This window comes from Adiantum capillus-veneris, chromosome 20 (assembly GCF_014529385.1).
Source record: "Adiantum capillus-veneris isolate H3 chromosome 20, ASM1452938v2, whole genome shotgun sequence".
Lineage (NCBI taxonomy): Eukaryota > Viridiplantae > Streptophyta > Polypodiopsida > Polypodiales > Pteridaceae > Adiantum > Adiantum capillus-veneris.
This window is the reverse complement of record NC_140950.1, coordinates 134009252-134081340: the sequence shown is the minus strand read 5'-3', so window position 1 is coordinate 134081340 and position 72089 is coordinate 134009252. Positions and strand designations below refer to the sequence as shown.

Sequence of the window (72089 nt, the reverse complement as noted above, 5' to 3'; positions counted from 1 at the left end):
GTTTTATTAAAGTAAACTAATTGTAATAGATCACCTGAAAAGCGCTGTGACGCTAGTGTCACTCCATCCAAACTTTGTCTGCATATTGAGTAGAACCAGGACCGCTTTCAATCCAGACACACGTGCTCCATTATACAATGGCGTATCGGCTTCACTTTTCATATCATCATAGGCAAGCCTTTTTTAATCCATGATCGTCTTGATCATTTCATCAATCTCAAGCTCAAACATTGCCTCGTTGGGAATGTGGTCTGCATGATCATCCCCCGAGCTGTCAGAGGCTACATCTTGTGGCCTCACATATGCTGCTTAACCAAAGCGCCTGCGAACACGTCTATTGGGCTGCAAGATTACTGCCTGTTGGCCAGCGTCAGAGTCCGACGAGTTATAATTGGCAACAACTCGATCTATAATAGATGGATAGAACTCGCCAAATTCGCGAACGTGCTGCAAAGAAACACGTCTTGTCCGTCGCACAGCATGCTTACAATGATTACAAGAACATAAGATCCTCGTTGAGAGATAGGTGTTTCGGTTGGATGGCGCCACATCCTCGTCACTACTCATAATGAGGGTAAAAATCTTATAACCTGGACAATAAATTTAATCTTCTATTGGCATTCTTCGTCTTTTATCTCTCTCTCTCTCTCTCTCTCTCTCTCTCTTTGTTTATACTGTAAACTACCTCACATTCTCTAGTCATGTCCAATCCCCGCACACCTCGGTATAGAGGTGCATGGAGATCAGAACCACTGGGTTATAATCTTGTCTTTATTGGTCAATGCCTATATTTGTGGGTACACGAAATCTGCACACCCACGTCTACATGATACTGCATGTAGTGGACAAAACCCCTTTGCCTCTTCTCTAGCTGTAGCATTTCACAGCATCGTAACATCTTTTCACAATAGATCTTTGTTTGTAGCATGCAGGTACGCCATTCTTGCAATGTAGCTGATGTCTGCTCAAGGCACTTAATTCTTACTCTAGATTTGACGGGATGTGTGTGTGTGACCCTTGGAATTGTCATCTTGCATCACTAATTTCTGTGTAGGCTCAATTTAGTCTGCCATTAGCTGAACATGACGGCTTATTGTATGGTAGCAGTAGTCGAACATGCAGGTGGAATTGCTGGTCCGCATGGACTGTCGAGGCTGTGAGTGCATAAAATTTTCTTGCCATTTCTGACAAGCGTCGGCGGCTCTGTGAGTTGCGCCTACACGAAAATCTAATTAAATCTAACCTTATCTTAACACTAGGTTGGTAACCTAACAGGACATAAAAGTGTCCTTTCAGGGTTTTGAAAAAAACCTCCAAAACCATAGTAGATCCACTCATTTTGTAAAATCCTTTCATGAGGTTATAGTTCAAGGACTACTACACATGGAAAAAATAAGAAACTTGTAAAATTTCTCATATTTTGGTCACACCAAGCCTCCAAAGTTGATGGACCAGTACATTTTCATCAAAAGAGTCATTTCTTACGTTTTGTTGCATAAAAATAAGATTAGGGATTTTTGTAGGACTTGAGATAAAATCCCTAGTTAACTTCAATGGGTTGGTGATGAGAACATATGATTGCTTCTCACTCACTATTTTTTGTTTTGCCAAAAGAAATAGGTACAAAAAAGTTGAATTTTTACCATTCTACAAACCTATCATCAAAGTTTCTATAGCCACGCTCAATACAAATAATATATGCATCTTTTCTTAGTTCCCTATTGTCCTTTAGGCTCATAAGGAGCCATGGAGCATGTCAAAAGAATAATATATCTCTTACCAGGGGGAATCTTGGGGACAAAAATGAAGTGCTAAATACAGCAAACATGAAAAAACTGGGTTCAACATTATGAGTTGTAGAATCCCATAGAAACTATTCAATATCTAGCCAAATTTGATCCTGATGACTAGATATGGTTACTACCTACAAAATGTATGTAGTTGTCACAAGAAACTAGCTAGCAATATTGAAAAAGCTATACTTGATATACTAGAATGTTTCGTTTTCTTCTATAATTGAAAAAATCAACCATCGTTGTCTACTATGCAAAATAGGGTATTAGGTGCCCCAAAACTCAAGGAATATTAGCTTTATGTTACAATATGCGACATAGAAAATCAAAAGTGCATTTGGATATCATGAAAGCCACCAAAAAAATCATAGAAGAGCTAAAATTGGCTAAAAAACAGGATTTGACAATTTTTGTAATTTGGTCATAACTTACAACTTTAACATTTATTTCTCCCTAGAAGCATCAGGACATGTTGAGGACTACTAAAGATAGTTCTCTAGGATTATAGACCTCACAAACATGAATTCTAGAGTGGTATAGTTGCAAAAAGTTGAAAAAAGCCAAAAACAGGACCCGTTTTTTCACATAGTTTAGGTTGTGAAATGTTGTGCAAGGACAAGGTTAAAGATGGAATTGATATTCCAAAAAAATGTCGAGTTTTTTTCAGCTCATGAGACAACTTTCTAGATAGATAGCACCTCAAAATCCATTTTGAAACTCTTGACATAATTCAAGGAAAATAGTCACTTAACAAGACATAAAAGTGTCCCATTACCAACCTAGTGTTAAACGATAAAAAGATGAAAATGGTATAACCTTTCTATCACCCAAGTGTGGTAGATTGGTTATGCCAATTCCCTCTTCAATAACAAGTAAATAACGTAAATAAATCTCAATCTAATCTAATATAACGTAAATAAACCTAAATCTAATCAAATATAACGTAAATCTAAATCTAACGTAAATAAACCTAAATCTAATCAAATGTAAATATAACTAAAAATAAACCTAAATCTAATCTAATTTAACTTAAATAAACCTAAATCTAAGTTAATGTAAGTTTACATCTAACCTAATCTTTAACGTCTTTTGGGATAGTTTTCTACGACGTTAAAACTCTCTTCTTCTTGTGTGTGTGTGTGTGTGTGTGTGTGTGTGTGTGTGTGTGGGTGTGTGTCTCAATAAAAAGAGAAAAATGGCATAACCTTTCTATCACCCAAGTGTGGTAGATTGGTTATGCCATTTTCCTCTTGAATAACAGGTCTTGAGTTCAACTCCTCGTCGGCTAGATCTTTAGGTCTCTTTAATTAGTTTCCTACGACGTTAAATTAAACTCTCTTCTTCTCGGGTGTGTGTGCACGCGAATAAAAAAGGAGAAAAATGGTTTTAATTTTCTATCACCGAAGTGTGATAGATTGGCTATGCCATTTTCCTCATGAATACCAGGTCTTGAGTTCAACTCCTGTCGACTAGAACTTTAAGGTCTCTTGGGATAGTTTCCTACGATGTTAAGACTCTCTTCTTCTTCTTCTTTTCTCTCTCTCTCTCTCTCTTTGTTTTATATCTTTCTCTCTCTCTCTCTCTCTCTCTCTCTCTCTCTCTCTCTCTCTCTCTCTCTCTTTTCCTCTCTCAATGTGTGTGTGCATTCTTTGTTTATGAATGTGTGTGTGTGTTTTTGGTTTATGCATGCTCTCTCTTTTTTTTCCTCTCTCAATGTGTGTGTGCATTCTTTGTTTATGCATGTGTGTGTGCGTTTTTTGTTTATGCTTGTGCTCTTTCTCTCTCTCTCTCTCTCTCTCTCTCTATATATATATATATATATATATATATATATATATATATATATATATATATATATATCTCAAAAACACAATGTGTGTGTGTGTGTGAGAGAGAGAGAGAGAGGGAGAGAGAAAGAGGGGAAGGGAACATGAGAGTGAGGAGAGGGAAGGAGCATACCTGGCTTTCCTTCCTCTCCTCGTGTGTGTGTGTGTGTGTGTGTGTGTGGAGAAGAAAGACAGAGAGAGGGAGAGCGTTACCTTGCTTGCTTGAGCGCGCGCCGAAAACTCAGATCTGAGATCTGAGTTTTCGGACGCTTTCGGTTATTTTTTTTATCCCTAGCGGCATCGCTATAGGCGTCGCTATGAGCGTCGCTATGTTACAAGTAACATAGCGACGCTGTGGTTTTTCATGTTTGAGCGTCGCACTACGAGCATCGCTACTATTAAGTACCTCTTGTAGTGGAACGGAAAAATTCTTCCCAAATTAAAGGCCACATGACATGCAGGGGTGGAATGCATAGAACGCATGCCTTGCGAGCACATTGTCATGGATCAGAGCTTGAACGGTGCCCACGTGTCCATGTCCCATCCATGTGTGACTTTTTCCCTTAATTTGGGCCATAGCCTGAGATCCAAAAAAATAGTGGGCACCAATGATCCCAGGACCACACAAGGTCATAAAGACCTCATGCCGTTCAGTCTCCAAGGTTAACCCTAGCCTATGGGCTAGGAAGCTAGGTTTAAAAAACTAAATTTTCTTTGACAAGGCAATTTTTTCATAGTATAATAATATTTTTTGATTCTATAATTATGCTACTTCTCCACAAGAGATCAAATGATTGCTTCCATAATTGCATTATTTTCCACAAGAGCTTCAATAGTCTTGATTTAGATTTTCTTAAGAGATTTTTATGATGTGTCTGATTTTACTATGCAGGCGGAGGGCTATGGAATATTTCAATCCAACAAGTCATCCACATTTAGGTTAATTGAATGCTCAAATAGTGGAAGTTGCTCCCGTATTCCTCTTGTGAGTACCAGTTGTACAAAACAATACTATTGTCTTTACTATGTGTCATATGATGATGATAGCAATAGCACAGGCTATCTATCTACAGATACTCTTAGCATGGGAAGTCCTACATCCCCTTATATCTATGAAAACCTTACCTTCGGTTGTGGCCTTGTTAATGAAGGAGTGGAAACTGAGTTCAATTCATCTGGGCTTATGGGGCTTGATCGTGGTCCACTTTCCATCATCTCACAACTAGAAATCAACTCTTTTGCATATTGTTTTCCAGACCGTGTTCACACCACAAATGTCACACGCTACCTCACCTTTGGAAGTTCCTCCCTAGATTTGAATAATCTATTAAAGTACACACCGATGATCCACAACATGGCATCAAATTTTACCTCTCAGTTCTACTACATGAATATGACTGGAATTAGTGTAAATGATGTATTTCTTGACATCCCTTCCTCTGCATTTGCTATAAGTGCTAATGGACAATCAGGAGGTACTATCATTGACTCTGGGACAACTCTAACCTACTTTGTTGAGGAGGCATATTCTACTTTCTTGAGCGCTTTTGACAAGGGAGTAAACCCAAATCTGAAAAAGGTAGCCAATTGTGGAAGTGGTTGCATTTGCTATGCAATCCCTCTTTCGCTAGGAGAAGAATCCTTAGCTCCCAAGGTCACCCTTCACTTTGATAACATGCTTAATCTTGAGCTTCACACCGAGTACTTCTTCCGCCTCTATCTCCAAGATACCACCTACAATTATGTCTACATGACCTTTATGAATTCGGGATCTATCCTGGATGGTGGAAAACATATCATTGGAAACTATCAACAACAAAATTTTATTGTGGAATATGACATTGCCAACTCTCGTATTGGCTTTGCATCCACGATTTGTGGGCAAGCTGTTATATGACACTCAACTAATCCATAATTGTAATGGAAATACCAAGGCTCTATACCTATTTTTTGAGGCCTTAAGTACATGGATCCAAGCCTATTTTAGCAAAAATGGGCTCAAAATTTTATCAATAACTTGTTCATGAATTACAAATGACTAATCCGTGCAACCTCAAACAGATTACAAGATAAAAATGTGCAGGTATTTAATCATGGGTATAGCCACTGCCATATAACTAGTGGAGTGTGTCAGTATATCCTTCTTGCATAGGCTAATATGAAGTGCCATTTTTAAATCTATGAAGATGTGATTTGTAGAGGTAATTGTTTTTGTGATGCTACATTATTAAGTTTTTGATGGACTAGGGAATGGCCCTTGGGAGGGCCATTCTACAAGTCAAGTGACTGCAGATTGGGCCGACCATGGGCCTTTCTCGATCGTCACAAGTCTTTGGGAAGCGACACATCAGCAAAGACAATTTTCAATTGAGACCGTACGTGACAACTCAGCAGGCAGCCAGAAAAACGGCAACATTTCCTCAGGTTGAGAGCGATGTTTGACCGGCAGCAAGCAGTGGCTGGTGGCGGAATAAGCCGACCAGGGGCCGTGATGGTTTACGATATTATTATGTTGTGGTGTAAAAGTAGATGGAAACTTTCTGTCTAGCAATTTTCGCAAGGTTGTACTAAAAGCTTTAGAAATGCAAACCTTGATATTAAAAGCTTAGAAAAAGCATTAAATTGTTAACTCGGACGTTATTTGCATGAGACCACATTACGATTTCTCTTAAAGTCTCAAGATCAACCATGCCCATTTTAGCATAATTCTCTTGTTTAAAAGTCAACGAGAAATTTTAAATTTTATGAATTTCCTCTAGTTTCATCTACAAATGCTTAGAAATGCAAAGCATGATAATATAAACTAATTAGAAAAGACATTAAATTGTTAATGCAAAATTAACATCAGCCATGCTATCAAAGGTACACTCGCGCACCTCTAAAATTAAATGATTCGTTCAATTTAAGAAGGTGCTAATCATTTTATGTCAAATGGAACATGAAAGTTATCACGAGGGTGATCATGTTGGTTTAAGAGTATGGATAAGTGGGTGATTTATTAGTACAAAACAAAAAGAAATACATCCATAATCCCAAGGAAAGGGTTGGGGAGACCATTATGGTCAATATACAAAATATTCCAGTAAAACATTATGCTTATTCTATCTTTTCTGCCAAGTCCTTGATCTCATTAGCAGTCTCTTGGACCCAACTGTGAGCAAGGTCCACTATGCCATCATTGATAACTCTCAGTTGTGAAGCCCTGTCCAATGTATTGTAGAACTCCATAGATCCTTGATAATATCAACCTTTGATCTGTAGAGTCTCACTTGATATAGCTTGAGTCTAGCTTCTTACATATTACAATCAAAAAATGATATTCTCAATCTAGGAGTTTGGTAAGCCATGTCAAAGACCTGTGCATTCATGTGCTTTTAGATGACCCATAAGACCTCTACTCTAGCCCAAGCCCAAAACTGTATGAGAATTTTAATAGAATCCCCTAGCAATAGTTGTTTCAACTAGGTTTAAACGTAACAACATTAAACAATTAAAGGTTGTAACAAAGGTCCATTTTTCGGACTTGAGAGAAACACATGACATATATCCTCAATGCACCTTTGTTGATTTTCATTAGGGAAAGGATGGAGTATCAAAGGGCCAATTAGCCTGGCAAGGGCTAATTGGGGTGCTTAAGGAAGTGGAAAATGGATGTGTCAGAGGGGATACTTGGTGTGCTTTTCCTTCCCAAATAGGTGGGGGGTGGATTTTTCAATTTTTGGACTATCACAACTTTTGCATACATGCTTAAAACTTTGCAAGGAAAATAGATCTTGAATCCACTCAGCAAGAGATGTGTCACATGATATGCTTTTTCTCTACTAATTTCAAATTCAAATCTATCGCTGTTGGGATGCCCTACATTAGGTTCTTAAGCTAAAATCCTTAATTTCTTGAACCGCCAAGATAAGTGGCCCTCCTATACTCCATCCTTCTCCTAATGGAACTTCTTGTACCTGTCCAAACTACTTAATGAAGAATCACCCAGGGTAGCATAGATTGTTTGGATTTGATAGATTTATGCCATATAGACTAAAACTTAAACTCTCTTTGTCTTCTATTAAGTCATCTCGCATTCCATCCGTTGTTCAAAGTGACATGAAGAGGGACTAAAGGTTCTTTATGGGTTGTAGAGGTATTTTGTAAAGACACCCCTCCTTTCCATCCTACATCTTTGGCAAAGGGAGGAGAATATCCAAGTAAGATCCTTGGGGAAGGAGGTAATCCTTCTTCTGGTCAATTGTAGCTCTTAGGTTTGGAGGATACAAGAAGTGGCTACTTGGTCTGGGAAAAACCAATTGTTCTCAAACACATTCTAGAGGTCTTTCCAGACTCTTAGGCCTTCATGATAAACCTTGCATACAATTTTGGCATGATAATCATTGATCTGGGGGGATGGTCCGCTTCTTTGGCCACTAGATAGATTCCTTTGTTTTGATACTTAGATCCTACCTATGATTATTTTTGTAGGTGACGAGGTGCATGTACCTATTCCAGGCTTTCTAGTGGGTTTTGAGGAGAGGGGAGCCCACTAGGGTGATTTCTATGTGGCCAACAAAAATAGTGACCCAAGGGATCCTGGTCCAAATTTTGCTTTTTTCCTTGAACACAAAAGAGGTTAAGATGTCTAAATGATAGTGTTGTCCATCCGACCACATATTGGCCTAATGCTCTGATGGCTAGCTTGAGCAAAAGCTTATCAACACAATTTTTTCTCCTAAACTTTCTTGATCCTTGGGGAGGGTGAAAATTTCCAACCCGGTCTTTGTAGCACCCGGTTTAAAAGGAGGCCCATAGGAAATTTCTACAATTTTTTTTGATCTCATTGATGTGAGTGTCTGGAGGTCTCCAACAACTCATGAAAAAAGGGGCATAAGTTGTAATGAAGTGGTTGATGACTACAACCCTTTCTATAATATTGGATTGGAATCCAGTCCATCTATTGAGTTTGCTTTTTAATTTTTCCATTACCCAAACCATCTCTATTTTAGAGAGACTCCAAATCCCTTAGGAATTCCTAGTAGTCTAAAGATCTTCCCATCCTGTATCACTTTGCTACCCTAGTCTTCCATCCATTGAGGGATAGTGGATATAAAGGACCTAGCCCTTGTTTTAGATTGATTGCTCTTGAAGCATAAGGATTGCAAAAATGGTTAAAGATCTCCAAAAGTGCCTAAGATCTTGGTCCTCATTATTAAAATTTGCATTAGTCTCATCTACAAACAGAGATAGACATTGTTGTGTGGAAGTGTTAGGGAAAGGGATCTCCATGATCGAAGGATTGAATCATTCATAATTTGACCAAACATTTGAGTCCATCAGCTACTATCACAAACAAAAGAGGGGCCAAATCGCAACCCTACCTAACTGATATGTTCAACTCAAATGCTTCAAACAACATACAATTGATTGCCACTTTAGCATGAGCATTCTTACTAGAAATTATATTCGCTATTGCTTAATCAAATACTTTGTATGTTTTACTGAGCATTGTTAGAGGCCTCCAGCTAGCTAGGTCTTCCTTGGGCCCCCTTTTGTGCGATAGTTTGATGACCCCGATGTTGATCAGTTTGGGGAGGGATTTAAAGTGAAGAGATTCTTCCCAAACTTTGATAAGGAATGAAGAGAGAGTCTTCTTGAACACTTGAAATTTTTTTGAGGGCAATCCATCCAACCCTCAAGTTTTATCGGGTTAAGGTTTTCTATAACTAAGTGGATATCTGCCTCCTGTCATAGGGGACAATCAATAAGAGGAACATCTTCCTTTGGGATGAACTACTTTTTGACCTGCCATATAATGGATTTGCAATCTACTACCTCTATAGTGACTGTTTTCATAGGGCTCCAGAGGCTCTGAAAGTGGTCATGGACAATATGAAGATTATGCTCATTAGAGGAAGTTGGCCCTTGAGCAATGAGACGTCTAGGAATGGTGTCTCTAGCATTCTTCTTCCGAAGGCTCCTGAACATTTTTTTTGAGGGTTTGTCTACTTTTCTTGCCCATCGATCCCTAAAAAAAAGGGCATTGTGTTTGATAGCGAGGTTTTGTGCAGCTCTAAGCTAATGTCTAAGAGTCACTATTTTCCATAGTGACATTGGGGAAAGCTTCAAGAGAGCATATTTCTTCATAGATCTTGTCTTTCTTCTTTCTTATGACCAATGTGGCTACTTTTTGGTCTAAACTAGAATTCTTTGGGTGTCTTTGACCGCCTCTAACTAAGTTGTGTTTAAGGCCTTGTGGCTGCTGCTGAAAGAACAAGACCAGATTCTTTCAACTTGTTCTGGAACATCTGATCACTACAAGAGGTACTTAATAGTAGTGACGCTCGTAGTGCGAGGCTCAAACATGAAAAACCACAACGTCGCTATAGGCGTCGCTATGTTACTTATAACATAGCGACGATGCTCATAGCGATGCCTATAGCGACGCCGCCAAAGCTAAAAAAAAAAACCCAGAGAATCCGAAAACTCGGACCTTAGATATGAGTTTTTGGACGCGCCCTCAAGCAAGCAAGGTAACGCGCACTCTCCCTCTCTCTCTTTCTTCTCCACACAAACACACACACACACACACACACACACACACACGATGAGAGGAAGGAGAGCCAAGTATTCTCCTTCCCTCTCCTCACTCTCATGTTCCCTTCCCCTCTTTCTCTCTCACTCTCTCTCACCCACACACACACACATTGTGTTTTTGAGAGAGAGAGAGAGAGAGAGAGAGAGAGAGAGAGCACAAGCATAAATCAAAAACACACACACATACATGCATAAACAAAGAATGCACACACACATTGAGAGAGGAAAAGAGAGAGAGAGAGAGAGAGAGAGAAGAAGAAGAAGAAGAAGAGAGTCTTAACATCGTAGGAAACTATCCCAAGAGACCTTAAAGATCTAGTCGACAGGAGTTGATCTCAAGACCTGTTATTCATGAGGGAAATGGCATAACCAATCTATCACACTTCGGTGATAGAAAAATTATACCATTTTTCTCCTTTTTTTAGTGGCGTGCACACTCACCCACACACACACCTGAGAAGAAGAGAGTTTAATTTAGCGTCGTAGGAAACTAATTAAAGAGACCTAAAGATCTAGCCAACGAGGAGTTGAACTCAAGACCTGTTATTCAAGAGGAAAATGGCATAACCAATCTACCACACTTGGGTGATAGAAAGGTTATGCCATTTTTTCTCTTTTTATTGACACACACACACACACACACACACACAAGAAGAAGAGAGTTTTAACATCGTAGGAAACTATCCCAAAAGATGTTAACGTTATATTAGATTAGATTTAGGTTTATTAATTTAGGTTTATTTACGTTATATTAGATTAGATTTAGGTTTATTTACGTTATTTACCTGTTATTGAAGAGGGAATTGGCATAACCAATCTACCACACTTGGGTGATAGAAAGGTTATACCATTTTATTCTTTTTATCGTTTAAGATAAGGTTAGATTTAGATTTTCCTGTAGTCGCAACTCAGAGAGCCGTCGACGCTTGTCAGAAATGGTGAGAAAATTTCCTGCGCTCACAGCCTCGACAGTCCATGCGGACCAGCAATTCCACCTGCATGTTCGACTGCTGCTACCATACAATAAGGTGTCATGATCAGCTAATGGAAGAGCAAATTGAGCCTACATAGAAATTAGTGATACAAGATGATGATTCCAAGGGTCACACACACACACACACACACACACACACACACACACACACACACACACACACACATCCCGTCAAATCTAGAGTAAAAATTAAGTGTCTTGAGCAGAAATCAGCTACATTGCAAGAATGGCATACTTGCATGCTACAAACAGAGATCTACTGTGAAAAGATGTTAAGATATTGTGAAATGCTACAGCTAGAGAAGAGGCAAAGGGGTTTTGTCCACTACATGCAGTATCATGTAGACGTGGGTGTGTAGATTTCTTGTACCCACAAATATAGACATTGACCAATAAAGACGAGATTATAACCCGGTGGTTCTGATCTCTGTGCACCTCTAGATCGAGGTGTGGGTGTGGGGGTAGTTTACAATGTGAACAAAGAGAGAGAGAGAGAGAGAGAGAGAGAGAGAGAGAGAGAGAGAGAGAGAGAGAGAGAGAGAGATAAAAGACGAAGAATGCCAATAGAAGATTAAATTTGTTGTCCAGGTTATCATATCTTTATCCTCATTATGACTAGTGATGAGGATGTGGGGCCGTCCAACTGAAACATCTATCTCTCAACGAGGATCTTATGTCCTTGTAATCATTGCAAGCATGCTGTGCGATGGACAAGACGCGTTTCTTTGCAACACGTTCGTAAATTTGGCGTGTTCGATCCATCTATTATAGATCGAGTTGTTGCCAATTATAACTCATCGGACTCTGATGCTGGCCAACAGGAAGCAATCTTGCAACCCAATAGACGTGTTCACAGGCGCTTTGGTCAAGCCGCATATGTGAGGCCACAAGATGTAGCCTGTGATAGCTCGGGGGATGATCATGCAGACCACATTCCTGAGGAGGCAATGTTTGACCCCGAGATTGATGAAATGATCGAGACGATCACGGATTCAGAATGGCTTATCTATGATGATATGAAAAGTGAAGCCGATACGCCATTGTATAATGGAGCACGTGTGTCTAGATTGAAAGCGCTCCTGGTTCTTCTCAACATGCAGGCAAAGTTTGGATGGAGTGACACTAGCGTCACAGCGCTTTTCAGGTGATCTATTACAATTAGTTTAGTTTAATAAAACCCCTAATGTATAATGATCTGATAAATTTTTACACAATTGTACCGTATTTTTATGTTGTGTAGATTGCTCAAAGAGCACATACTACGAGCTGATAATGTGATGCCAGATTCCCAAAAGGAAGCAAGAAAGATTTTGCAAAACTTGGGGATGGATTACAATTCGATCCACGCTTGTCCTAATGACTGCATTCTTTTCAGAGGGGAATACATAGACATGGAGAAGTGTCCAAAATGTGCTTTCGAAAGATATCGAGTAGATCTCCATGGAACAAAAATTCCGCAAAAGGTTTTGCGACATTTTCCTCTGCTTCCTCGCATCAAGCATTTCTTCGAATGTAAGTCCATGGCCGCCCTAGCATCATGGCATGAGGAGAACAAATCTTCGGATGGTGTGCTACGGATTCCTGCAGATTGTGCAGCCTAGAAACATATAGATGGAACATGGTCGGATTTTGCCAGGGAAGCTCGAAATTTGCACTTAGGCCTGGCTATGGATGGCGTAAATCCATTTAGTCAAAGATCAACATCTTACAATGTATGGCCCGTTGTCATCGTCAACTACAACATTCCCCAGTGGTTGACTACGAAGAAAGGGCACCTATGGCTAAGCTTGATTGTGTTTCCTACTACCATGCTAACCGTTCAGGTGCATCTTCTTGTTCACATAGTTGATGAGGTGGAAATAGTTGGCACAGTACATTCCAGATGGATGTTCTTTTTAAAACGTTTCATGAAAACGCTCAAGGGATATGTGCGTCAAAAGGCACGTCCGGAGGGTAGCATGGCATAAGGTTGGCTCGTATCAGAGTCCCTAGTGTACATTGGAGAGTGGCTAGACGGATTTGATAAAGCCCCGGACACGCTATGGCAAACCATAGTCACGTGCAATCTCGGTGTTGAGAAGAAGATGACGGTTCCAAGATCTAGAGGCTAAAATCAACCGATTTTGCATGCTTCACAATCCAGTCATGCAGAAGTGGATTTCACAATATGAGGATGCAAAGCAAGAGCGACAAAGGGCACGAATCGAGTGGAGACGGGGAAGACGACCACCGATGCACTATCGGACGGGTCTAGAGAGCCTACCAACATTCATGAGCTTAAGATGGTTGCACAACCAATTCAAAAGCGCACAACAGTGCGGTGAAGAAATGACTGAGGAAGAGTGGGAGTACTCTCCGGGTTGCGCGACCAAGGTAAGTTTGCAATGTACGACTAGTAACTTTCTAGATGTTTGAATGGCCACTCATAATCTTTGTTGGTTGTAGTATAAGTCATACACAGCAGCATGGTGTCAAGGTCGACATTTTAGGGTGGAACGGATCGGCAAAAATCATTTTACTCAAGATTGTGGAATCATGGCAATATTTGAACAGTCTAGTCGACGACGGTCCTCTGATGCAGATCCTGTGGTGGCGGAACTCACTTACTTCGGCACGCTACAAGAGATTTTGAGGATCGATTATAGAGGATTTTTTGTCGACTTGTTCGACGTGCAATGGTTCAAAATAATCATGGAGGGTCGCAACGCTACTGTGCGTAGAGGAGAGTCTAGTTTTCTTGAGGTGGATTCAACTAAGAAATGGACTGACCTAAGAGACACTTTCGTACTACCCAAGCATTGTGAACAAGTAAGTATGTAAATAGTTAACATCCCATTTTAGAATTTATGTTCTTGGAAGCTCTCATGTAAGTTATGTGGCTTTGGCAGGTGATATTTCATCCTACAAAGTCTGCATCAAACTGGTGGTACGTCATAGAGGTAGCCCCTCGTAGTGCACGGACGTATGAAGGCTACCATGTGCCAATCACAGCGGCATCAATGGAGGAGATCGGAGAAGATGCTCAGTCAGAAGCCGTGGAGGTGGTGCCAGACGAACATCAAACTACTACTCCCTATGGGGTGCATGCAGAGGATCTACAAAATGAAACATAGGACATCTGTTTAAACGGAGAGCTCTATATAGATATAGGAAGTTATGCTGAGCTATGCGAGGATGAGAGAGAGATCTCTTAAAGCCATAAATATTGTATTTGAACAATTTTGCTCCGTTTTGTAAAAACTCTGGCTCTCTCTCTCTCTCTCTCTCTCTCTCTCTCTCTCTCTCTCTTTCGATTGAGAATTCAGAGTTATGCACTTGCCTCTTCCATCACTCAAGTGTCACTCAAGTTGAATAGAAGAAGAATGCTTTCTATTGCTGCTAGCCTTTGAACATTACAAATCTACAAGCACCTTCAAGTTCTTGTACGATTCTCCGTTTTAAAAAATTTTGCTCCGTTTTGTAAAAACTCTGGCTCTCTAAGTATTTGCGTCATTGCGTCATTGTATTTAATGGTCCATCTCTAGCTCTCTCTCTCTCTCTCTCTCTCTGTCTCTCTCTCTCTCTCTATCTACTTGTCCTTGTTTTCTACTCCATTCATTCAATATTAAGTTTAAATGTTAGTGTGTTTAATGCAGGTATGGATGATGAGGAGTTTATTTCTTCTTTGTCATCCCAGCAGAGACAGTAGTACATGGAGCGTCATCGCTCTGACGCACCATCGCGCGTTCCTACTCCATCCGTATCTCCCTCTGTTTTGGAGTCCTCAACGCGCTTTGAAGCTTCAGTGTCGAGACGATCTTCACACTCGTCTAAGTGTCGGCGCTCTAGTGGTGGCGGTGGCGGTTGTTGTGGGGGTGCCACCACCGATGTTTCGACACCACCTCGTGTTTGACGAGACTCTTTACCCTCCCCTTCTTTGTACGTCCCGACACCAGCCACAACATCGCCATGAACACCAGGTTTTGCATGGCTGAGTGCCGTTCCCCGCAGCTACACACCACTAGCTACTCCTCCAGGAGTCACTCCAATGGACACTCCTCGCTTCGGGGCTCAGACTCCAGTGGAGACACCTAGCGTCCGTACCCCCGTTGACACACCGCTAGAGACCCCTGTTGGGACACCCAGGTTCACGCATCAGCGGGGTGAGAGGGCTTGCCTTACTTTGTCAACTTCAGTGGCGGCATCATCTTGGATGATGAAGGCAAGAAGGTGATTTCACGCATGCGCGGTCTTTGCTCTCAAGTGTTTAGACACTACATACTAAACACCTAGAGTGAAGTACCGAATGAATTAAAAGACAGAGTCATCAGCATGATTCATGACGAGTTTCCCGTTCTAACACGGGATGACCGCTTCAATGAAGATGTGATGAAGGTTCGAATGCGCGAATACTGCAAGGATAAGCGTTCCGAAGTGCAAAAAGCAATCAAGCATGGGTGGAGCAGACCAGATTGGCTGGCCAAAGAATATTGGAAGAATGTGAAGAAAGTAGCGCGCGAGAATCCCGACAAGTGGAAGCAACAAAAGGAGGCAGCCAGAGCGCGAGTAGAGGCAGGGAACTCACACCACTTGGGGAGCGGTGGGTGGGCATCATTTGAGGCCGATTTTGTAAGTGTTTTTGTATTACTCTCTATGATTGATAGTTTAGGGTTTATGGGATTTTAAATTCTAACATAATAGATTCTTTGTATGTTTTGACAGTGGTCGTTTACACGACGTGATCCCACACCGTACGAGCGTGAGTACGCAGGCAAGAAGGGCTTAAACCCCCTTATAGACATCCTGAGTTCTCGCGGCGGCATGGTTAGTATTAGGGTTTATTCTTTTCTATTTATTATATTGTTTTATAAACGTCGCTATATGTTTATACTTACAAAAAGCTATCTTATTGTTTTTTTTTTGTAGAATCCGACAGATACGCCGCTTGGACGCGATGAGACGTCTGGTTACTCGACGTCAGTTTAGCCATAGCTAGATAGCATTAGTTTCTTTTTTTGTCATAGCTTATGTATCATGAGACGACTTTTACAGGGCTTTTTGAAAACCATGTATATTTTTAAAATAATGACAATGGTTTGTAACTATTACATTTGCAAAGATTAACAATCAAGTGATTTTGCCTATGCGTACAATTGTCATTGATTTACTTTCATCAATTCACGCTTGTCAGTTTTGTATCTTTATTTTGCAAACAATACATACTATGGATGATGGAGTTAATGATTATATTGTCTTGTGGGTGACTATTTTGGGTCTATATTTACCTTTGCACGTTTTTCAAAGGTAAATAGACAAATGAAACATTCAATATGGTTGATGGCTCTGCCACCAAAAATTTTTCCTCTCGGGCGTCGCTATGACCGTCGCTATATTAGGCTCTGCAGCGTCGCTATAGGCGCCGCTATATAGCGACGTTTATGGGTGATTTGCATAGCGACGCTTATAGCGACTGTCATAGCGACTCTTATAGTGACGTCCCCGTATCGACGCTCATAGCGACACCGGGGGTTATAAAAACCCAGTGTATTTCCGTCGCTAAAAGCGTCACAAGATCACACAACCTCTTGTAGTGGATGTAGAAATCAGAGAGGGGTCAATGTGAAACCAATTGCTCTTGAATTTGTTAGCTTTATCATCTAGTGATTTCCAGGGGGTAGTATTCGAAGATATGAGGTGTTCTAGGTTTAGCCTTTATCATGTTGAATAAGTTAGCTAGAGAGATGGGAGGTAACATTTGTTCAACCTAGCTTTTCAGGCAAGGTGATCCTTACAATAGTTTTGCCATGTGTACTTAGTCTCACCTTCCACTCTAGCCTCCCACAGATCATTATGTTCCTTGCACCTTTCCCAAGCGAATTTTTTCTTGACCATGGACTGTTTGACCCATTCTTTGAAATCCTTCACCCAAAGTTCCAACCATATTGAAAGCCCTTACGAGGATTAAGGGACCATTTATGGTAGCAAGCTCTTCCCATATCAGGGCTCTGTTGGCTGAATTTCCACCAGCTTAAACAGACACTAGAGTACAATTGCCACCAGCATAAATAGACACTAGAGTACAATTATAAGGGTGGGGGAGGGGGACGAAGCATCAAAACTTAGCCTTGGTGGCTTTATGGGCTTCAAAGGCTAGCTGAGGGGCAAGTCCAACAGTTGTTCCTCAAATACTTCATGGATGGTCAGAGGTAGTCCAAATAAGATTGTCTCAAACCTATTCATCTCCTGGTGAGATCATCATTATCAACCTTAATTTGTTGACGAGACTAGCCACTGGGTTGTTTTGAATCCAATTCCTAAACTTTTTTGTTTTGGTAGGTTCATCAATACCCTTAACATTCTAAGAGATTCACTTCATTTATTAATCTACTTTTTTCCTTTAACCTATTGGCACTTGGTGGGAGTCCTTGGTAGAGCAGAATGGGATCTCTGGTCATCTTTTTGGATTTTCGTAGGTTCAAGATGAACATGGGAGCTGGTGAGGCATGGTTGAGGTAAATGATGTTCTCTCTAACAACTAGTTCAAGATTTTTGTCAGGTTCAGAGTCTTTCTCTTGAGTCTCTAGACTTTAGTTTCGAAGTCTTCCACTTGAGTCTTGAGTCTCTAGAGGAGTTTGCTGCAATCTCCTTAGTGTCAGAGTCAGAAAGGCTAGAATCGTAGAAGTTATCTTCATCCCATTCTAAGAGGGTTGCTAATACTAAAGAGATTTGTTGTTAGTTCTAGTCCTTTTTCTGGGGTTATTGTTCTACATTTACCACTATTTTTTTATTTTAGTGCTAAGGGTGTGAGTTCTCTTGATGATTTTAGTCCATATTTAGGTTTTAGGAGCAGGGGAATGTTGTTGGGCACCACTTTTGGGGGGCGGGGGGGATACTTGATTAGGAAATCCCTTACATTCTGCTTCTTAGACTCTCCATCATTTGTGGCAATAGAAATATCTCAAATAGGGGAATATTGGTCCATTTCTATTCTTTTGTGGATGCCAAGCAGGGTTGTAGTCTCTTTGGGGTCGACCTCCCAATACTTTCTCAAGTTGGCTATTAATCACTCTATGGTGTAGATGATAGTGGAGAGGGAGCTTGGGCAACTCAACCCACACAGGAAAGTTGATTAGGGCAGATTTTTGTGGGTTGAATTCGTTGGACCACTTGAACATACACAAGGGAGAGGGCCTGACAACCCAATAGCCAGCACTAAGAATTTCAAATGACATGTCTATTGTCTTGAACATAAACAAGCAATGAGTTTTGGGAGGCGTTTGAATAGACTCAACCTCTGCTCCCCTACATCCATACCCTTAATATTTTTACACGGGGCCTTGTCCCAGTGATCAACCCAATGAGTTCCCTAGCTTCTATACCCCTCTTTATTTTCCTAATTTGAGAAGCACATAACACAACAAGGGGCTTACTATCAAAAGGATGCCCTTCCAAGCCTCCACCCATCCTCTTGCCTTCATTTTTGAGAAGTTGCGGTGTACCATCAGGTGAGCACCATGTGGGTTCCTTCTAAGAAGGGCTAGGATTTTTCTTCGTTGCGTGTGGGGGAGTATTTTGCGAGGGAGCATGAGACCTGCTATGAAGGTCCTGAGCTGCTTGCAATTAGGCTGCTAGTTCCTACGGAAGGAACTGAAGAAAGGGGTCCATGGAGGGAGGGAGGGAGGGAGGGAGGGGACAATGGGTGATGGTGTATTGTTCATAAATCAGGTTGTAGTGCGGCAAAGGATTTGAGTAATGCCATGCATTCTTGTGGAGGCCATCAGTGATGTGAGGTGGCTCCGTGTGGGACATCCCCTATAGCACGCGAGGGGATGTCAACTCAAAAAAAAGTTTTGTTTGAGCTTAGGCCATGGCTATGATCTCTCTAACCTAGGATTACAACGTCGTTTGTCCCTAAGCCCTTTCTTTATTTGGTAGTAGTATGAAATATTCTTCATAATGCTCATTGATATCTAACATGAATACCAATGGCCCAAATTTAAAAGTTTATGTTCCCTATTTTTAAATAATAAGTATGCTTTAAGGATAAAGGTCTATGGATACGTTATTTAGCTACCTAGGGAATACAATTGTAACTACCTACAACTTACAAGGTACTTTTAGACTGTGGCCCCTAGGGTAAATGTCCCTACTTAAGGACAACAAAACAGGGATGACCCCTACTCACTGCATCGTGCATGACATGAGGTGTGCAAAAGCTACGTCAAGAGGGCAAACCTTTGAAACAGGGAACTCATCCAATGACGTGCAATGCACAAAACGTGATCTCAAGGCAAAAATTCATTTGGGACAGGCATGCACCAGTCTTGAGAGAGTAGGAGTTGGGTGTTAGACCTACCAACCCGCCTACGGGTGTGCGACACGACTAGTTTTTATGTCCTTTTTCTTGAACACACTACAATGACTTTTGGGGGAGGGTACGCCTCATTTTTGGCCCCTTTCCCGTTACTAGGGCCTTTACCCTAGCAAACATCCCACATCACCCTCATAGAACTTCCTCATTTCATTTTGCTTTTCAAAAATGCAAAGATTTTCTCCCCCATTTTTATGTTATGTGCATTTATTTTCTCTTTAGCTTATTCTTTTTGTTCCAGCAAAGCAAAGAAATATATATATATATATATATATATATATATATATATATATATATATATATATATATATATATATATATATATATATATGGAAAAACAGCTTTGAATTAGATAAAAACAAAAGGTACAAGGACCCTAAGGTAGGATAGGGTCAATCCTGGCTTCAAAAGGGAGAGCCCAAAAGAAGGATTAAGAAGGGGGGAAGAGAGAAAGATATCTGGAGATGACATACAATCTGATTGGTTCATAAAAGGCTAGCAGGGTTTTTCTCCATTGTTGCCATCGAAGGGTTCTTTGCATCTCTTTAACTTCTAGCTGTGAAGCTTCCTTTATGTGACTTTGGATCTCCTTCATGGTGTTGAGAAAACCCAAGGAGAGGGGGATGGGGGAGGTGGAGCGAGTTTGCCCAAAAGTGGCCCTGTTCCTTTCATTCCATACATGCCAAAGGTAGACTCCCCTTAAGCAGGTCCAAAGGGGAGGAGAAGACAAAATTACAATAGTCATCATGACCTGAGCAGTCCAATCAGCAGCACACATACATTGGGAGACTCTCCCGTTACATATTCTATAGTTTCCTTTAGACTTTGCTACACTATCTTTGAAAACCTCTTGATCTAGATGTTGATTTTGAAGTAGACTAATTGACCCAATGCGGCATGTTTCTCATCTGACACAATCCAAAATGGCTCCAAATCCAAGGGGCAAAGGCAAATAAGAAGGACACTAGCCTATGGACTCATGATATTCAGTCTCTACCACCACAAGTTGTAGTAGGCTCTTTATCTACATTTGTTACAAGATGTAGAAGATGATGTCATGCCAAAGGAGATGGTTGACAATATGTGAGATTCCATAGGTAGCACTGGAAGCTACAAGATAATGGAAAATCTGATCAGTGGAGTCAGCTATGCATTCCCTATGTGTGGGCATCCTCCCCCTATTTTTGATATCCATGTAGCACTCATCCATCCTACTCCTCGTTTTCTCTCCCCAACTAGGAGCTTACGCTCGAACTTCCTCTTTTCTCTTGTCCACATAGAGATCCACCATGTCTCGTGACAACTATATATCATGAGTGCATGTTGTTTTGATGCAATTTACAAGTGCAAGTTGATGGCGGTGCCACTTCAAACTGCACACATTTCAAACCGTGGAATTTGTTCAGATTCCATGAGGATTTTTCATTGAAAGTAGGGGGAGTGGGGGTTAATTTTTCATTGTTCGCACTTAATTTCAAGTTTGGAAGGTGTGTTGTTTCGCAACAAAGAGTAGTAATGATCCCAAGCTACATCTATAAGGTGCTTGTGTGGTATGTTCAAACAAGCCTTACATACACATACACATACCAGAAAATGATTCATGGGATGTTGATATATTGGAAGACGTTTACATGATTGCTAGTGGAGAAATAACTGATCTGAAGGGTAGACAAAGTTTCCCTTCCATCTTAGATTTCAAATTGCCGAAGTTGTAATGTCAGATTAAGACAAGTGTACTGTGTATTTACAAGTCATGTATGGCAAGTGGTCATCTAGAGAAATATTTCATGAGCTCTTCAAGTGGATATCATATCTTTTGACATCTCGTGTAGTGATGGTTGCCTACCACACACATAAAGGTCTAAGAATTTTAACATGACCGCGTGTCATCAGAAATTGTAATTTGATAAAAGACTTGGCTTTACCAGGGACAAATATTCCTGTAATTGATCACTCCAGTCATATTTGTCCACAACAAAGCTAAAAAGACGGAAGCTTCAAGGAGGCACAAAAAGCACAGAAAAGCGCCCAAAAACACTAAAAAAACACTTGGGCGGTGGTCCAAAACGGGGGAACATGGCCTAGGAAGGTGGGGACATGGCCTGACTTGGGGGGCAAGGCTCTTGGAGCATGGGCAGAGGGGCTAGGTGTGGCAACCTGGAGCCCAAGGCAAGGAGAGAGGGCCAAGGAGGGGAGCCCCCCTTTCTCTCTCTAATTTTAGGGTTTCCCCCACTCTCATCCACACTCCCAAGCAGAAATAGATCCATGGCTTGCTCTATGGCCCTATTCTTGACCTCTTGAAGGGAAATCGAGCTCTCTCTCTCCCTATTCTTGCTGGTGTGAGCCCCAAGGCGCCCTCCCTGCTCCCATAGCCTATATAAACACATGCCTGGCCTCACTTCAGGGGGTGTGCAGTTGTATGTACTCAGATGCTGCCAAGATGCATAGCCGCCTACCTCATGAGCCATCAAGTGAGAGTGTTCCAGGACTCTCAAGACTGCACGTAGGCTTTCTCTAGGGCTCTCAAGCTATCCCTAAGGGCTTGACGTAGCCACTCTTCTCTCTCTTGGTCTCTCGACTCTCCCCGCAGTATCCCTATCACTTGTGTGTGACAACGGGGCTTGGGAGGGCAAACTAGTCTTCTTCTTTCCTCTTTTCCTCATGCAAACAAGCAACCTATGTGCTAATTCTAAGTGGAAGAAGCTTCAAACGCCTTGCAAAGAGGGCTTGTAATCTCAATTTACCCTGCACAAGAATTCTTTGGCCCAAATCTTCCTCGGCTTCTTGAATATTACACATTTCTTCTTTTTGATCTTCTTGCTATAAAGCTATGATTCCCCTTTCTAAAGGGCTGCAATTGATCCTTGTGTATGCTTGCAAACTCCCTTTATTAATGGCTTCAATATCTCTTTCCAATGCGGCTGCGAATTCTTCCCGATGCGCTTTAAATTCCTCTCTTTGACTGGCTGAAAATCAGCCCCCTAAGTTGCCCTGTTGTGTTTCCCTCTACCGTCGTTGGTGTGGCCCTTCTTTGTTCTCCACTTATGCTGGCAGTTTAGCCCACAAATCCTCTGAAAATTGGTTATCAATCAGCCCAAAAATTGCGCCTTTTGCCCCCATCAGCATGCCCTCCTTTTGGTTGTGATTCGGCTCCAGTTATGGCTTCAATTTTGCTCCGAGTATAGATTCAATATGGTTGCTCACTTCCCCGCTTGATGGCCAAATTTCCCCGATAGATGGCTTCAATTATGGCTGCAAATCAGCCTTTCATATGGTTGCTTGATGACTTCTAAATACCCTCGATTACGACTTCCCGCATGGCTGCAAATCAGCCGCTCAAATAGCTTCCATAGCAGTCGCTTGAGTGCTCCTATAGAGAAGGCATCCCCCTCCAATACACACACACTTGCTCCTTTCTTTTCCCCTGGCTGCCCTGACCTTTCTTTCCATGCATGGGCTGCCCCAATGCTCTCTACAAACATGAGCTTTTGCTCCTATGTTCCACTGTTGTTGTCCCCTCCTCTTTCGCACTTCCACTCTCGTCATCCACAGGACTCACATCCCTCTCATGCTTGGGCTGCTCCTCTGTCCTCTTTGTATCGATGCTTCAGCCATTGTGCTCCTTCTTCTCAATATTTGATAGCCCCTCCTTCCTCTAGCGCTGGTCCCCCTTTTCGCCTTTCACTTCATGCGCCATCAACCCCTTCTCTATAACGGCCCTCATGCGCTTTTGCCCTGCCTTCCCCTCCTCATGACCTCCAACTGCATGCGCTCGTTTCTTCCTCTTGTTCTTGGGCTGCTTTCCTCTACCGAGTTCGGGCCTCCTTCCTTTCCTCACATGCGCTCTTATGCTCCTTTTCTTGCGATGTTTTTACAACACTCTTCACGTTCCTCTTCACTGCCCCCAACTCGTGGCTTTCCCCCCCTCTTATATGCGATGGGATTGATCCCCTTCTTATAGCGCTGGTCCCCCTTTTTGCCTTCATTTCATGCGCCATCAGCCCCTTCTCTGTAACGGCCCTCATGCGCTTTTGCCCTGCCTTCCCCTCCTCATGAACTTCAACTGCATGCGCTCCTTTCTTCCTCCTGTTCTTGGGCTGCTTTCCTCTACTCAGTTCGGTCCTCCTCCCTTCCCTCACATGCGCTCTATGCTCCTCTTCTTGCACTGTTTTTACAGCACTCTTCACATTCCTCTTCACTTCCCCCAACTCATGGCTTTCCCCCCCTCTTATATGCGCTGTGATTGAACCCCTTCTTATAGCACTGGTGTAGCCCCTCAATATAGCGCCTTTGCTTTTCCTTTTCTTATTTTTAGCTCACAATCCACCTTATGGCACTTGCTGCCACCTTTTTGCATGCAAAAATTATACCTTCAATGAATATATTAAAATCTTAGCATTGGTTCCCATGTTCAACGGCTTGAGTTTTTATAAGAGTCGACTTCCCTAATGGTTTTGTATTAAATCATATCGATGATGTCATGAAATTTATATGGAATGTGAAGTTTCCTCATTAGTGAGTTTGCCTTATGTTGAAGCCACATCATGTTGAAGCCGATGATGTGTCCCGAGATTATTGACATTCTCAAGTCCTTCGTCCACTTTTCCATACCCATAGACGTTGACGCCGACATTAATGATTCAGCCTATCGAGGTCAAATTCCACAGCACATCACTCAAGAAACTTCTGGTAATGACGAATGCAGTCACCAAATTATGATATAGAAATCCATCTCCATGCCACTTGACGACCATTGCAAGCTTGGCATAAAGCACCATAGATATATTCCTGTCTTTAGTCCGAGCACTCATAAAAAGCACTGAACATGTGACTCTTGCATGATGTTCTCCACACAGACGTGCGACAACACGACAACAGAATCTCAATCAAAGTTTGTAAGTGTCTGGAATGGTTCGACTAAGGTCAAAAGCATCCAAAAGCATCTAAAAGCATTTGGACGGTGGTTCGGAAGCAGGGAATATGGCCTGTGAAGTGGGAGAGTGGGTCTGGCTTGGCGGGCAAGGCACTCTGAGCATGGAAAGAGGGGCTAGGGAGGATGGAGTGAGTCCCAAGGCAAGGGGAAGCCCAAGAGGGTGCGCCACCCCCTCTTTCTCTCTCTATATTTGGCACCCCATCTCTCTCCTCCATGATCTCTCCTAAAATGAGCCACAGGCTCCCAATTTGAGCAAAAAGACCCCATCTTTAGACCAAAGGAGGGGATTCGAGCTCTCTTCTCTCTGTGTCTCACTCATTGTGTGAGCCTCAAGGCTCCCTTCCCCACTCCCAGAGCCTATATAAGTGCACCTCCAGCCTCACTCCAAGGGCAGCGGTGGCAGGTACCCAAATGCTGCTGAGTTGCACACTTGACTATCTCTTGAGCCATGAAGTGATAGTGCTCCAGGACTCTCAAGGCAGCACATACACTTTCTCTAGGGCTCTCAAGCTATCCCTAAAGGCTTGAGTAGCCGCTCTTCTCTCTCTCTAGGTCTCTTGACTCTCCCCACAGTATCCCTATCACCTGTATGTGACAACGGGGCTTGGGAGGGCGAGCTAGTCTTCTTCTCTCCTCTTTTCCTCAAGAAACCAAGCAATCTATGTGCCAATTCTAAGTGGAAAAAGCTTCCAAATGTCTTGTGAAGAGGACTTGTAATCTCTATTTTCAATACAAGTTCCTTTAGAAGGGGGTTGGGGGGGGGGGGGGGGGGCTCATAAATCCGGCCCTCAACACTGTGTCGATTGTCTCTGTCTATGCTTATTCTCTCCCTCTGTTATTTTATGTTGCTAGCTTGGCAATTAAATTCCGCATAATTGCCGAGTTTATTTCCAATTTAAGTTCAATTGTCATTCAAAGACCATTGGCAAAAACTCGAGACTTGTAGGAAAAGGGAACGGGAATGGGAAATACATAGGCTTAAAAAAGCACAATCAAAGGGAGTAAGGCACATGCCTCACTTCAAAAACAAAACATAGTTTTTACTTCATGTAACGCAATATGATCGTGTTAAATCAAACACCAACGGAAACAAGTGCTTGGGTGAAAAACAATAGAAGAAATGGCCAAACCTAAACCCTTAGCCCTAAAAAGAACTCACAAAATGAAAAAAACACCAACATCATAGAGAACTGATGGGGAAAAATCAGATGAGGAATCTACAAGGGCAAAACACTTAGAGAAATCCTACACAATCCCAATAAAATTATTATGAGTTGCTTATTCCAGAGGGCTAATCATAAGAGTCAAATGACAAAGCATCAATGCCAAGTTAGAGCTTCATGTCAGAATCCTAACATCCTCATATAATTCTCACACCACATGACTGATTTTTTCAGTACCACAAGTGTCCGGCCTCATCTCTAATATGCATTAGGCTCTCTTTACTACAAACACCCGTGCATTATGCATTTTCACAAGTAGGTACTACACTAGACACCCTCAATATCTAGGAGTACCATTACAATCACAGGGGGGAAATGTACAACGTCCTTAAACAAGGAAATACATGCCTAGAAAGGACACAAAAATATGTCAAGACAGTAAGACATGCTATTCGACACCAAACAAGGCAACAACTCACAAAAAGTTTACAGAAAATTCAAGATTAAACAAAGATGTATGAAAAACTCAAAGACCTACACAAGGACAAAGAAGTCCAAAACAGTGGTCTACAACATGGTCAAAGCATTTATGAAGCCTTTGCAAATATTTACAGCCGCGAAAGTATGTCAAGACAACAAGACATGCTGAAGTGGTGACATATATTCGGAATTTTAGCTTCTCTAATTATGGCCAGTCCTACACCAACGAATTCAAAGCATCCACATTGCAAAGTTTCACAACTCCACGCATCAGCATTCTTGTAAATTATGAAGTGGCCATATTTTTATTTAACTCATTTTCTATTTTTCTAAATGGCCATTCCCACAAGCAAGGGTTATTAGTGCTGGAGTTTAACACATGGGCATTTGTTTTGTAACATCTCATTCATAAAAATCTACCAAGTGTGAATCTTCAAACTAAAATGTATGCATGAATTTATCTTATCAAAGGCCATTTGATTACAATGATTGTATGAGGTTAGACACTGCTTGAGCTATAACGCCGAGTAAGACCACCTCATGGAGCATAAAATTGCATTAGTCACAACATTCAATGGGGATAATAATTTCACATGGCAAAGCAAGATGATGTACTTGCTTATGCGCAAAGGGTTTTGGCATCTCATAGAGCCAAATGATGAGGCATTTGTGCCAGTCACAATTTGTGGCAAATCAAAAGGCATTTGGCCGAACTGCAGAGTCCTTGGGAGATGATGTGATATCTCATATTGCTGGTATTATGGATGCAAAGCAAGCATGGGACGCTCTGAATCGAGAGTTTGGCATGGCATCAAAAAGCTCAAAGGCTAATCTCTTAATGCAGTTTTACAAACTGGACAAGAAGGATGATGAAACTATTGTGGCCCATCTCAACAAATCCAAAGCTTTGAAGAAACAACTACTCGGAGTACAAAATCAAATCCCTTACGATGAAGCAATTGCAGTGCTTCTTAATAGTGTAGACAAGCCACCGTTTGATATGCTAGTGTCTACAAATTATGGACAAGAACATGGATAAAGTAGAAGCTACTCTCTTGGAGAAGAAGCAAATTTTGCAACAGCAGTAGATGGAGAATAAGAAGAGGCACCTGCTAGAGATGTGCCTAACAAAGAACTCCTTTTGGAAGAATGTTTTAGAGTGTTCTGTATGTAATTCCCCGAATGTCGTTTGTAAAGCACGCAGTGTCAAGGTTCGGCCTAGAAGTATAGGGACAAGAGATTTGGGCTACTCTATAGGAACCTGAGGCACCCACCCTGGCTAGTACTCATTGTAGGAGTAAAGGGATGTGTGAGTCCAAAGAGTATATCTTTGAGGGGGGGTGTTGAACTTTGGAGTGTCTAGATTGGAGAAGTGAGGAGGAGATAAATCCCACATGTAAAGGCTTCTAGTGCCTGGCTTATAAAAGAGGCCCTCTTTTCAATGGAATGTATCCAAGTTTGTGTTATGAGTACAATGCTCTTCCTATGAACTTGTGATCAATTTTATGAAATGAGTTGAGTACTACAAAAACGATGTTTGTTTAATACCCTTTGTCTTGGAGATACCATACTCTTTGTACTTAGTACTTTGTTTTACATGAGATAAGACCATCAATTTTATGAATTAAGTTGTTATTATTCTTCGCATCTACAGTTCATATGGTTTGGCATAATCTATGTACAAATTTTTTATTTGTCACATCAAATAGTATATCTAAAAACCTCTTTTCCTTGAGAAAACATCTCTAGAATCCTCTATTAAAGTTTCAAAGCACGTACTAAGGAGTAAATATAGCATATTAATATATGCTCCTCTCCCACAAGCTTAGACGGAAAGTTATTATATTGTATTCCTATGTTAAGAAAAATATTTGTAGTTAGATCCATAAAAAAATATTTATGTTAGTGTCTCATATAACAATTTGGGTGAAAGCGTGGTTTGGTGGTACAGAAAAAGGACCTATTTTACTTCTACCAATGAAAAAGTGGGTACTGGTAAAAATTTTGTAGTTTAGGTCAAAACTTTTTGGACCTTGTGGTTTTAGATTCTTCTTTTGAAGATCTATCCATTGATATATAGTATGATAGGTAGTCTTTTATGTGACATGTAGAAATTCTAACTCAAAAATTTGTCAAGGGTGCTGTCAAGGATAGTCCTTTTTGTACCACCAAAGCATGCTTTTAGCCATTTAGAGTCACAAAAAATTACAGTGCCATATGTGGCATCTTATGTTCTTAGGGCCATAGGGTATTCTAATATTATTGTTCAATTTCCAATTGCTAAATGTTAGTTATGGTGTTATAAGATACTGTAGTGTAATTGAAACTTGATAATGTTGAAACTTGAAACCATTACATTCTATTTATATAAGTGTGTCATGTAACATTATATGATCACAAAAAAAAACCACATGGCACTATAGGTGCCATATGTAGCATCTTATGGTCTTAGGGCCATAGGGTACTCTATAATATTGTTAAGGTTTTCCAATTGTTAAATGTTAGTTATAGTGCTATAACATGCTATAGTTTAATTTAGTTATAGTGCTATAACGTGCTATAGTTTAATTGAAATTTGATGGTGATGTAAGATTAGGACTTAGTATTTTAGTATACAAGTAAATTAAGCTCATTGATATTATGATAAGAGTTGTTATTAGCCCAATAAACCTATATGTTGCTTAGTAGTCATCTTACTGGGTGTTGTTGGACATCTCTTTTTTTTAAGATGCCATCTCTAAAAGCTTTGACTAAAGTTTTGAAATCATTTATTGATTGTAAATAATTTTGCAAAAACTTGGAGCATCACAATGCAATGACTTTGAGCGAAATGAGGTTGTTCTAGAAAGGGTGTTAGAAGACAAAACTTACATGCACGATCCCTTTCCAGAAGACAAGTTTTGTCTCAATGAGACCACTCCCACAAAATTTTGTGACGAGAATGGTTACAACATTGTACCATACTATATGTTGAGTTACATTACGAAAGAAGATGAAGATGACCTAGAGCAAGAGATAGAAGAAGAACGTGAACCTGAGAAAAGCCTAGCTATACAAATGGTAGGTTTTGTAACAATATCGAAAGCACAAGCTGACAACATGGACGAGATTTACCATGACTCTTCCAATAGGTTTGATAATGAGGAAGAAGCAAACGATGAGAGGTCAAAAGGATCGGAAAGTGAACATCAATGTGATGAAAAGTTCTACGATTTTCCAAATTAGTATCCAAGACGTCAGAAGCGATACCAATAGCACAGAGAGAGAGAGAGAGAGAGAGAGAGAGAGAGAGAGAGAGAGAGAGAGAGAGAGAGAGAGAGAGAGAGAGAGAGAGAGAGAGAGAGAGAGAGAGAGTCTGACTAAGAGACTTCCCATTCATAACTTCCAAAATAACACACAGTTCCTTATGAAGATCAATGCAATTGATTGTGTTAAAGACAAAGTGTCAGGAAGATATATGCGTTTGGATAAAGATCTAGGTTTCAAGACTAGACTTTTAAAGATGAAGAAAGACAGCAACGCTACAAAGAAGGTCGTACAAGAGAAATTGGATGTCTTTGGACATCCAATTCTTACGAAGGTTGAGAAAAAGAAGAGATACAATGAGCTTAAGCAGAGACTGAGAAACGTGTTGACTACAGAAATGGAGAGCAGTGATGAGTCAATTGCTAGTGAAGGAGGAAACAAGATAGATGCACCTCCTCATTACTGCAGATAAAGCATCCAAGATAGGAAATTTATAGTCCAATAGCTAATGAGAGAATCCAAACCAAATGAGTCTTATGATGGTCCAGAAAATGCCAAGAAAATAAACTTAGCAAGGCCAAGAGAGAGTCCTTCACCTGCTTATATCGTGACAAATTTAATTCAATAAGAAGAGGAACTTCTAATCAAAATTCTCAAGGAGTTTAGAGATGTATTTGCATGGTCATATAGGGATTTAAAGGGTGTGGATCTGAGCATTTGTGAGAATTTCATTCTTTTGAAACTTAATGTGAAACCAAGCAGACTGCGTCCCTATACCTATAATGAAACTTTTGCTAAGCAAATCAAGGAAGAGATAAACAAGTTGAAAGAAGCAGAGTTTATTTACAAGATTGAGCACACTAATTGGGTCTCACCAATTGTGGTGGTTCCCAAGAAAAGGTTTATGAATTATGGTCTATGCATAGTTTATGGTTTGTGAATTATGGTCTATGGTTTATGATTTATGGTAGTGGCAACCATATTGATTGTGGTTTATGCCTTATGGATTTTGGATTATGCTTGGTGGTCCTTCATCATTGGTTATAGACCCAGTATGATTGATTGAATTTGAAAGAATTTCTTGATAATTTTTTTTACTGCATGCAACATGCTTACATGTTATGTTTCTAAGGCATCAAATCTTTGGAAGTACAATTACCTACATTTCTAGCGTGTCAATGGTCGTAGTCCCACATGACTAGTGTGTATGGGGGGTATCAATTATGTTCTATGTTTGAGTTTTATTTAGGGTGCACCTACATGGCTAGTACGTTGGTGACAACCTACACCACTAGTTCATTCAATCACAATTGACAAGGTAGATGACCATCTAATATCCATGAAATTTGCAATGGAAGGTGAAATAGAATTGACCAAGGAGCTCAAGAAACCTCTTCAAGAATACCCTTGTGTGTCCGAGGAAGCGGCCAAGTTTTAGTTTCATAAGAAACTAATAAAATACAATCAAGCAATCCTAGAAGGCCCTCCACCCAAGTTGTACAGAAGCCTCCACTTTTCAAGGGGGTAAGTTGCAAACCATATGAGAGGAAAATGAGTTAAGAGAATTTGAGAGTCTACAACCACCAAACCAAGACTCTATGATAGTTTTCAACTTCGAGCAAGAGAACCTTGTGGGCACGGTCGTGGGTGTACACCAAGAGAGATGCCAAGGATTGAAAAATCAAGAAACAATAGAACCATCCATATGGGGAACCATAGATAAGGACAATGACCTAGAAAATATGAACCCTCCAAATTTGGACCCCTTGGAAATTTGAGTCTTTAAATGAGGAATTACCCACACAATTGTGGGAAGAAGTGTGCACAAAACTACAAGTCAAACATTTTAAGTAAAAACCACCTCTTTTAACCATAGTGCCAAGTGAACATTGGGAAGACCTACGAACTGTATAATCTGGTCGGGAATCATCCACAAATGGGATCCTCTATCTTTTGCTAACTATGGCAGAGGATTGAACCTCTACCTTCATCTCTCCATGTGGGAGGCTACTCTGGGGTCAGGTAGTCTATTGTAATTTACCCAATTAGGCTCATAAATGCGGGCTTTTTTGGATCTCTATAGTTTTGTATCATGTTTGGTAAGTTGACAAGTTAATACAATTTATGATAATTTGTTCTTGGAAGGTTGTGGGTGTCTAGATCCTACTAGCCTGATTTAATGACTTTAGATTTGAGTTGCCTTATGGTTGTGAAGAAGACCTGTGCTTACTACCTGACGGTTCAAAGTTATGGTATCTTTTCCAATGGTGTTGGTGCTAGTTCATGATCCTCTCAGTACAAGTCGGGCTCACAAACAAGCCTTCTGCAAAATGGTTCAATCTGGGCTACATTTGCTGCCAAATAATTGTTGGGTAACAAGATAGATGGAAGTCCAATAATTTCTACTAGAATGGCCCTTTGTGATACTGTCTATGTATGAATGAATATAAGGGGCCTTTTTAGCTCTTGCATATCCCGCTTGCTTGCTACATTAGGAAAATTTTGAACTCATTTTTGGGCCTTTTAAGAGTGCCACATCATCAAATTTGTACAAAAGAAAGCAACCCGGTAGACCCTCTAAATATTGCTTAGAACCCCATGATATGACCTATCATTGGAAAGTTCTTGAAAAATGGATTCTAAAGAGCCAAGGTCCGAAAAGTTTGGATGACTTCTATGAAAGTTATGCCATTTTTTTTCAATCAGCCAGGTTTTGTTACCGTTACGGTAATCTAAAATCACCTTTTTCTATATCTACATGAAGCCAATGTCCGATACATGCATGCTATATATCAATAGATAGCATTTGAAGAGTAGATTCTAAATATCCAACCTCTGACAAGTTTGGATCTTATTTGCAAAAAAAATTACTGATCCCCACTTTTTGAAAGCTATGCCACATCAACAATTCTTACAAGGCCCATTTTTGAGTCCAAACTTTTCCTAATGATATAAGCTATGGTGAACTGTGGGACTTATTGTAAATAAGAATCTCTGATATATATCTAGATCTATAGGTATTATAACTTTAGTATCATGTAAGTTCTGTAGTGGTACATCTCAATAGTTTACCCCTGCTGATTAAGCATACTTGGCTATCTGCATATGCAATAGTCCTTAAGTATCTGGATTTCAGGGTATCTACAGATATGGTGAGATAGATGTATTGCATGATACTTGGATACTAAATAACACTGACATTTTGGTAGTGAGAGGATTTTTGGTCCCACACACTGTGGCTCTCATATGAGCTGACTTCCTTGCCCTGTCATGGTTCTTAACCTACTGTGTACTATTGAATGATGGAGTCCTATTTTGATGACTGGCTTTATATATTATAACTATTGATTCTTAGACTGATATAGTGACCACACTGTATGCTGGTATTTGACTAGCACCATCTGGCTTAGTACCTCGTGTAAGGCTAGGTAACATGTATAAACTAGGTAAGAAATTGCAATGCTGCAACATGGGGTTGGGACCTAGTGGTTGGTGTAGTATGAGACCCACACTAAACTAAATGACTTCATTAATTAAATTCAGTGGCTCGTCCTAGACTACTAGTAAGTAAATATTGTATATATGACCTAGAGTATGCCATAAGTCTGATATGACAAGATCTCTAGCATCTGTAAAACTACAAAATTGAGCATTCAAAGCTATAGACACATGTTAACTTGTAAAACATGTAGGCTATCTAGAGCTCTAGGTCTTTGAACAGGTAATTGTTGATTTGTGAATTAGTTATAGTCTGTATCTACCACACACACACACACACACACACAAGCATAAAAGGTAGGTTGACCTATCAACCTATTGAAGACCTTAGATCTAGCATTAAATTGCCTATTAAGTTCTTGTACCTTAAATTGACAAGGGTGCTAACACACAATCCTAATGGTCCTATTTGACCTAACTGGTGTTAAGGATGTTAGTGCTATCAGTTCATTGACCCTTTCTAAGTCCCCTTTCTTTTTCTTTGAATTTTCATTCATATTAAATTTAGATTTTTACATGGACTTTTTTTATCGATTTCAAAAAATTGGACGACTTACAGCTGGAATGAAGGTCTGCTATAACCCGGTTAAAAGAGCTATCATTGCAACTAAAATGTAGAAAGCTAGGGAATTAGAAGATCTCTACCCATCTACCTTGCTTAGGACTAGGCCCTATCTTCATAGGGTTGTAAAACTCAATAAGAAGCTATCATCGGAATAGTTGTTTTCTCTTTTTTGCAAGATGAAGTGTATTGTCGTACTAATTTGAGCTAATGAAAATTTTTAGATTATCTCCCTTTCCCAAGGTCTACGATTACCATTAGAACCCTTGTCCAATGCTTCTCTTCTTGTCTTAAAATGCATCCAGAATGGTGAAGCCTCTACTCTGATTGCTGACGCCTCACAAGATGCTAGCTTGTCTCTAGTCCATCTCATCTCTTTTGACCAGTGGGTAGAGAGTTTGGCTCTCCTTGTAAAATAGAAAAGCAAAGGCATTAACCTCTTACGTGAGAATATATCTAATCTAAGTGGCCTTGCTAGATACCACAACCAAGACTTGTCAACCTTCTCTTCTAAAGGTTCAGAGCTCTCCAATCTCCTCCAAAAGTTTTGTGGATTAAGTCCTAATTTTGTGATTGCGCCCACCACTCCAATAGTTCCCTCAAGAAATAGCCTCTTCTATAGAGATGCTACAACACTCAAAGCCATTAAAGAATTTCAAAAAGATCTTTGTTCACTCAGTGAAACATCTCTCTTAGAAATGGTGCCCAAAGTATCTAGGGTATTCCCATTCTTGCCTACTCAACAAATTGAAGTAGAATCCTTGGGAGTAGATCATAAGCTATGGCCGCTTCCTACTAAGGGATTTCTAGCCCCGGTCTCCATGGAAACTTGGGTTTTTCTGGCCAATCTCTCGCTTGCGAACAATGTAAGAATGCAGACTTAAAATGCTCAAGGTGATACAAGGTGATCTTCTCAAGGCACCTTTCAATATGAATTTCCTAGATGACAAAAAACGTGGATCAAATGCAAGGTTATATGAGAGAACTAAAGGTGTCATGACCTTTAGCAAGAATAACGCAGATTACTATGCGGAAACAATGTGGAATGTCTTTTGGCCTTACCTAAAATGTGTGTACAGATTCTTAGACCCAAAAGCTGCATGTGAGTCCAACATTATCTAGTTCGACCATGCAGTCTGGTTTTCCCTCAATAATCTCCCAAGTATGTTTTTAGACAAAGCTTCAAAATTTTATCTCTCTCTCTCTTATGCTCATGGCTTGGAGGACAGTCTAGAGAATTGGTTTTGGCACAAACTGCTTTTATTGATTACCGGTATATAATGTGTGTCATTCTCCAAGTACTAGGATCGGATGAACATGGGGACTTTGCGAACCACCTATGGAGGTTACAAAGGCATCAAAGGCATGTTTGGAAAAATCAAACCTAGTATTGAAGATGAGGATTCACAAGTTTCAAAGAGGCGGGCAACACTCTTGTTTCCCTGTCTACTTCATATACTTCTTTTTTGACACCTTCTTCATCTAATGATTCTACGTTTGGAAGAGGGAAAGTAAGGAGTTTTACAAGAGGCAGAGGTAGGAACTTTCGAGTAAAACATTTGTTGGATATGTAATGTGTAGGTGTTTAGGAACAAATGTGATAAACTCAGCCTCCCTCCAAAGAAAGAAACAAATTTAAGCCTAGTGATGCATTGTTTATTTACTGGAAAGATTTTTGGATTTTTTACTACTTGGTCTATGCTTGACAAATGCTTTAGACGATTTTTTTGGATCAAATGTTCTACTAAAAGATGTTTTGTTTGGTTGGAAATACCATCTATTAATTAAAAACCTTGTGTCCTCTAATGATTTTCTCCACAAGGATGAAATTTCAGAATGTGATTGTATCCATTGCCCTGAGTTTTGCTAGGAATTTACTAATTTTGGTTCACATGTCTTTACTTCAAATATTGAACTTAATTTTGATGATCAGGTAAGGAGCCTCCTAAGTAAAGGCTTGAATCACATACCTCTATATCCACTTAATCCACACTTAGCCTTTGTGGCTTTACTCGATTGTTTGACTGACTTGGCCTTAACGCTCCAATTGGAGCAAGTATGTAGTATGTCAGCACAATCATTTTTTTATTTCTTTTAAGGGGTATCTTGGGTGATTCTTGGGGCTTAAAGGAGTGAAAAGTTTAAGAAAATGCAAAAGGAAAGGGCAACGTGCACATGACGGGTTGACAATGGTCTCACCTTCCCCGGCTAAAGTACAGGTGTGATGCCAAAATACCATTCCAGTTTTTTTTTTATCTTTATTACTTTCCGACAATTGAGATCGGTTTTCAGTGCTTGGCATGTAATTTATCACAAATTACCTCGCAAAAAAGCGCAATAATGAAGCAGTTCGTCTCCAAAGCCTGCATAACCATCTCAAATTCTAATTTTAGAGTCTTGCATCATAAATAATCAATCTTGTTATGAAAAGCTACAATTTTTCTATCTTTGGAGAAGTTTAATCTCAGTATTTTGGGAATTTTGAAAAATTTGAAGGGCCTTTTGGGAATTTATGACGAATCGGGGCAGAGAGAGAGAGAGAGAGAGAGAGAGAGAGAGAGAGAGAGAGAGACAGACAGAGAGAGAGTCGTGTGTCGGTGGCAGCGCAAAGACAGGACTTGTGTGTGTGTGTGTGTGTTTGTTTCGTTCGTTTCTGCGGTAGTGAAGAGTAGCTGGCAGAGGCGAAGGCAGGGGCACGTGCGGAGGAAGGGTTGCATCACCTGGGGGACGCAGGAGAGAAGCAGAGCAACAAGAGCCAACATGGTGAGCAAGGACGGCATATCGGAGGCGTGAGCAAGCATGGCATGGTCTGTAGAGGTAGCGGACAACATGGTGAGCAAGGACGGCATATCGGAGGCGTGAGCAAGCATGGCATGGCAACAGGGCAAGACAGAGACATGCAAACATGCTGGCCATGGTCAGAACACGTGTGCAATAGGAGCGAGCCAGCTCGAGCTGGAGTACCAGCCCCTCTCTCTCTCTCTCTCTCTCTCTCTCTCTCTGTGCAGGGGAGGCCCAGGCCGGAGCGGATGTGCTGCAGGACAGTGCAAGTGGGCTGTTGCTGACGAGGCGTCAGAGTTTCCTTTTGAGCATTTCATTCTAGAAGGATTCTTACGTTCAAATTAGACCCAGTATGTCCCATTAGTAGGAAAAGAGAAAGATGAGCTTATATAAAAATAAGGTAATGTTTAAAGGAAAACATATCTAGTGTTAAAATGTAGTATTTTGCCTAACAATCTTGGGTAGAAAGTGGTAGTACAAAAGAGCAGGCACTTCATAATAATATGGTATATTACAAAGGAACAAGCTCTTCACAGAAATATAGTATAATGCAATTTTGGGAGGGAGTGGTTATAATGTGCATAATCTTTGATACATAATTTGCATATGCAATTTTGGGAGCGAGTGGCTATAAGGTGCATAATCTTTGATACATAATTTGCATGCACAAAAAATATTTACTTTACAAATTGAAGGTATTGTAAGTTCCTCTCCATGGCTCCACAATATATACTAGCCTACTCAAAGGATTGAGCCATAGTACTAACACATTCTTTTTGTCTTAGTCAAAGTATATTTTGAGGGGTTACTATTTTTCCTTGTAAGTGAAAAAGATATCATTTTGGATGATAAATGAGGGATTCGTTCTTATTATTACTAATTCCATCATAACCCAAGATGTTTCTTTTGAATACCATTTGTTTCCAAGGATATCTTCATAACTCATGTTTAAACACTTTGAGAGAAGTGTGAAGTTCATGGACTTTTGAGAGAAGTGATATGAAGTAAAATGGAGAGACGTAATCGCATGACCCTTGTTAACCACCAGGCGTTCACTTCCACATAGCCATGGGCCGGGGGCTTGTCGGACCCGCTAGTAGTTTATGTTGTTATGTTATTGATCGGGCTTGTCGGTCTTGGAGAACTAGGATAAGGGTGATCATCAATGAGAGGCGCACCTTGAACTTGAACAGATAAGTTTATGGGTTGGTTGGGCGCCCAAGTGTGAACGGGTCAGCCCATATAAAAGTCAACTAAACCTAGAATAATCTCATTCTCTCAGTGTGCAATAGAAGAAGTGCTCTTGCTCTATCTCCATATCCATCTCCATTGTGTGCTCACAAGTAAGTGCATGTGTGTGTGTGTGTGTGCGCGCTTGAGGGAGAGAGGGAGAGAGTGTGTGTGTGTGTGTGATCAAGCATTGCAGTGGCACCTGCGGTGGCGAGGCGGTTGAGCCTAGTACGATGGGGAAACCCAATCTCCGAGCGAGCAAATCCGAGCGATCTCACCACACCGAGCAAAGAGTTACAAAGAAAGTGAAAACATTTAATCAAATATGGACAACCTACAGTTTTTTAGATCATATAGTAACTTGGTAAGTCACAATATGTTTTACAAGAAACACCCAATGGATTCAAAACTGTGAGCTTCTAGCAAAATTGTGTAGCATAGTTGTGTGTATTTTTACGATTGTGTCTCATACAAGGCACAAGGAAATATACTTAAAACAATGAACTTACAAGGCACCGCCAAAAGATGCGAATCTGTCGATTACTACTAAAATGAAAGTTAGCAGTAACTCTAAACTCAAACAAAATATTAGTACTGTCGTTTTCTAAATACATGGTAAGTAAGTGTGTTCCTTGCACTTGGCATATCCCAAAAATTCAAAATTGCAACCTGAAAACTCCTAGAACGGTGGTTGATAGTTAAGGTGAATATCAACAAAAGCCTGCAAACATCACACGGCGAATACCCTAGGGATGCACAGTTGCCCTAGTGCCCCCAAGGGCTTGAAAAAGTTCCACCTTGGTCAAAGAAGCCTGGTGAATGAACTCATGGGCATGTGAGTTTAACCCAAGAATTTGAAGAAACACATAGTACATGTGTTTGCATGGCACATATGTATGCTTTTTTTATTCTCTCTTTTGAAAGTCCTCACATGTACATCGTGGAAAATCAGAGATTGTCACTGAGTATGTTATTCCTTTTTCCTTGGATCCCTCTGTGCTAACATAGAAAACATGTGTTTCGTTGCACACAACAATCACCTCTTTCACCAATTCCGCTTGAAGTGTGCACCCCAAATCTATCCTTGTTTGAAAATCTTTTGTCAGCTTTGATCTCCACTTAACAATCTTCCCATCCCTGTATTTAGGCCGGAAGGCACTAGGAACCCTATTTCCTCCTCTCAAACCACTGCCAAGATTTGCAAGTTTTGCTGCAGATTGAAGGACAAAACCATTTCTCTGCAAGTACTCTGCTTCAATTAGCATCAATTGTGTTCCTTGAGCTACAATCCAAACACCTGGGGCTGGGCCAGGAGCTCCCACAATCATGTCATGTACCCGCCATGTATGCATATTATTGGAGTTACAGAACCACACAAAACCTTCGACTAACCCGCCTGGACTTGTAGCTGAGGCAGGATATTTTCTGCGTCCCCAAAAGCATGGGGCAGCAACCCCCTATACTGTATCATCATTCCTCTCATTGATGTATCTTGCACATCGAGCACTCTGATCACCAACCATCCCAAAGCAAGTCATCTTTCGACCAGGTTCTGTTCTTCGTATAGCCCAAACCGTCTTTGGAACATTCACCTCATGCCAATGCTCACCAACTCGAGACCTACTATTGCCTTGCATACGAGGCCCTATGATAGGTTCAGTGACTGTCACATATTCTGGTCTGTGGCTATCTTCATCAAGCACCTCATCTGCATCAACAAATATTGAACGTTTCTTCTTTACACTCTTCTCTTGCAAAGGTGTTCTATTCATCTCAGGGGTTTGTAGTCCCATCTCTGACATTGAAGAGTGTGTCAAGTCAATGAGGGTTTTTGAAGCTGATGCAGTTGATGATCGACCTAAGAATCGCTTTGCAAGATCATCAATTCCCGGACCAGTGGCAGACCTAACACCTTTTAGATAAGCATTGTATTTTACACTTTGCAGCACCACCATGGCCATGTCGGCACCAGCTGCCTCATACAAGCTAATTTTCTCCTTGTAACCAATAGATGCACGCATACTGGCATGTTTGGCCTCAGACAAGTTTGTTGTGGGCACAAAAATTCCAGACTCATCTTGTGTTACAAATCTCTCTCCCCAATGTTGTTCTCTTACATCCCACCAAGCCATCCATGTCTCTAAACAAGCAATCTCTCCATCCACCACATGGCCTGCCTTCCAAAATCGACGTAGATCTTCTTTGCAAATGTCTCCTTGATTATCAGATGGTGCACTCCGCCATTTTCGGCATAGAATTTTGTGATCCTCCTGTGAAGATGGACGGATACACTTAATGGTGTGTCGAATCATGGACTGCTCCCAGTGAAAGCCACACGATCGTTCTTTGGAAGGTATTTTATTTTTTGCTCCTCCAAAGTAGACAGTTCGCACAGCAATCCAATTTGCATTTGCTTCATCCGCCATGAAACCTCTGAATTCTGCCTTTTTCAAACCCTTGATCTTGCACAACTTTATTCAACATTTCCGAAAACTCTATCTGAGCATACTTATTTTCAACTGTGAATTCACATGTGGAAATTGTCATTAATTCACGCACAAATGGGTCGTAAACATGAGCAGACATGGTCGGCCACCCTTGAACACGATGCACATGATCAAAGTGGACCCACATGTGCTCTAAGTTTCCTCCTAGATGCATCTTATTCACCAAGTCAACTCCACTACCTGGACCCTTGATTGACATCTTGAACACATGTGGCTGCTCTGAACCTCCTAGTTGTCCAGGAAATTGCTTTTGAGGTCTAGAACAGCTTCTAATCCTTTTGCAGTTAACTGCTTTGACCTCTTAGCAGTTTCTAAGCTCCTCTCTATTCTCCGCTTGCTAGATAAGGGTGTAATGGTATCAAGAAACTCTGAAAACTCTTTATCTTCAATTGTGTTGCATTCGTCTGCACTATTTATTACTAACTTGTCCAGTATCACATCTTGGGTGGCAACACGTTCTAGTTGCTTGGCAGTTGTGAAAGGATCTTGGTTTGCTCTAGCTTGCAGAATTGAATCAATCATTTGTTCAGCAGATCTATTCTTTCCTTCAGCACATGGGTGCTTATGTTCTCCTAAATGAATAGCACATCGAGTAAGCGCGAACTTATCTTTGGGCAAACAGTAATAGATAACAGCAGGGCATGTTGCAATACATGAGGGCATTTGACTGCAATGAATGCAAACCACTGTCCCTTGGAAAGGTGTTAATGTTCCGATGGGAACAGCTTTGGAGAGACGGCCACGCCACTGAGACTCATTATGTACTCTGGAACGCACATAGAAAGAACAGGCGATATTGTTGCAACGAAGATGACCTGAACACCTACTGAAGCGGATAGCACCAGGAAAGATATCACTACTGCATGTGACATATTCTGTCCACAAATGACTATCATGACGTTGCTCCATTCCAACCATTGCATTATCATGGTTTGTCGGTGGCAACTCAAATGCAATATACCCATCATAGTGTGCAGGGAGCTCATTACATTTAACAATTTTCTGAGCCTTTGCTAAAGCAGAGTGAAGGTTGCTTTTACTAGGCATTGTCTGAATAAAATCTATTACACTTGTTAGCTTCTCATTGATGTCACTTGCATCCACATCAATGACTATTGGGGAAGCTCTACTTCCATGGGACCTTGGCTGTTTAACCGAATCTCTTACATGCACCTTGAAGAACTGACTCAATTCATGATCCAACAGGAAAACTTCCTCACCTGAGGTTGAAAGAGTTGTTTCTATCTTTACCTGTTCTCCATACAAAGTTAATGGGTGAAGCGAAAACGAGTCGGTTAACAAGCCAAAACCTTCTCTCACTGACTGCACAGGTAATTCATGCACTCTGTTTTCAAAAAGCAATAGCAACTTCTGCCCACGGTCAGGACCATAGATAGTAATTTGACAACCCATTGTAACTTACTGCACCCGCTCCCTTCTAAACTCTCACCCGCTCTTCTCTGCAGGTTTGATGATCTAACAGACAAGTCTATAAATAGATTAATCTAAATTATATTATAATATTTATGTTCATTATCTCTTAAATATCATATATGTAAAATTCCACTTATAATATGAATTTATGTTGCGTTATTTAAATTTTGTAAAAGAGAGAGAGAGAGAGAGAGAGAGAGAGAGAGAGAGAGGGAGAGAGAGGGAGGTAGAAATTCAAAATTGAATATTAGAAGTTGTTAGGATCTTGAGAAAAAAAAGATCTCGATTGGGACAGAAATTGCGACGGCTACGTCATGTCATGATAACTGTCTTAACTAAAAGACGTTGACAGTTCGTCATAATAACAAGCTCGTACTTGCGCTCATTTAAGATTGCCACTCATTTGAGCTTTGCCACTCTTATTCTTCAGTGTTTGTAGGATTTTCTCACATTGAAGAACGACCTCTCCCTAGCCTTGCCCTCAAAACGCCCTCTCCCTAGCCTTGCCCACCCCCTACTATCACCCCGTCCTCACCCTCCTTGCCCTTGCTCTATGCTTTGTTGTTGGTACGAGTCCCCCACCTTCTCGCTTTCCTTGTGTCCACTTTGGTTCTACACAGTCCTTTTGCTCGGGCAGTCGTAGGTGTGTATGTGCTAGCAATAAGGATATGGTGGTCTATTTCTGCTCACCTTCATTTTAACCTTCATTTTAACCATTGCTGAGTACTCACCTTAAGGATATGGTGGTCATTCTTTGGTACTCACCTTACCATCGTTTTGTAAGCAGTGGCTGACCTTGGTCTTGGTGGAATAGTGAACAACGACGCCTCAAGCTATGCAAAAAAGGCTCCTCAAGCTATGCACGCCGGCGTGCATCTCTACAGCGTCAAGAAGGTGTGTGATGAGAGAGAGAGAGAGAGAGAAGAGAGAGAGAAGCACACAAGATAATCACGCAAGAGAGAGAGGCGAGTGAGTTGTATGTTCTCTGCAAATAAAGCGTCTGCATAGAAGGCAGAGGCTAGCCCTTGGTTTTGCTGAGTCGGAAGAGCTGGGCCTGAAGCATTGCCTTTCACTGCAGCATTTGCCTTGCTGTGGGTATGCACGCCGGCGTGCATACCTACACATATCTTTCTTGCTGTGATGGTCGAGGGTAAAAAACAGGCATTGGCTTGGGCGGCAATACATAATGTTCAGTGTTCTCAAGCATCTGATGGTCTTCCTCAGATCGCTCCAAGATTATTCCAAGATTGTACTAGGGGCCTGAAGCATTGCCTTTCACTGCAGCATTTGCCTTGCTGTGGGTATGCATGCCGGCATGCATACCCACACATATCTTTCTTGCTGTGAAGGTCGAGGGTAAAAAACGGGCATTGGCTTGGGCGGCAATACATAGTGTTCAGTGTTCTCAAGCATCTGATGCTCTTCCTCAGATCGCTCCAAGATTATTCCAAGATTGCACTAGGGACCTGAAGGGGTTTTCCAGGTTAAAAGGTTTTATAGCGGTGAGATTCAATGCTTTCAACACTGGTTTCGGCGGAGGTTCCATGGCAGCTTGTGTAGTTTGCAACAACTCTATGGCATCGTGGAGTTTTTGGATTTCTTCTTCTGGGGCCGAGTAGGTAGCTGGCTTATTTACTTTACCCTTCTTTGTTGTTTTCACAACTACAGGACCATTATCCGCTTTAAGCTGCTTAGCATTGGCATTTTGGATGGTGACAGAGTCGGCCGTAGTGTCTTAACAGGATTTTTTCAATTTCTTCTTTTTGTTACTCTTATTTGTAGATGTGGTGCTCTTGCCATCTTTGGCTACCCTTTGTAGTGATAACAGGATCAACCTTTGCTTGGAGTCTAGTGAGGGCGTTACCGCTTGAAAATCCTTTACATTTCTCACTAGATATGGGCCGCAGCCAGATTGGGCATGTTCGGATTAAATGGTTGCAAGCGATCCATGCACTTGAGGTACAGGGACTAGTTGCACGCCATGTATGCTGCTTCCACGGATATTTCTTGGCTTGTTTGCATCTTCACTTATTTATTAGAGATGGGGAAGATGTTTCAGCTGGATGTAATTAGAGACAATGAGGCACCTTCACTTGAAGCCCAGAATGCTGAGACACTTTCCAGGATGATTTATTTCGTCGGAGTTTTGGATTTGCTTGCTCCTGACCATCATTTATGGTATATCCCGGGCATCATTTATGCCCTCTGCGTGCTCATTTTAGCGCTTATGTTTACTTCCAAGTCCCCTTCTCTGGATTTTTACAGAACCATACCATACTGTAACTCTACATACACTTAATTTCACACAACCAGAGAGAGAGAGAGAGAGAGAGAGAGAGAGAGAGAGAGAGAGAGAGAGAGAGAGAGAGAGAGAGAGAGAGAGAGAGAGAGAGAGAGAGAGAGAGAGAGAGAGAGTTATCTTGTGGGTGACTAAATTGTATCAATTGTTCATCCCTCGTAACCATGGTTGAATTCAAACTTTGTTGAATGTTTGTTTTTGTTTTGACAAATAGGTCAACTACGTAAACTGCCATGCCACATCGACACTTGCTGGAGATCTAGCAGAGGTATCTTGAAAGGGCACTCATATCTCCTTTCTTGAAAGGGCACTTTTCTCATTTGTTGCGCATTCATATTTCTAGAAAGGGCACTCATATCTCCTTTCTTCGGTATCTTGAGCCCTTTCATTTTGGTCCAAACTTTGGCCAACCGCTTGTACTCCTTTCTTAGGTATCTTGAGCAAAGGTAAGTATAGGATTAAACAAGCTCATTAGTAGCATGTATTTTGAAAAGCTAATATGTGGATTATTTTCTGAAATAGTGTATCTTGGATTCGTGGGAGCCAATTTCTTCTACACAGAACAATTCTATAAGATGCCGACAAATCCGAAGAAAGGTAGAGGTCTACCTCCTACACGAAGAGGACGCCCTCCTTCCAGGTACGTAAACACGACGCACACTTACATTCATTGCCTGTAGGCATGCACGTCGACGTGCATGCCTATAGGCAGTATTTCAAGAATATGCTACATGTCGAGCACATTCTCAAAATACTGCTTGTAGGCATGCACGTCGACGTGCATGCCTACAGGCAATGTATTTGAATATGAAGCTCATTCCATAAGCAAGTAAATTGAGCATATATTCAAAAACTGTCTCTAGGCATGCATGCCGACGTGCATGCCTAGAGACAGTATTTCAAGCATGTATTCAAAAACTGTCACTAGACTTGTTCGTTGAACATGCCTGTCGACGGGTATGCCTAGAGACAGCTATTGGCATTCTTAAAATACCAACTCTAAGCATGTATAAAATAAGTTTAAAGGACTTTTATATGGTAAGATTTTGATTGTCTACAGTTTTTTTGCTATCTTAAGGATTTGAAAAACCTCGTGTGAGGTGTCCAAACGACTGAAGTATTTTTGAAATATTATACCATGTACAAAGGAAACTCTGCCCGTTTTTTTTGAAGATATGATTATTTTGTTTTATGTAGTCCTTCTACATGTGGACGAACTGGAAAAGGTACAAGAAGCAAAAGAATGTCTGTGCAACCACTTGACAGTGGTGATCAACTGTCGTCAATATCAGTAACAGAAATGTCAGGATATCATGACACACAAGAGGATGAAGTTTATTCTATGGACATTGGTCAAGGGTCTACGCATGAGGTTGATACTATGCATGATATTGATGATATGGTGGCTCCTGAAGAGAATAATCTTCAAATTATTCCATGGGAAATGCGAGCAGAGGTCACTTCAGCTGTAGAGATTAGTGAGGAGCAAAATATTTACATGCATAGAGGTGCTGATATACTATAGACCACACGTATGTTCAGTTGCTTTGATTGTCCCTCTATACCATTGTGTAGGCTGATTCCTTATGCTAGAGTAAGAGGACTTAGAGATGATCTGAGTGGATTGAAAGCTGCATTTGCAAAAGAAGGGTATATGCCAGAAAAAGGTGCTTTCATTGTTTCAGTTTGGACATGCAAGAAAGAGAACTCCATTGTGACAGGTTAGTTTAAAGTTGTTTTTGATATCATATCATGGAGTTTTTTCATTGTGTTAATCTTTGTTTTCTTGTTTTGAAGATGACATCAAGAAAAAGTGGGATCCTCTTTGGAGAGAAATTAATGAAGAGTTTGAGTCAGAGCTTAAAGGCCAATCAAGATTTGCAGAGCTTTCCGACCACATGTTTTACGTATGGGAGGGCAACCATCGCACGCTTGCATGGACTGAAGCAATCAAAGAGAAGTTTTCAACTTCAAAAGAAAAACATTGTAGGGTGCTTTGTACTATCATAGATCCCACAAAGGTTCCTGAGATTGCTTTATTGAGCAGCTTACAAAGAATGAATGCGTAAGTTTCTATGAAGACATATTTTGGAACTCTTGGAATAATTCATAGTTCAAGCTAATCACTTTGATTTTTTGTAGTATGAATACACATGCTTTGGTGGCTAATCATCTTCGAGATGAGATTGTGAATACCAATCACATATGTGCAGCAGATCATGAAAGCTATTTGGTGACACTTCCTGAGAAAGACTAGAAATTAATTGCGACAGTGCGAAGAAAGTATGCTACCAAGGGTACGGAACCTTGGTATCCACTCACACAGCGCTATCTTGGCATGCTTGTCTTTGATGTGAGTTTTTTAGCCTTTTTTGCTTGCAGATTATGTTTGGGGTTTTTCCGTTGTCTCATGAACAAGTTAGTTTTGCTTTTAGGTTCAAATAACAAAAGAGAAAGCGTCTAGATTGTCCCAACTTGGTCAACAACTCTCTGAAGAGGAAAAAAACAAAGAGGAGGAGAATATTAATCGAGAAATAGTACATAAATATCAAGAACGTATCGGAAAGGTACATTTCACTATATAAGTGTGAAGTCGTAAGGTCATTATGGTTATAAAGTATAACTTGTTATTTTTTGAAGTGTTGTAGCTATTGAATATTGTGGATCCTAATCTTGGGACAGATTGGTTGGCAAGGATTATGTCGCTCAGATGGGGATATGATAGTTGGGCAACTTTAGAGAAATTAAATTTGATTGCTCTTCATGATGCTCCGGTACAAAATAAAATCCAATGGGTCTCACTACTTGAGTCTGACAAAATCACAAGGGCCGCAGCTTTTGGTTTAAAGAAAGGGGATCATGTGTTTCGACAGTGAGTATTGTTGTGCTTGCTTGGATTTTTGTGCATGGATTACTTTGACTATGTTATGACTTTGTTGTTGTGTTTTTTTGGTGTAGTTGGCTTCGTAGAGAAGGCTATCTTGCTCGTGTCTATGAGAGAGCAACACAACTTGTTTCAGAATTTTTGGATGTGGCGGGAGGAGTGCCATTACCACATGATAGCACTCTAGGGTTTTACTTTGATGAAATAAAATTTGAGGCTAGACCCTATCTTTTTCCATTGGAAGTGTCTTTGGAGGCTAAAACAAAGGATGTGGAGAAACAAGCACTCAAGAAAGTGGATACCTTTCGCATGGCAGCCCAACGATTGGCTTACAGGTTTGTTAGAGTTTTGGTTTACAACTTTGGTTTAGGGTTTTGTGTTACTTTGGATTTGTGTGCTTATGGCTTATGTTTTTTGTTAGATTTTTGTTGCTTTTGGTGTCCAAAGGAGTTTTGCCAGCTCTTCCATATGTAGTGAGACAATGGACACAAGCGGCATCAGAGGAAACATACATGTACCTCCCAAGTATGTCTACTTTGACAACATGGGAGAGAGATACATGTCCTTGGTGGATAGACATGGCGAAGGGTCACATCCTTGCTAGAGAGAAAGAGCTTCACGAAGCTTTGTAGAGAGATGCAGCAACACAGGTACAACCACCAGCCGCACCTATAGTAGAGGAGAGGCAGCCAGGTATGCTCATGGTATCCTTTGCTGCATATAAATTTATGATATTGACTTCAATAGATTCAAAAGCATTACCTATCTCTTTGAAGGTGTCCACTCATCCCGTGAGAGGACAGAGACTGTAGTCGATACCCCGGGTGCTGAGGATATTTTGGATTATGGTAAGTATTTGTTGATACTTTACTTTTACCTTTTGTTCATAATTTATGAAATGATTCACATATTGCGTGTGTATTTGTGGTTAAAGATGCTTCGAGGATGATTGTTCTTAAGAAGAGCATCAAGTTTATCTATGTTTTGGAGTCTCCATTGCTTTGTCCAGCGCTTCGCGGTGGTGACATACGATGTATCGCCGTTGTTGGTGACTACATTTCTATCGCTGCAGACTTTAGAGAGGGTATTCGTAATGCATCATGGAGTCTTGTACATGACCATATGTCTCGAGTAGTACGCTCAGGTGGTGTGTTGTACACTCGTGGAGGGAGACCTGTGACATGGGCTGCAGATCTTGTGTTTTTGGATCTTCCATGCGGTGGCTTGCATTCAGGATCTTCTTCACCATCTAGTTTGGATATTTGCACAGAGGATCATGTGCGTTCTAGTATACATTTGACTTTCTCTACACTTGCGGATTCTGGTTGGTTACTAATTATGGCTTCTACAGCAGGTATTTGTTTTCTAATAGAATATTTGTATATTCGCTATTTCATGATGTTAGTAGTTTTTTCTTATAACAACCTAACTTTAAATAGGAGATGTTATTGGATGGGTGGAGAGATTTTGCCGTGCTTCGCAGATGGTTGTGCATCGTCGCATTATGGTGCTCCATCATAGTTCATATGGATGTGTTGAGAGTTTATCTGGTCGAGTTCAGGTATTGCTTCCTTGAATTCTATTTGCAGCTTTGTTGAGGCTCTTTCTTGAAAGTTATAGCTTTGTAATTTGGTTTGCAGTGTCAGTGCTCTATGCTATTTATGGTACACAGGATTGGGATGCAGCCATCATGCTATGTCGCAGAGAGCACAGCACTCTTCTCTCGCTTGGGTCTACACCCTTCAGATTCATTCATGACACACCATTTTCCAGAGCAGTCTATGGCGAGAGCAGGATCCGGGGTCCCTTGGCGTGGTGAGTTACAGCGGAGCCAGGCTTTTGTTGCGGCTTTTGTGGAGCTACTTTGTCGACCTGAAGGTATTTGTTTGGAGCTAGGATGTGGTACAGCTCCTGTTTTGGCTGCATGCTGTGCGTTTGGACGAGCATGTGGTGCAGTTGATATTGATGAGCCTCTCATTAGAGATTATGTGGTGCCCTTGCTTCGTCCTAAAAAGCGAAGCCGAGACGAGGCATCTACCTCTATAGACATTGAGGATCAGGGTGACGTGCCATCATTTGTCAACCCTTTTGATGACTAGTGAGCCTTCACTCCTCCTATGACATTGACATCATCTTTGTGTTTTTGGTTTTCATGTTGTTTTTGATAAATTCGTCGGCATTTATGTATTGTCATTAATGAAATTTAAAGATTTTGATTTCATGTATATTGACTATATATGCTTTTGCATGTCTGTGGAAGTGTATTGCCAATTTACGCAGAAGCGACAGCTCAACGGATGGTGGAGGAATCACAATACGACTATCCTGTCTTCGAAACGCCTAAAAAACGCAATGTTTTCATTGATGATGAATGTGACTCTTTATAGAGTCAAATGAATTATCATATGTTGCAAGATTTTGTCATCGCGACAAATAGTTCATACTTTTCTTATTTGATTTTGCAAGTCAATTTTTTAAAATCCTCATGTGAGGTGGCCATTAATGGACCCAGGATATATTTTAAAATTTTCTTCCTCTTGCAAAGGAAACTCTGTCTGATTTTATAAGAATTGTCTTATAGTAATGGTTTGATAGTGTAACTTGTAATATGGACTGTGTATAATGCCAATTATTTAACTTGCAAATGTAGAGCTTGTTGAATTTAGTTTCTTGTTTCACTGTTTAGTTCTTCATCTATACATGCATGTAAACCCTAATTTGTTTGCACTTTACGAATATCCTCTCCATTTCGAACGCATAAAAAACATAGTGTTTTCATTGACGATGAATTCGACTCTTCAACATAGGACCTTCCAATTCTTTTGAAATTTTCTTCCTCTTGCAACAAATGAAATGTTTTTTTCATTACATTTTACAAGTCAATATTTTGATATCGTCATGTGAGGTATTCGCTCGGATTTATATTCGCTCGTAAAATGTCGCTCGGGATACGGTAGAACTCAGTACGATGGCGGCTCCCTCTTCTTCGCAGCGAGGAATCCTTCACGGCGGCAAGCGTAGAGAGGTAAGCGACACACCCCTGCTCTCTATGAGTTTGTTAGGCCTGCTAGTTGTATGGTTGGTGCAGCCTTCGTGGCTCGCACATGGTGCTCGGCAAGTCCCTAGCTCCGACACATGCGGCAGACATGCACATTTTTGGCACCGTTGCCAGGGAGTTGCCCTGCACCAAGCTCAGGGAAGCACTCTATGCTGCCCCGTGGAGTCTTCATGCTTATGTAGGAAGGGAAAGAGAGAGTTTCGTGGGCGTGTAGAGGTCTGTGTGCGCACAGATCAGGTTCGGTTTTGAAATGTGCACAGCACATTTTGCTTCGTGCACAGCTCATCTCACAGTCAAGGTCCGGTTCTATTTCAGATTTGTTTTATTTTCTGCACATTTCTGTTTTGTTTCAGCTCATTTGCAGATTCTGTTCAGGTTTCTGGCTTTCTGCACATTCTGTTTTCTGTTATCTATTCAGTTTTGCATGCATTTGTGTGCTCAGTTGTCTGCACGTTTCGTTTTCGTTTTTTGTTAAGTTCTGCACGCATTTGCGTGCCGCACAGTTCACAGCATTATCCATAGAATTAAGCAATTTTTGAAAAAAAAAAACGTAAATTTTTCAAAAAATAAATTTTGATTTATTTGGTGGTGGGGTTTCATGCGCAAGGTTCTTTGTGCGGAATGTTTTTTTGAAATCCATGGGCATTGGCATGGGCTTGGTCTTATGATATAAAGGGAAGTGCTATTCACTATATATAGGCTAGTCCTCAAGTGAAAGGAGAAGGCATGTGGGACAAAGCCTTCACCTTTCCCTCCACAAGTCACCCTTCGATTTGTGGGTACTCACTATCCTTCCATGCTAGGGTTTAGGCCCTCGACGGGGACCCAAGGTAGTGCAACCCAAGACCGAGACATAGCGGCTAGCGACTCTTCCTCTGACTACAACATTATGGAAGAGCATCCTACACAAAGCCCCGAGGGAAAAAATGAACCCGTAACTAGCTGGGCCCAATAGCCTGGAACTAGTGTTTTTAGCCGTTTGATGGAAACTTTTAGTAGAGCTATGCGCTCTGAACCTGCAGCTAGTGAAGTGAACGAAGGGGGTGGGGAAGTAGACTCACCATTCAAATCTCCTCTGGACCCCACACTCCCTCAGAGTGTGCACATGGACATTATACCTACCTCATTTAATGAGGGTCCTATCGAGCCACCACCTTCCAAAGTCGCTTCTAAGGTAGTAGTGACTAAAAGTCAAAACACGGGAAGCAACATTGCATCCACCTCACGGGAACCCTCTAGTACACCAAGTCTGGATGGGATATTTCTCAATGAAAATTGGGAATATGACCTACACACTGACGAAGGAAATTTGGAATGGCGGCCTCTACACCAAAACAAACTCCATTGCGCCACAAGGGAAATGAGATAAGGGCACTACCTAGTCTTGGAAGCGTGGGCTAGGACCGCTACACAAAGACAGAGAGAGAGAGAGAGAGAGAGAGAGAGAGAGAGAGAGAGAGAGAGAGAGAGAGAGAGAGAGAGAGAGAGAGATCACTATGAATGAAGCATTAACCTTAGTGTGTGTACAAGGAATGGATGACTTCAAACACTCCCAACACAAATAGTCATGTAGATTACCAAACAACCACTCAAGGATTAGCCAAGATCACACCAAGCACTCTCACACACATATAAAAGATTTCTCTTAATTAACATAAGTAAGAGGAGGAGAGGTTACTAGCATGAAACAATTTGCACTCTAGAATGTGCAAGAATAGAGTGAATGAATGAGCTTATGGGCTCATGGTGAGTGATACAAAGACTCAATGGGGCTGAGGGAGGCTTGAAATTACAAAGGGGAAGGCCTTTTTATATAGGAAAGAGAGTGATTAGGAGTGAGGTTAAGATCCAAGTGTAATTTGTACAAATGAAGCTTGATTAAGGACATTCAACCAATGAAGAAGCTCCTTCCAAGTGATTTGTTGACCAATTAGCTCCATCATCACTTGTGTTGTCTTCACTCCTTCCTCCATAGCTTGAGTCCAAGAGCTTCCTTAGTTTAAAATGTAAAGAATCTACATAAAATCAATACATATCTAGTAATAATAGAAAGGGGTTGAATGAGAACTTATGAATTACAACAAGATTAAGCATGACTTGAGAGGTGATTAGAAGAGGAATTTTGATGGGTTTTTGAGCTTGAGAGAGAGGAGGAAGGAGAGGAGGGTGAGAAGACTAATGGCTGATTTTTAGAGAAGGTCTCAATGTGGAAAAGGAAGGGTATGTGTGTGTAAAGGTAGAGGGGGTGGTCTCCACCACAGTTGAAAAAACTGGCGTCTGCCATTTTGGCCATATCTCCTAGACCGTGCATGCAAAAATTATGAAAAAAAATATGGCCAGAATCTCCAGCTCATCAGCTACAACTTTGATGGAGACAAATTTTCTTGGATCGAAGTGGAAGTATTTTTTAAAAATTCAGCAAAATCATGTGTCTGGTTCCTTCCTTTACCAAGTCTTCCACTTGGGTCCCATTTGTTTGAATCATCATATGGCTCCAAAGCCATGATGATATGAGCCACTCATGACCCTTGAATCATGGGTACATGGCTCCACAACCACATCATATCTTTTCTTTTCACATTTACATATTTTCCCTTCCCTTTACCACTAGGTTCTCCCTCTACCTTTCACCTCCGGTGAACTAGTCAAAAAAATTCCTATCAAATCATTTTTTCTTAATTTCAAGAGGTTGTTCTCACTCTTTCTTTTATTGTAAACCAACAAAATATGATAAACAAAAATTTTTGATAGGCTCGGATCAACACGAAGACTTTGACCTACCTATACATGGGCTACACATACCATGTGGGTTGGTTAGAAGTTGTATGATCCACACTAGTGCCACTAGTCTAGAGGAACAACAACACATGATCTGCAATGTCATCCATAGGAGTATCCAATCGGAGAGGCAAAACCAAAGAATGAACATACCTTCGACAGGTCCTATGTGATTCTTAGACACGGGCAAGGGGAAACAACCCACTCTATAACAAATGGAGACTCCCCCAGTGAGTCCCATCGATCCTCCCTATGTTGTTTTGCCTGGAATCTCAATACAGTTTGAGCCCACGAGTAGTACCTTTAGCTGTCCTAAGTTGGCTCAACTCTCTCTTAGAGAGACCACAATGCCCACCCCAGTGATAAGCATTACAGAAAGTGTACCAATGACCTCTATAGCTAATGGGATGCCGCTACCTAGTGGGGTAGTACCTTCTATAGTGCATCCCAGAGTGGGTATCATCCATACGTAATAGTGGCCACTCATGCTCATGTGACTCCTATACCCCCAATTATACCGATACCATATGCTCCATGAGCGTATCATCCAAGTTTGTATTCAAGTGGGGCTATGCCAAGTCATACGTCCTATCCTACGTCGGCTGCATATATGACAAGGCCAACGCCAGCCCCTGTTCCACATGTATTTCCACCCGCACCTCCACCAGCCATGACTACTCCCATAGGCGATTTGGCAGCTTTTTCTCAATCTATAGGTCGATCCATTGTTGAAAATATGTGTAACGCATCTGAGAGAGAACCCAGGAGTAAGGCGGTCCAAATAGCAAAGCTCACACAGAAGTTCAATGGTGACGAAGATGCTAGAAAGCATATCGAAGTGTTTGAACATGTGTGTGATTCTCTGGAAGAGCGCAATGAGTTGCATAAGTGCAATGCCTTGAGCTTGACCCTGAGCAAAAAAGCTGGGAATCGGTATATGACTTTAAGGGTTGAGGAGCGCACTCATTATCCTACTCTCCGAAGATTTTTCTTGAAAGAATATATACAAGAGGGTGTGCTTTGGGGTATAGGATCTCAGCTCCAAGAAGCCGAACGAGAGGAAGGAGAGTCAATGAGAGACTTCATTATTTGTTTAAAGCATCCAAACTCTCGCTGCACCCCAAATGAGCGCTTCAATAATAACCAACTTTTGGATAGATTTATCTGAGGGTTACGACATGAAGAGATTTACAATGGACTAGTCATTTGAGGAATTACCACTTGGGAGGCAGTCACTGCAAATGCAATCGAATTAGAGGATAACTTAATGACTACTGGAAAAAAAGTGTCTTCCAAGGCGAGGTCTACTAGCTCACAAGTGTCTGAACTATCTTCCAAGAAGATAGTTGACATGACCTTGGAGCATCTTGCCAAAGCTATCATGGCTATCCAAGAAGGCATGAATGATAATCATGCTTCGCCAAATAGTCATATGTACCCAAGGAGGAAGCAACAATGGTGCTCAGTTTGTTTTGGCCCACATAGTACCAGTGAATGTCCAACATTTAGAGCTAAATTCAACAGAATCTGCAATGTGTGTGGTAAGTATGGGAATCAATCTAAGGATTGCCTAATGCTCAAACGCATGCTAGCAAGTAGGACACATGTACCTTGGACAAATACACCTCAAGTACCTGCACTAATGCTTGCATCTTCTGTTGAGAAAAACACCATCGCACTTAGTCTCTAGGCCTCAAAACACTATCCATTCTGTTCCTTTACCACCTCCAGTGCTAGGACCACTACCTCCACACCCAAGAGTTACCCCGATGAATCAGTTGGGTTGTGAGTCATCTAGCACATATGATTATAATGATGATGTAGATCCCCTCACTTCGAATGGACTTGATGCATTCAAAATGGGTCCCCAGTACTACATGGAGGATCCTTTTGGACAAGTCAAGCCTGCATATCAAGCATCTTCTTTTTCTCCAAAGGGCCAAAACATCAATAGCTTTGCCAGGAGACCCCCTCTCCAATGCTTCGAATGTGGTGGACCACACTGTGTGGCAAAGTGTCCTAATAGAATACAAAAGGTTGCTACCCAAATGCAAGCAACTCAAGAGGGCCCATCCTCAATGCCATTACTCACCTGTAACCGATGTGGTATAGATCATTTGATTGCCCAATGCCCGCATAACCCGAATGCGCCTAAAATAACGCCATTGAATTTAGTTGAGGTTATTAATGGGACACAAGGAACACCACCTATTGTACCCGCAAATGTAATCACACGATCAATGCTACAAAATCCAAACTATATCCTTGAAGAGAGAGATATGGCACCAATTGTCCGAGCAAAGAAAAAGAAAACGCGAAGGAAGAGGTTGCTAAACACTAGCTCTCATTCACCGCATCACTCCAGGGGGGATTTGTTACCATATACATGTGGTAGTGATGTGTGTGAACACACTAGGACTGCCAGGGCATTTTTTTCCTCTTTAGGAGGTTTTTCCCCTCGAGCATTTTATATACGCCCATCACTCTAGGGCTATCCATCTTTCCATTGCACACTAGGTAACACACTCTCTATTGTGTGCCTTGAGCTTCCTTCATCTTCTCCAAGCTGTGTGTGTTTCTCTGCAACCCTAATTCCAATAGTAGAGATCGGCTGACAGCCCTAAAGCTAAACCGCAATCCTCGTCATCCAGGCAAATAAAGTCATCCTCAGTGAGACCATGTGTCTCATCTATCCAATCATCACAAGAAGATCCTCATCGATGTCCAAACATAGTAGCACTAAGGAATACACAATGCGTGCATACTCATGTGGTTCATAAGGGGAAACCTTGTCTACTGGGGAAAGGAACTCATCGGAGTAGGGATCATGTATAACCAAGAGACAAATCAGCCACTCTAACTCCTCAACATTTCTCTCACGAGCGAGTGTTTCCGTCAAATCCCGTTCTATGGAGAATAAAGGATAGCACATGTTATGCACACCTCCAACGGGAAGAGAATATATCTCATAGGGGTCCCAATCGGAATCATAGTCTCACTCTGGCATACCTGCAATCCGAAGTAGAATGGGTTTAATTATTTTTGCAACATAGGTTTTTGTTTCAGTGCACATGATGTGAGTCGTGAATTTTTGGGCCAATGATTTGGACTAGTATTGTGCACTAACGTTTTGATAATCGCTCTTGCTCTTTTACTTTTTTGTCTTTTGTTTTGTTCTAAATTAAGTGGGTTAATAACTATAAATTTATATACATACAATCCCTCAAATCATAAAGATAAAAGGTTAGGGAAGGAGGTTTAAGAGGGTAGGAATCCAAAATATTGACGCAAATGAGGACTTCCCCCTTCCTGGGGTAGATCATATTCTTTGAAAAGGTGTCGTCACCCTTTGAAACCAATTGTTCCAGTTGGTGATAGGAGGTGACTTAGGCCAATAGGTTTTTGCTACCCCAAGTGCCGCATCGAGGGTCTCCCATGAACGTGCCGGAAGGGCTCTAATAGGCATTGAATCTAGAGGTGTCGACATGGTGTTTTCTATGTTCTCCTTTTGATTCACAATGGTATGGAGAGTATCTGTAGAAGCTTTCTTCAAAGAGGTAGGAATTAGATGAAGAACTAGAAGCTCTCCCTTTCCTAAGCTGGATGGAATACATTGAAATTGTTTTGGTTTCCAAACCAACTGTAGAGTAAGGGGAGAGTATTCTGGAACCTTCTCTTTCCCACGACCTGCAACCAATATTGGGATTGCTGAATCGAATTTGCGTGGTGTGGTGGGTGAGATATAGAGGAAGATACCTTATGTTTAGGAACCCAAATTTGATAATTTTTGACATAGAATCCTTGGGCTTCTAATAAGTATTTTGGGATCCAACGTGATTTGGTCCCAACCTTTTTAGGGTGCGCTCTTGGTTTCCTACGAAAACGTTTTCTTGAAATGGGTGGAAGAGTTGAAGGAGTTGAAACTAAGAACTTTGGGACCCATTGATATGTACTCTTAGGCAATGTAGATTGAGTCCTTGTAGTATTACTACTTGTTGCAACTAGAGGTGTTGAAACATTAGTTTCATGGATAGTCGACAAAGATGACTTAAACCACTTTGGTTTGTGAATGTTGGCTCTCTTGCAATGTCACTAGAGTTGACAACGTCGGTGAATTTTCTTGAATGATAGGAATAAGAGTCGGTGGACACGTTGTGACACTCCCATTCCCCCAATCAATAGTGCATTTGGTTGCCATCATCCATGTGCGTCCAAGGTTTATGTTATCCTCCATAGTTCTCGTAGGCATGACTAAAAAGCTCTGAACTATGCTACCATTGTCATAGACAACAGGGGTCTGAAGGACTCCAAAAACAGTGGTTTTCTTTTTATTAATGCCCCTGACTTGCATGGTATTCTGGGATAGAGGTGGTTTCCCTAATTGACACCAAACTCCATAGGATAATAGATTGTGTCTTGCTCCCGTATCTAATAAGGCATTATACAACACTTTCCTATAGGGGCTATTTAGCTCAATTGGGCATCGTAGAGGTGGCTCATATTCTAATGAATTGTCATCAGTGTCCTAAAAAAATTCCTGCATGATTCCCAGATTAGCCTCTCGTTGGCGTCTAAGATGTTGTTGTCGCTCTCGAGCCTCAACTCTTGCTTGTATCTTTTTCAGCTTTGCTTGTTCCTTTAGCTGCCTCCTTTTTATGAATGGCTTGTAGCTCTTATTGGCTTAGAGGGTCATAGTATCTTTTGAACTTATGTCCATTGAGGAAACCAATGGTTTCAACTCCATCTAGAGTCTCCACACGCATGGTACCTTGTGGGGTAATTTCACACACTCGATATGGTCCCTTACCAATGTATTTCAATTTCTTCTTTTCGTTACGTACCCCATACATAAGAACTTTATCACCAACCTTGATATCCTTAACTTTTAAATGGCGGTCAAACCATTTTTTCCTTCTATCTTTCTCCACTAGGGCATTGTAGACAGTCAATTGCCTCTCTTCTGCTAATCTCTCAAGGATATATAGATGCTCAACTAATGGATTACCATCCCAACCTTCTTGAGTAGCTATACAAAGACTAGGAATGACAAACTCCCATGGCATAACTGCTTCCTGGCCATATACCATTTTAAATGGTGTACAATTAATAGCCATTTTATATGCAGTTGGATAAGCCCATAAAGCTGATATAAGGTTTAGTTCCCAATCAGTGCGATGTGACTCAACTGTCTTTGTCAAAATCGAGATGAGAGTTTTGTTGGTACTCTCAGCTTGGCCATTGGCTTCTAGATAATAAGGTGTAGACTTATGGTGGGATATCATGAAGCTTGTGGTGAGTTCTTTGATCACCTCATTTATGAAATGAGTTCCATTGTCACTCACAAGTTCAAAGGGGCATCCAAAACGTGTGATAATGTTCTCAAAGAGGAACTTAGCTATTGATTTTGCATCAACCTTTCGTGTTGCTTTGGCTTCAGCCCATTTGGTCACATAATCGGTTGCCACAATGATATATCGTGACTGAGTGTTTGTGCAGCCGGACTAATTGGACCTACAAAGTCTAAGCCCCGCTTCTCAAATGGTTGGGTTACCTTAATTGGGTGTAGAGGCATTTTATCCTTCCTTTGTGGCTTCTTGAAGCGTTGGCATTCATCACATCCCTTTGCAAAAAGTGATGCATCTTTAAATAGGATGGGACGCAAATAGCCTGATTGTAATATCTTTCGTGCTGTTAGATCTCCTGAAAAGTGTCCGCGGCTATGCCCATGTGTGCCTCTTGTAGAATATACAAATACTCATCTTCACGGAAACAGCGCCTAAGAACATCATCCTTGCCTATCTTATAGAGAGTTCCAGCCATTAAGCAATAGGGTGCACATTCTTTAATTAACTTACGAGCTAGATCCTTTCACAGCTCCTTAGGTGGAAAACCATTACTAAGAAGTTAACAATCCACTCACTCCAGTCAGGCATTGTTTCCACCATGAAAAGGGAAGTATCTGGTAGATCATCATCAACTCCTATAGAGGCTTCACCATTAGGTATACGAGATAAATGATCAGCCATGACGTGTTTCTTTCTAGGCATCACAACAATGGTGAAGTCGAACTCAAGAAGAATTAGCAACCATCATGTAATTCAGCCTATGGAACATGGTTTATTCACCAAATATAGCAATTCTTGATGGTCCACGTAAAAAGAAAACTTGGTAGCGAGAAGGTAATATCTAAGCTTCTTCAGTGCATATATCATTCCCAACCATTCTCGCTTGGTAGTAGTGTAGTTAATCTCGGCATCATTCAGTTGGCGACTGGCAAAGCTAATGGGGTAGTTTAGGTTATGTTCATCAGGTTAAGCTAGGACACACCCAATAGAAAAGTTCGAGGCATCTATATGCACATGGAAGATCACATCCCAGTTTGGCATTCGTAGGATTGGAGCACTTGGTAGAGCCTTCTTTAATATTTCATAAGCTTAATCGCAATCTTCGGTCCAATTAAACTCGATAAGAAGCTTGTACAAGGGACGAGCTATCTCAACGAAGAATAGTATAAACCGACGATAGTAACCGACATGGCCCATGAATCTTTGAACTCCCTTATAGTTGGTAGGTGTGGGAAATTCTAAAATGACCCTAATTTTGCTCTCATCTGTGGAAATCCCATTTTTGGACACTATATGCCCTAAAATAATTCCGTTTTTAACCCAAAACTGGCATTTGAAAGGATTCAATGAGATGTGATACAGCCTACATTTTTCAAACACCTTTTGTAGACAACCCAGATGCTCATCCCAAGAAGAAAGAATACATAAGTCATCTAGGAAAGCCTCACAGAAATCCCTTAAATAATCCTTGAAGGTAGTGTTTATCAATCGTTGGAATGTAGCGGGGGCATTGGTTAAGCCAAAGGCTATAACACAAAATGCAAACACTCCAAACTCTGTTATGAAAGCCGTTTTAGCCTGGTCTTCTAATGCAATCGTGATTTGATTGTAGGCAGGGTATCCATCTACAAAGCTAAGCCTCCTTTCCTGCCACTCTCTCAAGCACACTGTTCCAAAAATGGCAAGGGGTAATGGTCTCTTTTGGTGGCTGCATTAACCTTTTTGAGGTCAACACACACTCTAAGTTTCCCATTAGTTTTTGGCACAATGACTATCGGAGAAACCCATTCTGAGTGCTCAATAGGATATATGAATCCAAATTTTATAAGCTTTTCAAGTTCCTCTTGAACAATCTTGGCATACTTAGGATTCATTGGATAAGGACGTTGCTGGACTGGCTTAGCATTGCTAATGATTGGAATTGTATGTTGTACCACCGAAGGTGGAACACCCTTAATATCATGATAAGTCCAAGAAAATATATCCCTAACTTCTTTAAGAAGCAGTTTAAGTGACTCTTCTTCAGCCGGGGTGAGGTCTTAAGCAATAAAGACAGGTTTAGACTCCTCACTAGGTTTTGCTAGTTCAATCTCTTTAACTACCGCTGGGCCATCATAAACACCGCTGCTTCCCGTGGTAGGATTTCATTGGGCTTTTGTGTATGCAACTTTATGCTCCCCCGTGGTGCAGGATTTGAAATGCTCAAGAGCAAGATGTAAGGCAGCAGACTCCTGTTCTGACAAGGAATTTTCCTTGATGTTTGCTTCTTTTTGTTGTTGTGCTAACTCTTTGTTTTGCCATCTTCGAGTAGTACGACTTAGTTTTTGCCTTTCTGTAATCTCTATTTGGGCAATGTCATGGGGTTGTGGACTACATTACATGAGATTTTGGAGGTGTTCACCCCAATTATCTACCAACTTTCGATGAGCATCACATGCCCCTACATAACTAAGAAATTCTGCATTAGTTTTTTCTTTGTTTATTTTTGCTCTCACATTCGCTCGATATCGTCGTCTCTTATATGATCTTCTTTTATTACTGAAGATTCCATTTTGGGTTATGTCTGAACCAGAATCACTTGATAGGTCTTCGCTTGTATCCTCTTCACTCTTGGATAAATTACCATAAGTGGTGGTACTAGGCCTTGCCTATTTAGTTACTTGACTTGGTTCATTAGTTGTTTCCTCTGGCTCTGAACTGGTCTCTTCCTGAGATCCCGGTTTTTGAGGTGTATTGGCCAGAATCCCTTGAGGAATCATCAATTTAACTCTCAGGTAGGTGTGCATCTCCCTTGTCTTTAACGGTTATGTGTGCTACACCTAACATGTTTACAGGTATGATTTGTGGCATTTCTTCCCCCTGTGGTGTTACCCAAATAGTTCCTCTAGTACCCCAAGTATCTATAGTTTCCGCTAGGTGTACCCAATCGACATTTTCTGACTTAGTCGTGCCAGGTAACACATCCATATAGGGAGAGTCCTTATCATTGTCCGTCTCTGTCCTACAAGTATAGCAGTACTTTAGCAGGGCTGAGTGAACTGTGGTGTCAGAGAGATTTTCTATGATGGCTCTACCTCCTAGGGGATGTACTTTTCCAGTCACAAGGTCCACTCTAATGACAGAATCTTGGATTGGAGATAAACATGGTCTTTAGACCAGTCATGCACCATTTTTGCTTCCCTCATGAATGGTTGTCCTAAGATCATCTCGTATGACATGGAATGCTTAGAAAAATCCATGACAATGAAAGTATGTCTTACCCTGTGTCCTAGGACCTTGATCTTAAGATCCTTGAGCATCCCCATAGGCTTCGAAATAGTTTCGTTCGCCATCTTCACCACAATGTTTGTAACTGCAAGTTGAGTTCTTTCCATTGATACCCAACAGCTTTCACCTTCAAAGTATTGGCCCAACTCATTAACAGGTACTTCAACTACAGACTCCTATTCCTCCAGGTCGGGTGGTGGTTCTAATGGTCCCCCATCATTCATTACCGAGTCAGGTCTATTCATATGTGCAAACTATGGTTATCCAGCCTGTAATTCTCCATTGAGAAACGCTCAAAGTGCTAGGAATAACTCAGGATCGCCATACAACTTGGATATGATAGTGGTGCGTATTTTTGAGGACATGAAATCCATCAACTTGGAGACATTCAATGGCATCTTTTGAGATGTAGGACCCTGACAATAGAATGGTGAAGATGGAATCTCCACTTCCTCAAGGGGGTCACGTATTCCCTCACTAAACATTCTTTCTAGCAAGAAAGGTGTACATCCACTTTCTGATGTCCTACTCTCACTCTCTTCCTAAATGATACTGGGTATGGCTAATGGCTTGTGGTTCTTGTGAGGTTGAACTTGTGTGGGAAACACTGTGTCCGACATCTTGATATGCTTGGGTTCCAGCTCTAGCTCTTGTTGAGTCTCTTCCACCAACCCCCTCAAATGTTAGACTCGTTCAATTTCCGCTGCTGGGTTTGGATAAGTTGCGATCTTTTTCTTGCGGTTTCCTATTTTTGGCCCTTGTGGATTATCTTGGTGATTTGCAACTGGGTGGTTTAGCTCTGAAAACTCTTTTGGTGTTTTTGGCAATTACTTCTGACTTTCGATTCCATGACAATATTCTCACTTGATTTACACCCACGATGCTCTTTACTGGATTTTTCTTTTATACTAACAGTTTTAGTCTCCGTGGTCTCTATCGGATCAAAGTCTTCCTCAGGATCATTCATATACACAGGATCTTCTCCTGTCCCTATGTTGGTCTTTGAACTAGTGCCATGCTCTGAGGACATGATCAATCCATAAAGGGGAGTAAGCCCAAAGCTTTGCAGAAAGCTTCAAGCTTCTCACGAGACAATGCCTTTGTGAAAAGATCTACAAGGTTGTCCTGTGTTGGCACATAAGCCAAGCTGATCTCTCCTGCTGAGAGCCTCTCCCTGACATAGTGGTAATGCACCTCAATGTGCTTTGTGCGAGCATGAAAAAGTGGGTTCCTCGCAACTGCCAATGCGCTCTGACTGTCAGTGTAGATAGTGTTGGTAGTGTCCTGTCCAGCACCCAAATCCGCCATAAGGTGTCTCAGCCATACACATTCAACCGTAGCTGTGAAGACTGCCCTGTACTCAGCCTCACAACTCGAAGTGGCCACAGTAGGTTTCCTCTTGCTCAACCATGATATACATGAGCTGCCAAACATGAAACAAAAACCACTTGTGGACACTGGTGTGTCAAAACAACCAACCCAATCTGAGTCCGAAAAAGCATGTAAGTCTGGCGGCAATGATCTCCCCTTGGGATAAAACAAGCCAAGGTGCAAAGTGCCACTAAGGTAGCGGAAAATCCTCTTGACAACCTGCCAATGCTAAGACCCTGGGCTATGCATGAATCTGCTAACCTGTGAGACTGCAAACTGAATATCTGGCCTCATGTTGCATACATAAATGAGGCAGCCAACAACAGTTTGGTAAAGAGTGACATCAGCAGGATCGCCAGCATCATGTAGACTCAACTTCAAACCTGTTTCCATGGGAGTGGCAATAGGTTTGCAATCCTCAAGTCCAAATTTACATAGCAATGTCTCTATGTAACTTTTTTGACACAAGGCAATACCACCATCACACTGCTTAAACTGTATACCCAAGTAATGATGCAACATCCCCAAATCTTTCATCTTGAAAGTAGCATTCAAATTAGCCTTAAATTCAGCAATATGTCTCTCATTTGGTCCAGTGATCAGCAAATCATCGACATAAAGAACCACAATGAGAAGTACATCACCCTCACGCTTTACATACAATGTGCTTTCTGTTGGACTGTTACGAAAGCCTCGTTTAACCAAATGAGTGTCAGCTTTCTCATACCAAGCACGAGGAGATTGCTTCAACCCATACAAAGCTTTCTTACATCTGCACACTTTGTCCTCTTGTCCTTTTATGACAAAACCGCGAGGCTGTGTTACATAAACTTCCTCAAATATGTCACCATTCAAGAAAGCAGTAACAATGTCTGATTGATGTACATCCCAACCAAAATGAGCTGCCAATGCACATAGAAAACGCACAGTAGTCATACGACAAGTGGGAGAAAAAGTCTCTTCATAATCAATGCCTTTTTGCTGTGCATCACCTTTTGCAGCAAGTCGAGCATTATGGCGAGTGATCTCACCATCCGGCTTGCGTTTCAACTTGTAAACCCACTTCATACCAATGGCCTTTTTCCCAAAAGGCAAATCACATAAAGTCCATGTGTCATTTTCTATAAGTGCATCATATTCTGATTGCATGGCAACCATCCAATTTTTTGAATTCTGTGCTTCATCAAAAGACAGAGGTTCCTCAACATCATGTAAACTAGACACAACCAAAGCATAACAATTTGATGCATAAGATGCATGGCGAGAGCCTGAACGAGTACGCCTAGACAAAGGTGCATCCAATTTACTGTCAGGCAAAGTGTGCATCAGCCATTTTGGCATACATCTAGCCTGCTCATTTTCAGCCCTTTCCTCATCAAGTACATCATGTACATCTGCATTAGTAATAGGCTGATCTAAAACATTTTCAGAAACCCCCATAGGTTGTACATTTACCTTATTGGAACTTACATTCGTATTTCCACCATTGAAAAGAGGCAACAAAGTGTCATAAATGTCCTGTGAGCTTACGTTACTGTCTCTAGTACATGACAGTGAGGGCTGAATAGAATCTTCCACAAACACTACATCTCGTGAAACCAGAATACGTTTTGTTTGTGGATGATACAACCTGTAGCCTTTTCTTTCAGCACTATAATCAACAAAAATACATCTGACAGCCTTATCATCCAATTTTCTGCGCTGTGTTTGTGGCACCAAAGTATATGCCAAACATTCAAAAACACGCATGTGCTCAATAGAAGGCTTTCTATAATGCCATGCTTCATATGGATTAATAGATTGCAAAGCTTTCATAGGACACCTGTTAAGTACATAAGTGGCATACATGATGGCCTCAATCCAAAAAGAATGCGGCAAAGCTTGACTTTTGACCATACATCGTGCCATTTTCGTCAGTGACCTGTTTTTCCTCTCAGCAACACCATTTTGTTGAGGTGTATAAGACACTGTACATTGGTGTTTTATCCCACGACTAGCCAGAAATGCATTAAATTCAAGAGACATATACTCCCCCCCTCGATTGGAACGGGGGTGCCCATAGTACATTTCGAGACATTTTCATCCATAGCCAAAAATTGCTTGAAGCACATAAAAACTTCGGACTTCTCTTTAAGCGGAAATACCCATGCATGCCTGGAGTAATCATCAATGAAAGTCACGAAGTACAGGTAATTGCCCAAGGATGGAGTTTGCATGGGCCCACAAACATCACTATGCACAAGCTGCAATCTGCATGTGGCCCGAATTGAACCATCCTTTGGAAACTTAGAACGCTGCATCTTACCCAAAATACAGCCTTCACAAACATGTTTGACAGGTGCTTCAAGAGGCGGCAAAGAAGCAACCATATCAGATTTCTGCAAACGCAGGAAACTGGCAAAATTCAGATGACCAAAACGTTCATGCCAAATTTTTGCATCTGAAATAGCCCTTGAATCTGCAACAGCATTTGCAAAATTTTGTCCATACTTGTCATACAAAGTGAGCTTATATAGCCCACGGCACAAAAGGCCAAATGCAACAGTTTCATCACCAAAACTGAGATCATGAACTGTACATCTGTCATGCACAAATTTGACTACAAGTCCAAGTCTAGCAAGTGCAGATACACACAAGAGATTCTTCTTGATCCCAGGTACATAAAGTGCATCAACAAGTGTGAAGGAATTGCCATTGGCATGAGTAAGCACAATCTTTCCAACTCCCTGAACTGGATAAGAGGCATTGTTGGCACAAGTGACAAAATTCCCATGAGAGACAGACTCGAGAGAGGTAAACAATTCACGATGTGAGGTAATGTGCTTTATAGCACCACTATCAAAATACCACACATGTGAATCTGTAGCAACTGACAAGCATGCATCATGGACAACAGGATTGTAAGTGCACTCTGCGCTAAAAGCCCATTCTACATCAATATCAGCATCACAGTCTCCTTTCACAGAAGACTCAACAATGGCTGCATTTGTAGTGGAACCAGCATTTGCAGTGGAGCTACCCTCTTTCTTCTTAGCCTCTTTGGCCTTCAAATTAGGACACGACTTGATCAAGTGATCATTAGCTTTACAATAATGGCAACTCATCTTCTTTTTGCCCTTATCACCAGAATTGCCAGACGAAGTGCTGCTAGCAGAAGCATTAGGAACATAATTTTTGCCAATCGCAGCAGAACCATAAGAAGTGGATGCATTACTGTTACCACCCTTTCTTTGAGAAGCAATAAAAGCCTGTTCAACTGCACGCTACCTAGTCTTGTTTTTTCTAGAAAGTGACTCTTGCAACAACAATGTGCGTAATGCATCAAACTTGACAACTTCACGATTTCCTTGGGTCATCAGTCTCTAAGTACTAGCAAAAGTTTGGTAGATATTTGGTAAGGCATCAAGAACAGTCTGCACAAGGGAACTGTCTGAAATGACTTCACCTACAGAAATAAGTTGCTCATTGATATCCTTGACACTAGCAAGGAAAATGTCCATATCATCTTCCTCATGCATAATCTTTGACTCCAGCTCTTTATGAAGAAAAGCAATTTTAGCCTCATTGCGACTTGCATAAAGACCAGCTAGAATATCCTAAGCCTGTTTTGCAGATTTTGCTGAACGGATGTGAGGAAGAATGGTGCGCTTCACAGACAACGTAATCAATGCATAAGCTTGCGCATCCTTTACATCCCAATGAGCTTGTTCTGCCGTAGACAAAACAACTCTAATAGCAGCAATCCTTGCAGCAAGATGTGCAACATCCTCAATGCCTACATCGTCAGAACCAAGACATACATCAATGCCCTGCACAATGTTCCAGATGCCTTTTGACACAAGAACATGTTGCATCATATAAGCCCACATAGGGTAGTTGTCTGCATCCAACCTGTCCTCAGCAGCAAACATCTTGAACACATCTGTGTTGTTGTTGTTAGCCATGGTAAATGCTGCACTTGATGTAAAAACTGCTTGAAAATAGGAGAAACAGAGTAGGAACAACACTTGCTATATAGCACAAACCGTAGAAGACTAAAAGGCACATGTTATGCAAAAAACGGAATTGACAGAAATTCTGCACAAAATGATGAAATAGCCTGTGCAGTACTGCCTGTAGTGGAAACGGAGGCCGAAATGAGCCCAAATCAAAAATCTGAGAAGATCAAGCTCTACGAGTTTTCCCGAAATATTTGTCGACCTGCGAACGCTCGCCAAAGCTCAGTGAAATCGGAGAAAGTGAGCAGGTGTGTACTGGAGTAGCTCACGACTAAGCCTGGGAGGACGCAACCTGCTTTGATACCAATTATTGGAATTAGGGTTGCAGAGAAACACACACAGCTTGGAGAAGACGAAGGAAGCTCAAGGCACAAAATAGAGAGTGTGTTACTTAGTGTGCAATGGAAAGATGGATAGCCCTAGAGTGATGGGCATATATACAATGCTTGGGGGAAAAAACCTCCTAAAGAGGGAAAAAATGCCCCGGCGGTCCTAGTCTATTCACACACATGACTACTACATGTATATGGTAACATCTACGACACCCTCTTACCTTGATCCTCATTGCCAGAGTGCGTAGGTAGGATTAGTGTGCTAGGTGTGTTTTTATTTGAGTCAAGTGATTAGAAAAGTACTTTCTTTTTCCCACTGATGCACCTCTGGGAGGTGGAACGTTTGGTTGTGACTATTGTGTAGCTTGTGGATACACGAGAATGGCTTTTGACGACAGCGATGAAGGAGATCTCTCTATTATCAGGTTTACTACTTCCTATTATCTCCGCTTTTCATGTCTACATGTCTACGTATTGTCATTTCAGTTGCTAGGAATGCATTACATTATGATGTTGTTACATTGCCAATTTAGATGCTACAAAATTGTCCAACGTCTAGTACCTTGTTTCTTTTCCTCGAGTTTGGTCTATTAGTTGGCTTTTAGTTGGTATCAGGACCTTAGGCTAAACTAGGCAACTGAATTGTTGACCTTAACTGCTATGTTGCTTCCACTAACATGTGAAAGGGCTCTAAAAAGTACAACTAAAACCTTGAGAACCAAGAAAAGTAGAAGTAACACGCCCAAAAGAGAACAAATAAATAGCTTTTACTATCGTTTAATAAATAATAATGTTATCATATGAGCAAGTGCTATGCTAGCAAAGTCCATAGTGATTTCTAGTGACCGTGAAGGTCCTGGGGAGGGGGACATCGGATCTGGACCATCCATCCAGTCCCCCTTAAAAAGCAGAATAAATTGCCAATTTGTTGCATGGAAGACACCTCAACATGCATAATTTCAGATCTCGCTTGACCAATCCACATTGCCCAACTCTGTACCTGAAATCCTAGCTGCCATTATTGCCTGACAATTCAGTGCCCGAAGTATCCAGAGCGCACAAAGACAATCCTGGCCCGCTCTACTATCAGAGCGCACTGTACTAACCCCCTCTCCAGGACCATTGACAATTGGTAATGGTCCTCAAGTGACCATTCCCCCAAAAAATAATGGCTCTCGCCATGGCTCGCGACGGCCTCCTCATCACTCGCCATGTGGTTGCCATTATTTGGGGGAATGGTCACTTGAGGACCATCCCCTGTACCTTAAATGGCATCACAAGTGTAAATTACATGAGCTACAAAATTTCTTTCTAAAGATTGAAGTGGTGCTTCATAACATGCCTTTTGGCGATAGAAATAATAAGGAAAAGCAAAACTTTTGCTTTCCACGAACCCAAATACACAATAATGGACCATAAAATCTAAACACTTCCATGTATGTTGATTACAAAAAAAAAAAGTTTCATAAGACATTCTCTTAAAACAAAGAATTTTATACTCTTAGTGGATGTTATGCACTATGGAAGCACAATACATTCTTGTATACGAGTGGCTAACTCAATTATGCAGGAAAAAAGTGGCATTATAGTTTGATCGACAATTAAGCGTCTTAAGGTGTCTAACAGAGCTTTACCACGGCTCCTTTTCAAAAAGGAAAACGAGAGGTTTTATGTGAAATATTACATTCACATGATGAGGTTTCATAGTTTAGCTTGAAAATAGGGGTATTAGCTTGAAAATAGGACTTACTCTAGTAGGTTAAAGGCTAATAAAAGCTTGCCTCAAGGACGTTTGCAAAATAGATCACTTACACTCGGAGGTTTTGAGCAAGAAGGGGAGTACCACATTGTGCAGTAAATGCCCATTCTGCATCTTGTGCATAAGTTGGAGACACATCATTAGAGGCAAAAGAATTTGTAGCTAAATTTGCCTCTTTTTTCTTGATGTCCTTTCCAAAAACCCTTGGATAGTCCCTTACATCATGAGCACATTGCTTGCAATACTTGCAAACACGATAATTATTTGGAGTAAGTCTCCCTTGTCTAATCTCTAGTTTAAGTTCATTAATAATGTGTTGATTATCCTAATCAACCCTAATCCTAAAAACCAAACACAATAAAAAATATGTAAATGAGCAACAGACGTTGTTGTACCTATGCCAAGCCTCATATGGAGTGACAAACTGCAATGCCTTGGTGGGACATTCATTAAGTACAATAGTAGCACACATAATAGCCTTAAGCAAGAACACACTAAGCAAACCTTGACTTTTGACCATACATCATGTCATTTCCCTAGGTGACCTATTTTCCCTTTAAGCAGCACCATTTTTTCTAATCAACTATGGAAACAAACTATTTGAAGCGCATATCTACTTTAGATTTTGCCCTGCGTGGATAAACCCACGCATGCATGGAATAAACATCAATGAAGGTCACAAAATATACATAGTTTCCTAATTAAGACGTACACATAGGACCACAAACATCACTATGAACAAACTATAATCTTCGTTCAGCTCTAATAGTACCATCCTTTGAAAACAATGAATGCCAAATTTTGCCGAAACACACCCTTAACAAACATATTTAGTAGGGGGCTTCAAGAGGCAACTACAAAAAAACCAGTTTATTTATGTAAATACAACAATTTACAAAATTCAATGTCCAAAATGTGCATGCCAAAGTTTTGCATTTGAAACAACCTGTGAGTTTGTTATTTCATATGCTACATCTTCCACACTTTTCACATAGTTATTTAGTGTAAAGAGCCCATGAGGAACAAACCAGGTTTTGATCCCACATACAAAAGCAAGAACGCAATAAGCAAACTTTTAGTTTTGACCATACATCTTGTCATCTCCCTAAGTGACCTATTCTTCCTCTAAGCAACACCATTTTTTCTAAGGGCTATATGGCATTATACAACACTAAATTCATAAGATGTGTTAACCACCACCCCAACCCCCCCCCCCCCCAACCCCCCCACCCAAAAAAAAATCAAAATGGTGGATGGTACCCTTTTTACATCCACATGTATTTTCAACCATGGAAATAAACTATTTGAAGGACATATCTACTTTAGATCTTGCCTTCAACCTTCAACGGATAAACCCACGCGTGCATGGAATAATCAACAATGAAGGTCACAAAGTATGCATAGTTTCCAAATGAAGAAGTACACATAGGACCACAAACATCACTATGAACAAGCTACAACCTTCGTTCAACTCTAATAGTACGATCCTTCAAAAAAAATGCATGCTACATTTTGCCTAAAACGCACCCTTCACAAACATATTTATCATAAGCGTAAAGAGGATGCTATGGAAAAACAATTTTTATTTATGTCAATGCAATAGATTTACAAAATTCAGATGTCCAAAATGTGTATGCAAAGTTTTGCTTTTGAAACAGGTGCTACATTTGTGATTGCATATGCTACATCTTTCACTGTTTTCACATAGTTATTTAGGTATAGATCCCATAATGTAACAAACCGGGTTCAATAATTATATCACCAGACTTGAGAATGTGACCCATAGATTTGTCATCTACCAGCTTTACAACCATTTTTTTTTTTGGCAAGTGCCGAAATTGATTAAAAATTCTTTTGATCCCAGAAGTGTGAATGTGCTTCCATTAGAAGCAACCATCACTATTGTATCAACTTCTTTAATAGAATAGAAGGATTTATTAGCACAAGTAGTAGTGTTCCCAAAGGGGCAAACTCAAGGTTGGTGAACAGATGACGTTGCGAACCAAATGTGCTTGGCAGCATCACTGTCAAAGTACAAAACATGTGAATCTACATTTGTCATACAACTATCATGTAGCAATGGATAATAACGACATTGTTAAGTAAATGACCATTTTGCATCTCGAGCATAATTTGTAGACTCATCATTAGAGCCAAAAGCATTTATAGCTAAATTTTCCTCTTTGTCTTGGTATCCTTTGCAAAAACCCTTGGATAGTCCTTTACATCATGACCACATTGGTTGCAATACTTGCAAAACACTTTCTTCTCTATCTTCCTTTAATCCTTCTCGTATTTCTTTGCATGTGTAGGTTGTGCAAGTTTTGGCTTCGCATGTGAAGATGGTGCTTTACCTTTGCCTCTTTGATTGGCAACAAAATCCATGTTTGGAACACACATAACATGCCTATTCTGCGTATATTGGTCCTCTTGCAGCAGAACAAAAACCAACTCGTGCTTCATCATAAGTCTAAGAGCGGAAAAAAAACTTAATAGGAATCCAAAAGACCATTCATAATAGTTTTCTCAAGTCAACTATCAAACAAGATTTCATCTCAACAACCGCTAACTCCTCTTGTCCTTAATCTGTGTAAGGTATATATCCATGGAGTCACATTCAAGCATGTGTTTTCTTTCCAACCGCTTACGCAAATAAGCAGCATAAAGCTCATTCTTGACTTTATACAAATTAGACAATGCATACCAGGCATCTCTTTCAATCTTATATAAGCAAATGTGGGGTATAATGAAACATTTAATAGAGAGCATAATCAAGGCACGAGCATGTGAATCACGTCTATCCCACTTAGATAGCTAAGGAGTAGATGCAACCTCCATGTGAACAATCAAAACAGTTCTTGTAGGTGCAACAATATGATGAACAATACTAGGATCTGTAACATCCTCAATTGTACTAGTACATGTAGTAGGAGGGTGAAGCTATGAACCTAGTACGGTGTCACTTCCTTGTACAATATTCCATGTATGTCTCCTCCTAGAAGGACACCTCTTGATGATGAAGATGAAGCTTGTTGCCAGTGGAAAGGAACTTCTACTCGAGATCGATCTTGCTTTGATACCCATTGTTGGAGTAGGGTTGCAAGAAGGAACAACACAAGGAAAAGAGAATCGCACAATGAAGAAGAAGATGATTACTAAGTGTGCCAAGTGATGATTTCCTAGGATGAGTGACCGACATATATAGAAGATGGGGGAAGAAACCCCCTAGCGAGGAAAAGTGCACCCTTGATCCTAAGTGTTTTTCCAGATCACTACCATAATATGGCAATAGAGTTAGCTCCTAGTGGCTGGTGGAAGTGTCTTGTGGTGAAGCAGATGACTCTCATGTAACTAGTCACGGATCAAGTTCATTTGGCAATGTTACTAATATTGATGTTGATTTCTTGTTTTCAAATTCAGACGTGTTCTCCTCCAAAGGTCATGTTCATCGGGGTAGGCATACGATTTGGCAAGTGCAAAGGTGGCACATGATCTTTGACCATGATTTTCAAAGTAAACCCTGGCATTGTTTCAATCCACATGGGCATGCTATCTCCTTTTCCCTGTGTGACCTACAACGATTCCACATGTAGCTACCTTCAAGAATAGAATGTGGAATCCG

The 72089-nt window shown here is 41.0% G+C and overlaps 1 protein-coding gene and 1 pseudogene across 1 annotated transcript; both read left to right on the top strand.

Annotated features, from left to right (window-relative positions):
• The first annotated feature begins 4961 nt into the window (after window positions 1-4961).
• LOC147433279 (aspartic proteinase nepenthesin-1-like) lies at window positions 4962-5516 on the top strand. The gene has a single exon (XM_086492056.1). The coding sequence runs from the start codon at window positions 4962-4964 to the stop codon at window positions 5514-5516; it is 555 nt and encodes a 184-aa protein (XP_086348182.1).
• Window positions 5517-45002: 39486 nt separating this feature from the next.
• On the top strand, window positions 45003-48658 carry LOC147433278 (uncharacterized; annotated as a pseudogene).
• Window positions 48659-72089: the final 23431 nt, after the last annotated feature.

What these genes read in the sequence shown, in the direction of transcription:
- LOC147433279 (XM_086492056.1), top strand. Translation starts at nt 4,962, where the DNA reads ATGATCCACAACATGGCATCAAATTTTACCTCTCAGTTCTACTACATG.